We start from the raw sequence: 69,892 nt of genomic DNA on the forward strand, positions 1-69,892 counted from the left end.
GGATATAATTATGTAACTTTAAAATATTAAATTCATTATAAAACATAAATCTAAAATTTCAAAAGAGTATAAGATGAAACAAATATGAAAGCTTCATTGGCCGCATCATGAAAATAAAAAACATGGTAGAGTTGATTTCAGTTTAACTATATGCCATCAAGAAGAAAAGATTAGATGTTTATTTATAACTCATTTTTTTATGTATACCTTAAAGGATACGTGTTATCCTGTTTTGTAGTGCTAACAAATTTCATTGAGAGGGATAATTTCATGTCTATGTTTATAATTCAAAATCCATGAAACCATTTTATTTTAAGTTTAACAACTCAAATGGTTAAATTGTTATATTAGTCCTTCCAAAAAAAATTATAATTTAATTCAAGGTTTTTTTATATAAAATTTATGCTTTTGATCCTTCAAAAAATTTTATTTTTATTTCCTCTCTTAACACAAAATTCTTTGTGAAAGAATAATTTTGTAAAGTAAATCATGTAGAAGGATTTTTCTGTTAGGTGCTTGCTAAAGAAAAACTACAAAAATAGGATATGGTATTAAAACCAGGCTTGAAAGCCAAGCCCAGATCCAAGAGCCAAATTTCAATATATAAGGCCCAATGTTTTACTACTCACTTCTTTCCCGTTTAGTTTAACTGGAACGTCCAGCAACATTCAACGGCAACGCTAATCCTCGCGCAGCATCATGTAGCCAAACTATCAGCCCGGAAAAGAGTGTACTTCCGGACCTCCGGTCCTATTGCCTCAAACTTCTAAGAAAAACATGGATCCCATATTGAATAAATAAAATTCTTGCTCTATTTTTTTTACTATTAATTATCACGAATTTAAATAAAGTTTAGAATTTTAGAGTTTAAAGTTTAAGATTTTGTTTGAATTTAATATTTGATTTATTTTTAAATTTGACTACAATGTTTAATTTGATATTTTGTGTTTTCAATTTATTATTTGAGTTTTTTATAGTATTTAATTATTTGAATTTGATTTAAAAATTATTTTAGTAGAATCTAGTATGTTAACCTGATGGTTAAGATATTTACTATGACTTAACAACGGCACAATTAAGACTTTGTTATGCTTTTGTAATTCATCCAAAATTTTTTTTTGATAAGTGAGTATTTTTTCATCGAAATACTTAGAATATTTTACTAAATTGCATGTGCTAAATACTAATTTAACCATTTTGGCTGACGTACTTTTTGATTTTTGAGGATGATTTAATGGTTTTTTAAAGTAGTTTAAAAATAAATAGATAAGGCAAATGTAGCAAATAAGAAATTCTGAAAACCGTTAGGTGAGCCGGTTCTTTTCCTTCATTCCGAACCCAACACGACAACCCATTTTGGAGCATTACATTCGATTTTCTCCAAAGATTTTATTTAATTTTATTAAGAAAATATTACAGTCAAATGAATGATTTCACTAACCCGAAGAACAATACTTTGGAAGCAAGCGACACTATAGCTGAAATGGCAAAGTAAATGAATCGAAGTAAAAGCCTAGCTGCGACCTCCAAATCAATTACAGCAATGGCGAGGAAGCGAAGCAGCAAAACTACGTTGATCTTCTTCCTTTTGCTTTCCCTTTTAGCTTTCCTTTCTTTCCTTCCCGTCTTCGCTTCTCTCCCTTCTCTTCCCTCTTACTCTCACTCTCACGATCTTCACTTTCATCTTCCTCGTCATCAGCGTCTGCATCGCCGCCAAAAGGTAAAGTATCTTCTGAAAACAAATGCTTTAGCTATACTTCAAAGTAGCTTTCAAATTTATATTTATTTTTTTATATGTGTTCTCCTTTTCTGTTCCGAATTGAAGGGAATTAGACGTATAAATAGTTGAGTTCTGTTGCCTTTCCAAAGGAAGAATTAATGATGATATGACGTTATGGAATTTTAGTTACTGACGTTGTTGTTTATTTATTTTTTTAATCATATGAGAACAATATGAAAATTAAGGAAGCAAAAAATTGAAAATTTTCATGGTAGCTGTTTTTTTTTTCTTCTTGTTAGGATTTAAATGTTGAATGATATTCTTTTTTGTGTTTGATCGCAAGTCAGATTAGTGTTAGAAAATTTGAAATTGCGGAGGATAAGTTTTGGAAAGATGGGAAGCCTTTTCAGATAATTGGTGGTGACTTGCATTATTTCCGGGTTCTTCCTGAGGTATTTATTCTTTCTGTTAGCACTTAGCATCTTCCAGAACTATTCGTTCTTGCTATTGTTATTTTAACGGGATAAGCGGAATTGAGAAGATTGTAGAAAGGTTCTTAAGGTTTTCAGCATTGAGAGGGTATAAAAAAAATAGTAAGTTCTGATATTGTTAGAAGTGGGGAGTTGGTTGTTCCTTTTATTCATAACTATCCTACTATCTTATGGATGCAGTACTGGGAAGATAGGCTTTTGAGGGCAAAAGCATTGGGGTTGAATACCGTTCAAACATATATTCCTTGGAATTTGCATGAACCAGAGGCTGGCAAACTTGTTTTTGAAGGCATTGCAGATTTGGTATCATTTCTCAAACTTTGCCAGAAACTAGGTCTCCTTGTTATGCTTCGAGCTGGGCCTTATATATGTGCAGGTTAGCCTTTCTGTCATGTGTGTATAGTTTTTAGTCATGTACTTTATAGGTTACAAATGGGTCCAGACTATTTCCTAGTAGGTTGCTTCTTATATTCCTAGAAATGAGGGATTGATGTGCTCTCAAAGTTTTAATCTTATAACAATAAGCATTTGTTTTCTTGTATTCTTATCTGAGACAGTTTCCCTCTTGTTGCATGTGTTACTAAAGGGGCATAAGAGAGAGAAGGGGGGGGGGGGGGGAGAAGATTGTATATTGTGCTTAATGCTCACTAACATAATTGTTGGATCTTGGACCGTATCTCATCGCATATATTCTTGTGACAATAGATGTCTTAGTTGTTCTTGTGGCAATGAATAGATAACTCAGGGTTGGTAATGACATGATTTCCTTTTGGGGACATATGTCTCTTGCAGAGTGGGATCTTGGAGGCTTCCCAGCTTGGTTACTTTCCATACATCCAGATGTTAGATTAAGGTCATCAGATCCTGCTTACCTTCAAAAGGTATGATCTCATATAGTACTTATTTTTAAGTATATAAGATAGGTGTTGGACTGAATGTTCTAATTTTCATGCTTAGCACAAATTCTATGTTGGAGTTGTATTGTATAGTTTCTGTTTGCTTAACATGTTCTTGGATGATGCACTAATTGGCATTTTGTATTTGCTGGATTATGTTTTGAATATGATATTACAGGTTGAAGGATGGTGGGGAGTCCTTCTTCCAAAAGTAGCTCCTCTTCTTTATGGAAATGGAGGCCCTATCATAATGGTTCAGGTACGGGCATGGAATATTTTTATTAGCTGGCGGGGTTCCTTTGATAAAACTAATGTGCCACTTGGTTTTATCTCCTAGGATTTTATGCAATGATAGGAAAGATGTGCCTATTCATCAAAACAAATTTCTCCATCTGATAATTGTTCCAGCTGCTTCATGTTGCTGAATTTAACTGTCTAGAGTTAAGGCCAATTGGGTGGTTGATGTGATTTCAAAGTTTACAAACTATGGCACTTGTGGAGAAGAGCCTCTTTTGATGAAAAAAGAAAAACCCGAGATAACTAGGAACTCGGAAGATGCTAGAATAAAATACAGACGAAGAGACAAAAGACTAGCCAATATTTAACTACATTTTATTTGAAGGTTTTTTTTTTTCCTTTTTGGCTAAGAGTGAAAAATAATTAAACAAAGAAATTAATGAGCCTGGTACGAGTCTAGATAGCTAACTCCGGGTTATGAGCCCTCCTGTTATGTGAGTTTGTAGCTCACCATTTGAAAGATTATATCGTGTGCCTGAAAAAATTGCTTTTTTCACATGTTTCTTGGCCTTCAATTCTTTATATGACACAGGGAAAAAGAAAGCGATATTCTCTTTATATACATATTTCATTCCTTCCAATAAAATATGTTTATTAATACTGTTGAATGTCATTTTCTGAAAGTTTCAGCATTTTATGCTAGTAATCTTCAACTATAATGTGATTTTATACTTTGGTTTCAGATTGAAAATGAATTTGGGTCATGTGGAAATGATAAAGCTTATCTTAGTCACTTGGTGAAGTTAGCTAGAGGACATCTTGGAGAAGACATTATATTGTAAGAGGATATTTTCCTTAATTCCCTTTTATTGGTTACACCCTAGATAATCTTCAGTTTATAATGTAAAATCTAATTCTTCAGGAAATATTCAAACCTCCTTGAGTTGATTTTAGTTGAGAAAACATGAACTTCTATCAAGTAGTACTGCATTTCTAAGATTTTGCCCAATGGAAGCCAAATAAATCAGGTGTATGGGTAGGAAAACTAAAGTTTACTGCAAATACAATCTTACAATAAGGCCAACTGAATGTGCAGAAGAACATACCAATTAGTTCATATTTACCATGCATTCCAAATTACTGATTGGGCTATACAGCCTATACTGGTATCTTTTACTGAAGTATGTTATCGAACATATAATCATTGAAGGTTGAAGTAATAGCTTCTGAAATTTAGGCAAGAAATTTTGTGGTTTTATAGTTGGTACCATGTTTTTTACATTGTGAACATTCATTTTTTTTGACACTGCTATGTAACCACGTTGACATTATATACTGTTAATGGAGCTTGTCAAACCATTCTGATTTAAAATGTTTGTCATCTATAGTACCAAGGACTTGAAAGACAGATCTGCATTGGACTTTGATACTGTTCCTCTTGGAATTCTCTTTGAACTCTCTTTGAGAGCTGATAACTATATTAAAAGAATGTTTATTGCGTACTAGATGTAAAAGGACTCAACTTGTTTGGATGAGTTATGATGGTTTCAGGTACACTACTGATGGAGGCTCTCGAGAAACTCTTGAAAAAGGGACCATTCAGGGAGATGGTGTCTTTGCAGGTACTGCTCAAGATCAACATGTCCTTATTTGATAAGTTAGGAAAATAACAGATCATCTCATGACATTAGAAACACATAATAATCTTCCTATTCATCAACGCTTTCTGGGTAAGTTATCAGCCATTGGTAATATTAATTCCACTCTCCTCCCCCCAACAAAGAAAAGAAAACTATTGTTTTATTTCCTCGTATTCATCTATGCTTTTGTATAGACACCAACAATTTTATCTGCTTTTATGCACGAACTTTCCTAGAAGATGAATTCAATTGACCATTAAATTCGATGGTAGATTTCTGAGTTTAGGTGCTGTACTGAGGCCAGAGAACTGCATAATTTAAACGGAGCTTTTCATTGAAATAAAGATAGACATACATGTATATGCAGGCACACAGAATTGCCTAAGTTAATAGTAATCGTTTCTGATGTGTAGCTGTTGACTTCACTACTGGTGATAACCCTTGGCCCATATTCAAGTTACAAAAGCAGTTCAATTCCCCTGGGAAATCACCACCGCTTTCTTCGTGAGTGTCTATTTTTATAATTGATCTTTGAGAATTATCTTTATGATTAAAAAAGTACGAAAGTGGAATTCCTTTTTCTTCATATAACTAAATTCATTTATGCGAATTATGGTTGGACCATAAATAATTTTTTAACAATTATTAAGTACCATAAATGATTTTGTTATAACGTAAAAAATAAAAAACGAAGATATACTATAAGCAACTTCGAAAACTTTAGTACAATTAATAAAATATGATTTCTTCTAACCGTTAATTCATGATCCAATTGTTGGATTTTAAAACTTGAAGACTTCAATCTTAAATGACCAGAATCAAATGACATGAATCGAAATAAATTGAGTGTCACGCCCCAAATGACCTAAATTTGGAATGATCTTAAACCCAGATGACTTGAATCCATGATGATCCGAATTTCTTTTGACCTCTAATGCCATGATCCAAAGACAAATTGACTTATCCATTTGACACCTCTATGATCATAATAGTGCTTTTGTTTCAGGGAATTTTACACAGGTTGGCTTACACACTGGAGTGAGAAGATGGCAAGGACAGATGCAGATTTTACTGCGGCTGCCTTGGAAAAAATTATGTTACAAAATGGTTCTGTTGTGCTTTATGTATGTTTTTCCATCCTACTTCTGTTGCTGTCTAGTTATGATCTGCATGGTCATGCTATAATTTAGGCCTTTGAGTTCCAGATGGCACATGGTGGAACGAACTTTGGATTTTATAATGGAGCAAATACTGGTGCAGATGAGTCAGATTACAAGCCTGATCTAACATCCTATGATTACGTGAGGAGGATTTTTCCTTGTAGTTGGGTTTTTTAATTTATATTATTCAAGCTTCAAATTGATTCTGCTTTACCCCAGGACGCACCAATTACAGAGTCTGGTGATGTAGACAATGCAAAATTCAAAGGTATAATCCTACTTTGGCTGGCTGAATATACCTGGATTAGAAGGATAGTGTGTTGAAACTTTGCATGGTTTGAAGAACTTACAGACAACTTTGCTTACCAAGAATAATACATATTGTCTTAAATGAATAAGTGGATGCATTTATCCAGAAATAGACAGTAGTTACAGTGATATGGTAAATAGGTAGATAGGAGATAGAAGGATTTAAGTAGATGGATTTGACCAATGGCAGAAGCTGATTACCTGTTTGACTTCAATTTACTTAGATGGGTATGGTCCTTCATTTGGTGTTGAAAGGGAAACAGCTTTCTCTATAGCTGCTGCTTATATTCACGGGAATTCACCTCTGTAAATGAATATTGTGGCTTGCAATATAATTACAGTTTTAAGCAATCTATACTTTCTGAAATTGATGCACATGTTGATGGACATTATAACCTGATTGCTACAATCTTTGGAAATTGGAAAAAGACGGGAACAGTATCATTTGAATGGCTACTGTTTATCGCAGAGAATATGAGTAAATTTGCACTGAGGAGAATGCTTCAGTGTATTTCATCTCTCAATTTATTGAAAAGGCATGCTACAAGCCTTGTCATCACTTTATTTTATTTATTTATTTTGTGATAAGCTGTTTATTTATTGCTTTTTGTGAAATTTGAAGTCAGCAATCTTATTGTTACACTGATTTTGTCTTTTGTATGGTGATAATTTTACCGAAGATACTAGTGTACAAATTAATAGTTGGGATAAACAGCATCAAACTATATTCTCTTGTAAGTGGTGTCTATATGCATACTCCATTCACTAATCTATTCCAATTTCAGCCATTAGGAGAGTGATGGGGAAATTTAGTTCAGTATCTCTACCTTCAGTTCCTCCCAATAATAAAAAGACTGGATATGGATCCATCCAGTTAAAAAGAACAGCATTTTTATTTGATTTACTTGATGAGATTGATCCTCTTCACATTGTTGAGGCAGAATCTCCAACTGCAATGGAGTATTTAAACCAGGTGTGTAAAAATTTTGAGGCTTTGCTGCTCATTAGCTTCTATGTTTAGCAATTTAAAAAACCTAAGATTGCTGAATATTTTCTCTTGTTGTCTTTCCTATCATGCAGATGTTTGGATTTGTATTATATGTATCTGAATATGTAGCCAAAACTGGTGGAAGTAAGCTAGTTATACCAAAGGTATGCAGTCTTCCTCATTTTGTAGTTAAGATAACTAATTTAAATTTCCCTCCATACTTCATTATTGACAATTAATTCAAAGAATTTTGATCTCTGTTGAAAAATAATTCATTTGATATCTGTTGACAAATAATTCTTAAAAATTTTAATCTTCTCTAAAATATGATGTTTGCAGGTGCATGACAGAGCTCAAGTGTTCATATCGTGCTCTCCTGAAGTTAATGGTGGGCAAGTATCATATGTTGGTACACTTGAAAGATGGTCAAATCAAGCAATTAACCTTCCTAATGTTAAATGTGTTTCTAGCACCAGCTTATTTATTTTGGTAACTGACTGCCCTCATGCTTTCAGCATATCACCCTTAAAGTTTTATGCAATTTGCCAGTTAGTTATTTGTGACCGTTAAATGATAGCTTAGTGAAAGTATTCTGGCTTGCGGTATTGTTAAGCTTACTAGTACTGTAGTTTATCAAGTTACACACTTAACAAATGCGCCCTATGAACTAAGCTTCTTTAAGGCCGAGCAGCAATGCCTTCTCAGTTTCATGCTTTACTTTTTGTTTCACCTTTTGTTTTTATTCAGAAATAAAAATTATATGATTACTCTTTAAGTTGAAACTAGATATCATTCATCTATTTCACATCTTTGTTTCTACGACACATTTGCAGGTTGAAAACATGGGTCGTGTAAATTATGGGCCATACATCTTTGATAGGAAGGTAAACTGCCTGTAAAGCTGAAAATTGTTCTTTTATTTCTGAAATGATGCGAAGCCAATGGTCATATTTTATTTTTATTGGCATCACTCAAAACCTAAACCATTCCCTTTCATTAAAATTGTGCACTTGTGCTAGTAAATTTGAAAGGTATATTGATCTAATTGCCATTTTTGGTGATATCATCAATCCATTGCTTATTAGAACGGAGATATTTAAAATGGTTATCTGGTTCCTTAATGCTCCTTAGTCAGGGAAACTTCATTTCAATAAGCTTGTTCATCAATGAAAACTGTTCTATAACCACCAGTTTACCATGCAACATCAGTACCTATAGTCTGCTGTCGAGCTTTTCTAGTCTAACAGATAATCATCCTTCTTGACTCTAATTTTGTAGGGTATTTTGTCTTCTGTTTATGTGGACGGGAGTGTACTGAAAAGATGGAAAATGATCTCAATTCCTTTTCATAACCTGAATGAGGTGCCAAAATTTAATCCCGTCATTCAGGTTGCATCCAAATTCCATAAAGTATCAGCCGGCAAAAAACTAGAACACAAGTCAGGTATGTCTCAGGAACACAAGAAGCATGCTGTATCAAATGGTCGTACACTACTTCCTACCGTGCAGTTTTTTGTTCATCTTACACTTCTTTTATATACCTCACTGCCAAGTAAATCCAATGGACATATACTATGATGCGATAAAATTATCTTTTAAGAACTTGCTTTGCCTCACGCAGTTGGTGTTGGAGGACCATCATTCTACACTGGCCATTTCTCTATTGATACGAAGACTGAAGTTACTGATACATACATTTCACTTAGAGGCTGGGGAAAAGGGATTGCTTTTGTTAATGAATTCAACATTGGAAGATATTGGCCGGTAAGTGCCTTCTCTATGTGAATGAATCATACACATCTGAAAATAAATTTAACTGATTTTCTTTGCAGACTTCAGGACCTCAATGCAACCTTTATATCCCTGCTCCAATCCTTCGGCAGGGGGAAAATGTTTTGGTATGAAATGCCTGTGCAATCTATTAAATGATTGTATTTATCCCATCTCAATGAAAATTTCTTCCTTGACTGGTTTGGTTCGTCACTTTGTAGGTGATATTCGAGTTAGAATCACCGAACCCTGAGCTCATGGTAGATTCGGTTGATCAGCCAGATTTCACTTGTGGTCCAGGACAAGCAAGTGTGCATCAAAATGAAGATGGCAAAGCTAGTGCGTCACTGTTAACACCCAATCCACTAGGGCTGCGTACTTTTTGAGAGTGTTCCCAATTTCCAGAGAGAAATGTGCCTTTGAGTGTATGCAGAGGAGCCAAAAAGAAGTGTGTAGAAGAAAATAACATTACTATCACTTGAAACAAAAGCTGTATCTTATGCGATTGGATCTAATATTGTATAACAAAAGACGTTCACATCTGAATTTGAATGGCAATATGCCATCTTCTTTAAGTTTAATTCAGATCAAAAGTGTAGGTTTTTCTTATTTCAAGTCATTTAAAAAAAAAAAAACTCTGTGATGACCAAAATAGAATTCCAAACATAGCCATCTTCTCTAGACAAGCTCCCATGAGCAACTGACTACGCCACCTACATTAAAAATGCCTACAAGGTGCTGAAAGAAAGAACGAAAGAAAAGGAAGATCATTTTGAAGGTTGCTTAGATCCATCTTTTTGCTCCTGCTTCGATCCCGTCATTGCAGCAGAAGCCGCTACAGTCATAGCAGCTGCGGCTGCACCCAGTTTAGCACCACCAGCAGCCTTCATTGCACCTGCTACTTTTGCAAAAACAGCTACCCCTCCTACAAGAAAAGCCCTCAAAGCTACTGTTGGTTTCACGGCCATTTTGTTTAAGTATCTGCAATCCAATATCACAAAAATTCATATCTGTATTCTCATTTAAAGAACTATATCAGAACCATGTTCCTTAAACTGCAATACAACTGTAGCTCATACTCATCAAAGAAATTTTGGTTCAGTTGCCTGAATTCAGAACAGAGTTGAATCAAAGTGACTGTCATTTATTTATTCTTTCTTTCTTTTCTTAACCAGTAAGCTTCAACCACAGATTCAAATTCCCTCTCCAAACATCGACTGAAGCTAAAATTCAACATGAGTTAAAAATCCATGGACTGGTACATGGGACTACAGATTTTAAACTTGAATAGCAAGTCTTATTGAGACCAAATACCCATACGACTGAAATATTCGACTAGATTGTTGAGCTGAACAATTTATAGATACTGGCATTCATTTTAGTACAACTCGAGCTTGACTAACATCTAAAGCACCCTTGACTCTAGATGATCTCAATAATGTCATCTTCGTTGAAAGATTGAACTCAAGAAGACCTTTGTGACTATATTTACCGATTCGTAACATTGGGAAGCCCCTGTCTCTTATACCATGAGAGACCAAACATGTTATTCTTGTTGTTATGTGTTGGAAATACTAGTATTTTGTTGAGTATAAAACACAGAAAACCTATTTATCTATGGATAACCTTAAAAAATAAATAAGAGCCTCTTCAACACGCAAGCATACAGAATATTGAACAATCATCCATCCTCATAACTGAAGCACACATTTCACAATGCTAAATTGCCTCATAAAACAATATCTAGGATACGGTTCAAAACAATCCGACAAAAGAAGCAAATAAATGAAAAACACAAAAGCTAAATCTTGTCCTTTTAAGCAGTGTAATATCAATTCTACGATCTCAGATTAATTTTCAGATGCGTAAAATTCATCTTCCTTTTCCTTGGAAAATTTCTAAAACAACTGAAAGCTGTTACTTCTATCTTTGACCAACAATCCTGAAAAATAATTTAAAATTTAATCCCAAAAAACAGTTCTGATGTAGAACCCATTTTTTTCAAAATCAAATCAATTGTAATGCCTTCCCTATCCCAACCCAGCTAAAAAAGTTTACCTTTTTTCCCCTTCTGTTTCCTCTTCATTAGCAAACTTCAGGTTAAACAGCAATAGAAATAATAATTAAAAAAGAAAGGAGAAACAACCCCAGATCATATAGCAGGCAATACAAGAGATAGGAGAAACCGAACCTCGAAGAGAAAATCTTAACGATTGAGTCCTTTTGCCAATAGTTGAGAGAGAGTGTAATAAGAGAAATGAAAAGAGATAAAAATGGCAAGTAAAATACTAACGAGGTCTGTTCTTACTTTTTTTTTTATAATTTTTTTTTAAGTTTCATGTTTTGGACACGTTTCCCATTTTTCCTACCACACGTGGCACAAATTTATTGGAAAACATGTTAAAGGGCGTAGGTTAGCAACGACCCTGATCTTCACTGTCTAACTGTGCGGCGCTGGAAAGGAAAGAAGACGATGGATCCGTACTTAGGAGGAAGCTGGACAATGATCCCCAGCATCCCAACCCACAGTAACGTATCTACTCCCACCAATCAAGACCATCTATACCTTTCCCCTCCTCCACCCTCACAACAACAACAGTTTCATCCACAACAATTCCAACAACAACAGCAGCAGCAGCGTATGTTACAGCAGCAGCAACAACAACAACAGCAGCAGCAGCAAGTGCAGCAGAATCAGCAACAACAATCACTAGCTTCTCACTTCCATCTCTTACATGTAATCCTTTAAACCACAATCTTAACAAAGTTTGTCTTACACTATAAAAAAATTGATGTTTTACCTTCTTCTTTTTATGTGTTTGTTTGTGTGGGGTTACAGTTGGTGGAGAATTTGGCTGATACTATTGATAATGGAAGTCGGGATCAACATTCTGATGCTTTGGTTTGTTGTGTTTTCTTTTTCTTTTTTCAATTTTAAGATTGGATTTAGGGTTCCTTTTGAAGATTATTGAACTTTTATTTTGCTGGGTTTTTGTTAAGGTTAATGAACTGAACAATCACTTTGAGAAGTGCCAGCAGCTTTTGAACTCGATTGCTGCATCAATTAATTCTAAATCCATGGTAAATTATCTACTCTTCTTGCTTTGGTTTTTTAAGTTTTAATTTCCCGTTTATGTGTTATGAGATGTTGATAAAGTTGCATTCCTGTGGTTCATGAATTTTAACAAACATGAAAGTACTCAAAAAAAAAAGATGCAAGCTTCTGCAAAATAAATATGTAAATTTTAATATTTTTCCATCATTTTTGGAAGATGTATATACATACTCAATGATGATAAATTCTAAAAATGTGCTGACATATTAGTATCAGTGTTTCTTTTTTCTGTTTTATTGGAAGTTGTTTGTATAACTTGCAAATTTTTCAATGCCGGATGTAGACTGTTGAAGGTCAAAAGAAAAAGCTGGAGGAAAGTGAACAATTGCTAAACCAAAGGAGGTAAATTATCAGTCATAACTTGTGTTTTCCACAATTTAAGTTTTCTACCTATTGAATATCTGCGTTTGATATTCTTCAATTCTAGGGATCTGATAGCCAAGTATAGAAGCACTGTGGAAGACCTTTTGAAGACCGAGCCATAGTCGTTTCTCATGCTACTAAGCACAGGTAAAGAATGCATACAGAAGAATATGAGTGACAAATATTGTCCATAAATAGTTGCAGTTTGCGGTTGTTTACTTTAACATGTCAGTTTAATGTCTAATTTGATGATACTTGTTCATAGAGAATCTTGTTTCAAAGAAGGAATTTTGCATTGCGTTTTTGTACTTTGTGTCAAATAAGTAAAAATGTGTATAGATTGGGAGACTAGTATGGTTTTATGAAACCATGTGTATATGGCCCGAATTTGTAGTCAATCCTATTTCCTATAGGAGAAGTTGAAATTGAATCCAACTTGTTTCATTGGTTTTGTATCTGTAATAGTGCAGAAAGCTTAGCTCCATGTTGTTCAAGAATAGTAGTGTGGACTAGTTAGTAATATTTCTTGATGGGGACAGGGAAGGGATATAATTCAATGGTAGAATGCCACCTTGTCATAGAGTTTCAGTAAGGGCATAACGAGATTATGCAAGGGAACAACTATGTAAATGATAGTATTTATCTTGCATGAGCATAAGAAAAGCAAAACGAATTGAATGTCTGTCAAGTTTTTGGGCAGCAAAACTGGACTTTGGTGAGCAGTATTTTTCTGAGAGAGCCTACCTATTAGATAACTTTGCTACTTAGAGCGAATCTGTTCTTTTGGAGGTTTACGTTGCATTGATGAAACTTACTTTGCCTCTAGGAAAATCTATTTGTGGTGGTTCCACCTGTTATGGGTCAAACTTTGTGATGTTATCATCTCATTCATCTGCAGAACATGTCAACCTTGGTACGAATCAAAAAGACAGGACTTCAAATTCTTGTACTATTGTCATTGGAGAACTCTTTAGTTTCCCAGAAAATTGTTCACTGCCATTCTAGAGCCATTGAGTTAGATTTGTATGTTTTTACACTTAATGTATGATAGTATTGCTTTTTTCTGCTGTTTTTATATCTAGTTGATACCAGTTTCAAAGTGCATATTTGTTCCCATGAAACCATAAATATTTTGTTTTGCTCTTTGATTATGTAAGATTGATGGTTGTTTTTCTTCAGCAAATTTGAACTACAGCTTTTGACTATCTTTTTGGCTTTGTTGTATTCAGGTCAAGAGTTCCCATGTTTAACTCTGAGAGATGGGAAGGAAACCCTGAGAACTTGTAATCATAGGATGAAGTAGAACAGTTTCATCTCCTTGTTCAGCAAGTAGAAAGTTGTTTCTTTTTCTAGCTTTTTCTTATATCAAACTTTAGTTTATATTCAAATGCAATCTTGGGTTTCATAATTGTTTAGTGCCATCTAATATCATGGAGCTTTGAGTTTTATTACTGCTGGGCCCTGGGGGCTGCATGTTTCTGAGGTGTATAGTTAAAAGAAAAAGATTGATAATCCTTGTCTACCTTCCGTTACTGGATTATTTACTAGATCATGTGTGCGTAATTTATGACAATTGTTGAATATGCTATGGGTTCACCTTTTGATTCACAAATATCCTTGATGAAATGCAATACTCCCTAGCCCATCGCTGTTTGTCTTTCCAGCTTCAAAGGATGCCATAGTTAAAACAGACTCATTTTTGCAGGGTACCTGACCTGTCCCGTAAGATTTTGTTCTCTAACCTTAAAGCTACCAAACCAAATTTTCAGAGTTCAATTTTCATCTGCAACTCCAGGACTGCCTTCTGAAAAACTAAATTTCTGTTCTTTGTTAATTAGCTTCAAAAGAATAAGGTAGTCGTTCAAAACTCCCTGTAAACATTCACTCCGAGTAACAAGGGAAAGAAAGCAATACCGATGACCTTGCATTCCAGGGGTAAGTTTCCTGGAAAACTAATAATAAACCCGCATAATTTTGAGGATGGCCAGACCAATTAATGGAATGAAATTTTATATGGTAATATACTACAGATACGATTCCAAAGAAAAAAAATAACAGTTGCAATAAACGAGTCCTCAACTAATTTTCTTTGTACTACAAAAATCCCAGATCACTAATTGTGCAATGACATCAATAAGCATGATCCTATTTATCTTTTCTTTTATAATTGGTTACCATCATCATGTATTCCTCTTAAATGAGTTCATCAGGGTTGAACCTTGGCTCTCAATTTAAGTTCTCTGCTATTTTAAGCAGGATGACAAAAAGTGTTTTAAGTACTCCAACTGGTATAGTCCACCTAGTAGTCATTATCAATGTCTGGCATACGACTTGGTGGTTTCTTCTCATCTGGATTTTCCAGGACAGATACCTCGGTTGTCGTTAATAGCAATGAGACACTGCAATAGGAAAAGCATATTTATTCAGTTAAACTCGTAAAACTATCACGTGTTACATGCTTATGACTAGATTCTTCACCTGGCGGCATCGACTAAGGCTGTTCTAATGACTTTGAGAGGGTCTATGATTCCAGCTTTCACCATATCAATATATGCACCTGTTTTTGCACATCAAACGAGAATGATCAGGGCAGAGGGTATGCAGACCATCCTTGTAAAAGCAAAGAACTGTGGCAGGGCATTTTGAGAAAAACAATGATGGCACAAGTGCGTGTCCATGACAGATAGAGAGAGTGCATGCAGCATAACTTGGTGAATTCAAGAGAGATCGTTTTTAAAGGAGTGAAATATATGGCTTGAAATGAGCATTTTCATAAGATTGAAAGGAACAAACCTTTTGAAGCATCAAAACCCAAATTATCATCATCTTGTTCCAGTAGTTTCCCAAGAACCAGAGAGCCATCATAACCAGCATTAGAAGCTATAGTTGAAGTAGGTACCTAAAATAGAGTCACATATTACTGTGAGGTACTATAGGTTATAATGAGATCAAAAGAGGTGTGCTGAGAGTTGCCATAACAAAACCTTAAGAGCGTCCTGAATTATCTGAACGCCTCTTTTTTTATCTTCATTTTCGGTTTGAAGATTCTGCAAAGCCTTTGTACTATATAAGAGAGCAACACCACCACCTGACCCAAAAAAAACCATTATATTATGACCTAAATAAACAGTGACATTTGAAACCAAAAAAGGGAAAATTATTTACCTGGCACAATACCCTCTTCCACAGCTGCTCTTGTGGCATTCAAAGCATCTGTGACCCTATCTTTCCTTTCTCCAACTTCTGCCTCACTAGCTCCACCAACCTGAGAGAAAAACACCCATAAGTACTCACCTTATGCAGCATAAGATGCACATTGCATTTGGAACTTAGAAAAAGGGATCATAAACCTTGAAAACAGCCACACCCCCAGATAGTTTTGATAATCTTTCTTGTGCTTTCTCCCTGTCAAACATGGCACTGCTCGTATCCATGGCTGTCCTCAGCTGCAGAAGTTTTCAAGAATCATGAGTAAAAAGAAAGCAGAATAGCCTTTATTACAAAGTTAACAACATTAAGGCGCTGCTTGGTAGGGTGGAAAGAAAATTGGAAAAATGGAAATTTAAAGTGGTAGAAAATTAAAAGATAGAAAATATAATTTTTCTTTCCATAGGTGTGCTTGGTAGGAATGATGAAAAAATTTAAAGAAAAAATGATTTTCTTTCCATCCATTGTTTGGTAGAGTTGAAAAAGAATCAAAGAAAAGAATATGAATCTTCTGAAAAATGCATAATTTTGAACTAGTATACATCCCTCTCTCATTTTCTATCCCCTTATCATTCCAACTAGGAAGTATTGGTTTTTCCGCATGGGAATGGAAAATGATCATCTCTCCTATTTTCTTTCCTCTCACTTTTCTTCCCTATCGAGCACACTTAAAATCTAGTTTCTTTCCACTTTTTCCACTCAACCAAGCACACCCTAAAAGTAGATAACAGGAGAACAAATGGATAACAAAAAATTTCATACATTCGTATCAACCCCTCCCCCCCAAATTCCAAAAATTAATCTATAAAGGGCAACGAGGACATGTATATGGCATTTAAAATGGATCGAGGCTATTAGAGAAAAATTATCAAGAAACAACCAAATAGGGGATTAAAACACCTGCTCACATCTTTCTTCGATCAGCTTCTTATCCCCTCCCCCATGTAGAATTATTGTGTCATCAAGTGAGACAGTGACCTGTCATAAATCAAGTCAATTACACAAGAAAGATGAAAATCAAGCATCTGCACAGTTTCATGCATACCCTTTTTGCAGTACCAAGCATTTCAACTTTGACTTTGTCAAGAGTTAAGCCACGTTCTTCACTGATAACCTGTAGTTTTGACGATTAATAATGATTCCATTTATAAAGAATGAACTCTGAGCAACAAGAATATTATTACCTCTCCGCCGGTAAGAATGGCAAGGTCATCTAAATTTGCCCGTCTATTATCCCCAAAACCAGGAGCTTTGATGGCACAAACCTAAGTACATAAGATTCCACTATTAGAAAGGTTCCAGAGGTGTCATCTACACTAAGAGCATCTCGTACTCTTTGATGCATGCAAAAGTAAATTTAAAGCAAAGCCAGATAGCTAATCACCTTCAAACCAGCATGATGCTTGTTGAGAATAAGTAACTGAAGCGCATCACTCTCCAAATCCTCAGCAACAAGAAGAAGTGGTCTGTTTTTCTGTTCAAATTGAAGAAGAGAATGAGCAAGCTCACAACATGCTTCACTTACAATCATAAATGTAAAAGAGTCCCCAGATGAATTACATTTATAGCCAACTCCAATATCCTCACAAGTGAGTTAATATCTGAAATTTTCTTGTCATGAATGAGAATCAAGGGATTCTCAAGTTCCTGCCAACATAAATTGAACCTTCTTTACATCAAAAGCCATCCAACATCCTTATGAAATTATTACATTCAATAGAAACAGGAAAAGAAAACTGAAAAAACTAAGGACATAAGGCAGGTCAAATTATCGTGTACGCAAAGCCATGAACTGTACACTAAAACTTTGCGATGGAACTAATATGATCTTCAAATTCCATTAAGGAAAATAAGAGAATGACAAGATTTCACTGTGAGACCCCTCCAAATTCAAAACATTTAAATAAGAGAAGAAAATTGAATTTTGTGCATAGGAGTTACATTGGAAACCCCATTTTTGTTCAACGAACAAGTACCCTACCATATTGAGTAAAAATTATTGTAAAAAAGATGCAAATCTGAACTTACACATTTCTGGGTCTTTTGATCGGTAACAAAATAGGGAGAGATATAACCTCTGCCTAGCTTCATTCCTTCCACCACTTCTAACTCATTGTCTAAAGTATTCCCATCCTAAAATTTGAGGTAAAAATAAGATACACCAAATTACATATTGTTTAAGAAATAATCATTATTACTCAAAATCTTACAATAATTGAAAAAATGTACAAAAATCAAATTTGGGCTTACAGTGACAGTAATGACCCCTTCCTTCCCAACTTTCTCCATTGCTCTTGCTATCAATTCTCCAATTTCACGTTCTCCATTTGCTGAAATAGTGGCAACCTATTCAAAACATACCAAAAACAAGTTAACATGAGGTAAATTAAGGAGAATTCGAGGTAAAGAACCGGAGAGCCCACATCAACAAACCTGTGTAATTTCTTCTGGTGTGCTTATCATTACTGCCCTGCTTTTCAAGTCAGATATGACAGTATCAACTGCCATATTAATTCCTTTTCTCAAGTCCATCACATTTATGCCAGCAGCCAATGACTTGCAGCCTTCCAAAAGAATTGCCTGAGTTAGGACAGTTGCACAAGTTGTACCTGTGAAGAGATGCATAATAGTTAATAGGTCTTCAGCATTAAGACTATCAAATATGATGGGAGAAATTTATTTTAAAAATGCCATATCTGTAATCGAGAACTAAAGCTTTCTTCATGTATCATGCAACAAATACAACTGAATTGATCCATGCTTTGAACCTGAGGGTTATAGAAAATACTCGCTTATTCCATACAGATATGCGCTGCATATCTAGGACTCTGAATTCTAAATGAAGTCAAAGACCAAAAAACAATAATTTCCAAGAACCCAAATCACTTATGCCACACTTTCCAGGAAGGTTTTCTAACAGCAAGTTCTTATCCAAAGGCTCCCCCATCCGGATTAGCTTGGAATGAAGGCTTGGTTGAGCTTTCTTAAGATTTTTTTTTTCTTTTTTACGTTCTAACCAGAATGCTTTGATCATAAATCATTGGTATACTGATTAATCAATGTTCAGTTACAATGCATAAATAAAATACGGTTGAAAATAATAAGAAATTACCATCTCCAGCAACTTTATTGGTGGCATTTGCAACCTGCTTTACAAGATCTGCACCAACATTTTTAGCCTTATCCTTGAATTGAATGCTCTTGGCAACAGTAACACCATCCTTCGTGACTTTAGGATAGCCCCGACTACTCTCAATAATTACATTGCGACCCTAAATCAATAGATCAGAATGAATACTGTGACAAAGCATAATAGCATGCATAAATCTGAGCTCTTAGTCCTTTATATATATTACCTTTGGTCCCATTGTGACTTTCACAGCATCTGCAACTTCAGACACACCCAACATCATAACCGCCCGTGCCCCAACCCCGAAACTGATATCCTTTGCTACATAATTCCTATTGCAAATTATCCTATTACAAACCTGTCAAATTCAAATAATTAAGCAACCAAAGAAAATAAAGTTTAAGATTCATTCATATTCATCAAAACCAATCCCAACGAACAAATAATTTTACCATAGAAAACCTTTCCAACTATTTCGTGATCCACCTCTAAATTTTCATTGTTTCCAAAGAATCTAAAAGCATTATTTACATAAATCTAATGCAGCTGTTGGTTCCTAGAAATTTTTTGACTTTTTCATTTCATTTCTTCTATTTCCCACGTCCCTCACCGTACAAACAGAAATCAAAATGAAAGAGAAATCAAGTAATACATTATGATTTCTTACCAGTTTTCTCGAAGTCGAGGAACTGTAAAACAAAATAACAATAATTTATATCAGATATAAACCAAAAAAAAAAAAAAGTTAACCGACAGGAATTGACATGAAGGAAGCAAATGTGATCTATTAGAAGCATTACCTAATAGATGAAGCTAATTTTGAAGCTATTCGATACATGAGTGAAATGGGCTTTACTTTACACAGCGAGCAATCGAAAAGAAGGATCAAAAGAGAGACTTAAAAGAGAGCTTCCAATGGAGTTCTTGAGGCTTCCAATTTCAGGTTTAAAAAAGAGTAGGGTTTTAGCTCCGGGGTTTTACAGTGGAGGGCTTTCCCGTCACTCTATCCGAAAGATAAGAAAAGGTTAAAACCTGCTTTTAAGTCCCTATACTTTTTGCATATTTAGAACTTAGTTTTTTACTTTTATTTCAATAAATTTAATCGTTTTACTTTTCAATGTAAAAATATAAATTTAATTATTGATATAGTTAAATTTTAAAATAGGTATTTTAACAGTATTAAAAATGAAACTTAAATTTTGAAATATAAAAAAATAGGAAAAATAAAAAATTATTTTTCTAAAAAATAAAAAGATTAAATTACAAATATAAAAAATAAATGGACTTAGAACATATTTGAACCCAAAAATGGAATGAGAAGATTGAATCTGGATTGGTCCAGATTTTGACTGTCCAATGCACTGAACTGATTAAATGGACAATCTCCAACCAAAATTTTGGGTTTGTTCGGTCTTGGGCCTGTCGCTTGTTTAGAAATCTTTTTGGAGAAAAAGTAAAAATTGCAAAAAAAATACTAATAATATTTTAAAACTAAGAGTCCTTTTTATGTTTTTTTTTAAATATAATCATTAACAACTAAAAAAAAGTAATTACCTTATTTACTGGTAGTGGGGTAAAAAAACTCGAGAAAAATATTAAATGCCCTTTTTAATTATTTTATTATTATTTTAGGATTAATATTTATAGAAGCAATTTACTTTTTTATTTAACAAGTAACTTTAAAAACTTGTCATTTATTTCTTTTTTTTTTAAATATTTTTACTATATTACTATATAGACTTATCAATCTTCTGACTTTATTTCTACAATATACTAACAAAAAATAAACTCACTTTATTTTTACATAATATTTTTTTTTTGGAAAACAAAATTTTCCTTCATTCATGGTTTTCCAGTTTACTATTTAAATTTTAAAGTATTATAAATTGTTGTTTTGTGTCAACTTTCTCAAATAAAAACGTATGAATATAAAATTATAATTTATAATTATTTAATTTCATTTATAATATCAATTTAGGGAAAATATTTAGTACACTGTTAATTAAATTTTTAAATTTTATCAATAGGATTATAGAGTTAACAAGTGTTCTATAGAAATATATAAAATATCAAAAATAAATATTTTTAAAACAGAAACATATGATAATTTTTTTAAATTACTTGTGAAATAAAAACTATACACTACAAATATATCAAATATTTACTCATAAATTAATCTAAAAATGCTTTGAATTCATTCTATATTAATTAAAAGTATTAAAAGAGCAATATTACTTTCTTTCTTTTTTAATAACTCAGTTGAAGACTTTTCCCTCGACCTTAATGTTTAAATTTTATGAAATTGATAAATTAATCATGGAATACAGGCGAAATATGGTGAAGCTAGATTGTAAAATTTTCAATGAACATATCCCCTCCCTTTGATATTTTTTTTCAAACTTTTTTCTAGTACATTTTGCTATGAGTTTGATTGCAGGACAGTAATTTATAATTATTAAGGTATTTTAATTATTTTATATATTTATTAGTGTTATACTTTATTCTAAAAGCTAAGGGATGTCTTAAAATTATAATTGATCGTAATTTATATTAAAACCACTAAAATATATACTCCAATTGTTTCGTGTGACATGCTGTAGTACATATATACTTTGCTTTTTCGAAAAGAAAGTTTGACCTTTTTTTTTTTTGGGTGTTTTTCCATGAAATGGTAGTGAAGCTTTGAGAATTGAGACCATACTTTAAAATACCCACAACAATAATTAAAATTTCCCACCGACACTCATATTTTGCGAATTTCAAGCAAGCACTTAATCATTTCTTATTTCTCTGTTTTAAAATAAAATAAAATAAAATAAAAGCATTTCTCATTTCTCTTTAAATTCATTTATTTAAAAGGGTAGATCAAGAAAAAATAATATTCGGCAACCACTAAGTACTATATTTAATATGTGAAATTTCATCTCATTTATAGTTTCAGTTTCACACAAGGATTGAAAGTGACATATGTCTTAAGAGTATAGTAAAAAAATATAAAAAGGATTTTTGTCACATTTTTAATAAAAACTCCACAATCTTTAAATCAAATAATTGCTCTTTAATATATATAGAAATCATATTATTTATTGTACATGTAAATCTTAAATTTTGTAAACAGCTATATATTCTTTTTCTATTTTTACTTAGGAAGATGATTTTTAAATATATATCGAAAAATCATGTAAATCTTAAATTTTATAAGAGATATTTTAGGAAGATTCTTTTATGGAAGAGTATTAAATTACTATTTAATTTACCGGAGTTTTTTTCTTTTTTGCATTATATGATTGATCTTGGATTTAAAGTAACGACGAAGTTAGAAATTCTTTTAGAATGATTGAAATTAAATTGTATATTTTTATGATAGTAAAAATGTAATTTTATTATTTTAATAGTCTAGATCTTTATCATTTTTAAATTACTAAATCAAATTCTTATCATTTTTGGGGTAAAAACTCAAACGGTTTCACTCATTTCAATCGAATGCTCATCCCTAATTCGAGTTATCCAAAAATCTAAATAAAAAGGACAAAATTACGTTATTTTGATAAATGTTTATCTTTTTTAAAGTTAAAAGTCAAAACTATTAAGTTAAAAGGCAAAACTACATTATTTTGATAAATGATTATCCATTAGTCTTACTTTCCTTCCGAATCGCCCCACTCTCTTTTTTTTCTTTACTCAAAATTAATCTAAAAGCTTGTACTTCGTCTACTAGTAAAATAATCTGCCCATGTAAACGGAACATTAAGTATAAATTTTTTGACTCGATTCGACTCAATCGAATACTCATCCCTACTCATTTTAATTATATTTGAGTGTTTAACGATTTGTAAATTAATGTAGTTCGACTGTAATTGCTTTGACAATGAATGTGGCACCTCATAACTCAGACTCAACAATAGGTTGGATAATGGGTATTACACCTCTTAAGTACTCCCATACCATCTCCTCCGTCGGGTATGGATTCTATTTGTTGGAGTCCCTCTAAATCTAGAGTCTTTTCTTTAGGTAGAGCCTACTCCTTCATTCTCTCCCGTAGTGACCCTGATGTTGTCACCCCTTTTGGTGTTGGTACGAGTTTCTGGATGACATGGAAAGTTCACCTCCCGCCAAAGTTAAAATTTTTTTTCATGGAAATTTGGGTGGAAAGCTCTCCCCACTAGGTCCCTCATGTTTCGTCGAGGTATGAACTGTGTTTATCTTTACCCCTTCTGTTTTAATAATAATAAAATCTATAGACCACCTCGTACGAGATTATTACATCACCTGAAATTTATTGACTGATGTCTTCCACCTTTGTCGTCTCAATCCCTCGCATCTGTTAATTGGGAGGAATGGCTTTCGACTAATATCACGTCCAAAAATTGGATTTAACACCCACAAATTCCCTGGTATATTATATTTTCCTTTACCTTATGGGAAATTTGGTTATGCCATAATGCTCTAGTGTTCTCGAAGAATAGGCCTCTAAGAGGTTTCTTGTAGCATATTCTAACTAGTTTTGGGGAATTTCCTGCTCTTTCGGTCACTATGAGAAAATTTAGTATTCCATACACCATCCCAATTGCGTGGAAATCTCCTCCGCAAGGTTGAGTTAAGCTGAATACTAACAGTTCTTCTATAGGTAACTCGGGAAAGGCAGGTGTTGGTGCTATTATCTGTGATCATCATGGTGGGTGGTTGATCAGTTCTTTTCATCACATTCTTAGAGCAACGAGTGTAGAGGTTGAATTGTGAGCTCTAAGAGACAGACTAGCTTATATGAGGAGTAGTTTATAACTGAGTCCTTCTCAAAAAGTATTCTCTTGATGACTTATTTTGTGTGTGTTGATCCTCCTATATATTTATTTCATTTACTTATGGACGATACCCACGGGCATATTATGTATCAAATATTATTTTAATTGATAAATAATATTTATTCTTTTTCCAACTAAAAAAATTAAATATTAAAATGAAAAAAATAAATATACTTGAGGGCCCTTTGAGGAAAAATCATTTAAAACGTTTATCTAATGGTCTATACGGTAAAGTAAAATATAAATCTTGGGTAGTCAAGTAGAAGTAATAAAATCAGCTATGGAAATCAAAATTCATTGGTCCAATTATATGCTAACTGTAACCCAATCGCCGTGATAAATCAAAAGGATAAAACAACTAAATAAATTTCCATGGCTACTACTAATTTAAAAAATTTAGCTTACACAACTTTTTCTCTTTACAATAAGCTTATATTTACATTTCCCTCTTGAAAATTAACTATTGGGAAGAACATTGTAAAGAATTATTACTGAATGCTCTAATACATTGTAATCGATGACATGCCAACAAGTATGAACAATTTTATTTTATAAAAAAATATTGTTTGCAACATGGGAAAGAGAAATTGTACACTAATCAACAAGAACTAACAACAAGATGAAAAATCCAAAATATATATTGAAAAAGAAAAAAAAAAACGTATACATTACATTTTTCTATATCCTATACAATCAAATCACCCAATTTGCAAACATATTACCTCCCTAGAAAAATAACGACACAACTTTAAAATATAAAAAGAAAAAAACAATAACAAAAGGTAATAAAATAAAATAAACAACGAACCTTTTTCTTCTCCATTGTTTCTCTTTCTCAAAATATTCTCGTCGATCAGAAAGTCCATTTCCAGATCTTAAGTCTCAAATCAACCTTACATTTTGCATTAGAAGTTGAAGCTGTGGTTGCTGATTTTGCCTTCGGGGCAGTAGCTTTAATCCCTTCACAAACAACCCTTATCCCAACCTTTGGTGTCTTCAATGCTCCCATTTTTGCTTCCACTTTAGTATCGAGCTTTATCTTTAATGGCAGCCCCTTCTTGCTCTTCAAAGCTTTCTTCAATTTGGCAGCTGACGCGTCATCGAGTTCTTGGTTGCTACTAGTTATGGCAGCTTTCAAGAGGGTCGTGTTTTTAGTTCCGTGCACGAAGGAACCGAAGGAACCTTCTCCAATAGCGATGTCGTCGTCTGTGACAAGCGATACGGTGATTGGGTTGTAACTGTAGACGACTTTCTTGTTTGGGTTTTTGGCTGTGACGTTTAGGTTGATGTTGGTGATCAGCTTGGAAGCTGAGGTTACGTTAAGTGCCGAGATTTTGAGGGAGGAAACAGTGAAAGTAGGACGGTGAGGGCGGTAAAGAACGTACAATATAGCAGAAGCTACGGCGGCTATGAGGATGAGAACGAGGATAGCTATGGTGGTCCAAAGGCAGCAAGAACAGCAAGAGCGGCGGTAGCGGTGGCGTTCGGGTTGTGGACGGTAGACAGGGCGGGTGGCTCCGTATTGTTGTGCTTTAGTGGCCGGAAAAGAAGGGTTGGATGTGGCGGCGGTGCCATTTGTCGCTTGTTTGGGGTATACCCTATCTGCCATGGTGATGTTGGGGGAGAGAGCTCAGCAAACAGAAGAAAAGGCGTTAATTTGCTTTTGGATTTCGAACTTGAAAGAGAAAATACTGACTGCCCTGTCTTTATACATTTAAACGTGCATGTCAGCGCGTATTTTGGGGAGAGTGGGATAGGGAAGAAAAGGGAATTGTTTTGGACTCAAGCCAACGAGGGAAATAATCTCGTGTTCTCTTTGTTTTGGTCGGGCGACTTTGTGATAAGGGTAATATTGACTAAGGAGAAGGAAGGTGGGAGTGACAGCAATGCCGTAACTAGAGCCAACGAAAGGTTATCTCGACGCTCTTGTTTGGGGGCGTGGAATTGACATGTAGTGGTAGTTAAGGTTTTCTTTTTTTCTTTTTTTCAATTTAACAAAATTTGATTTCAGTCTTAAATAAATTTCTATTTATACTCTTATTTAACTTCTTAATTTGAGTTCACAATATTTTTTTTTCATATTTAAAATAAATTATTATTTAAGAATATTTTGATTTTTTTAAATACATATAATTACATCGTCAATTGCATTAGTAAAACCTTAATTTTATCACTAAACCAAATATTTGCCTTAATTCTTTTGTACATTTTAATTTTCTTATGCATACTTCAGTACATTTATTGATTTTATATATAAATAATATTGTTGACTGTAGGGGCGAAGCCAGAAAATTTTTTTAGGGGCGGATGAAATTTTAATTTTTTATAGTTTATATCTTTATAATTTGTAAATGATTAAATCAAATTTTTATAATTTTAGGGGGGCCAAAGTGTAATTTTACCTTTATTAATTTAAAATTTTTAAAAAAATTTAAGAGGCTAAAATGTTTACATTTTAAGGGGTTGGTGCCCATGCCAGCCCCCCTGAATACGTTCCTGATTGACTGAATTGGTGTCATAAATTAACTTGATACTAACTTAAAATTGATAATAACACCATGATAAATAAATTATATTCATTTTAATATAATTATTAATATGTTTAACTTTTATTTTACTTACAATTTTATTTAATTTTTTATTTTAATATTGTACACATTTCATATGTCCTTATTAAGTAGTTTCAAATCATACATTTCATACTTTACTATTTTTAAACTCCAATATGTATTTTTAATGTTGTTTTCTCAACCAAATATGAGTTTATTAAAAATAAAACTTATGAGATTACAATGATAAACACCTATTAAAACATATTACTCATCGCCAAACACCTTAAACTAAATCTCAGCTAAACACTGTAAATAATAACAAACCTTAAAGCACAACCTCTCTACAATAAACCAATTTTCATCCCAAAACTATGCCCCGATTGAATGGAAAAACCCAACATACCAAAAATATCTCATAGGATTGCGTAGATTAAAATAAGTCAAACCTGCAATCTCTTGTCATCACTTTTGCAAACTTTCTCTCCATCAATGTCGCCACACAATTGAGCTTAACCCCAAACTCTAATTGTTTTTGCTTGCTTTTTACTTAATTTCCCAGGCATATAATTATCCAATTCATCAAAAAATTTCCATTTCAAATGTTTGTGTTTCGTGTGATTAAACTTCTAATATCATTTAAAGTCATCATATTGTGAATAATATTTTAGTAGTTGAATAAAAAGTGGTATTCGAATTTTTAAATATTCAAGATCAAGTTTTATACTGTGTAATTGTTAGAATTTGAGACTTCAGTTTTATTATGCAGTGTTATAATGTAATTTGATTTTATTTATAGTTACTCGGATAAATATTTTTTGTATTTATTATATTATATTTATAGTAAACTCTAAAAAAAATTAAACGTTGGGTTGATTTTTAATCATCAGTTGAAATAGGAATTCAAAATGATAGGAATAGAAAAGTGGTGATGGTCAGTATCAAAATTATACTCGTATAATAATTCAGATGAAGCCGAGTTTATGGGATTAGAACTCGAAAATATAAAATGTAGTAAAGTTTTGTTTGTCCCCACAAGAAATTTATAATGTAGATGGACTGTTACATCCATATATCCCATGTGAGTTCATTAATTCATCTACATCAAATATGTGTTGTATTTAGTGAATTGTGTATCATAATTAGATTGTAAATGAACAGGAACTTCCTTGAATATTTAATAAAATTATCCCTAATTGAAGTTTTCATTTCATTTGAATTTGAGGGTTTTAAAGGAATGGAAGGGATAATGTAGTTCGTCCTTTGACACTGTTTTTGGTAAATTGGGAAGAAATTTTTGGAAAAAAAAATGTAATTCACATGATTGAGTGGCATCAAATTTCAAATGTTACATATTTGTTTAGATGTGGCATAAGTTGATGTATTATTAGGAAAATTAGAATTTAGTTATTCTATTTTTATTTTTAGTAATTTAATTTTTTTATTTTTTAAATTTTAAAATTTAAGTCTAATTGTTAATATTTTTTTCTGTTAAATGAGTTGGCGTGGTATTTTGAGATAAAAAAAATATTTATTTAGTAGTAATGTAACTAAAAAATAAATAATTTTAACATAGTTGGACTTGAAATTTTGAAATCTGAAAAGTAGAAGGACTAAATTCCTAAAAATAAAAACACGTGGACTAAATTCTAAATTTATGAAAAATATAAAAACTTATGACATATTTTAACATTTTTCTTTTACATTTCGGATCGAAATACTTATTCCGACTTAATAGTTATGTATTTTATAATAAATTTAAATAACATTTTTATTAATTAAAATTGAAACCCACCAAACCAAAATATTTCTCTGTCACATGCAAAATGGTGGCAAAGAGCAGAAGAGAGTGATTGAGCAATGTCAAAATTTGACAAAGTACCTAATATGACACCTAATAAGGAAAAAAATTAATGTAGTGTTTGTTTAGAAGGAAACTAAACAGGCATTTGCCAACTGAATTAAACCCGTATTAGTGAAAGTCAATGCTTAATTATATAACAAATTAATTTTCTCAACAATTAATCACAGACGTTCCCATGTTACCTAAACCTAATTTTAGACTTTCCTCTCCAAAACAGGTCGACCATAAGGCTTAGTTAAGAATGGGAAATTAACCATGGTTGTAAATTATCATAGGCTATAATATGTGTATATATAATATTGAAGGCACTGATTGCCAAACTTTATACCAAAATAGAGCTTTGTCTCATTGGCCTTCCATTTTGCTCAATGATGGACATCGAAGAAAACTAGGAAACCCAGCAAATTGATTCCTCACCTACTGAGTGATGACCCAAAAATTAAATTAAAATAATTGCTTGTTGCCTTTTTTTTTGTATTATTATTATTATTGTTAACACAGCACATAATGTGATTGTGCTAATTTTTTAAATAATTTTTTTATTTTATAATACGGAAACTTGATTACAGCATCTTAATTGCCATCAATGTTCTTCAATACTTCGACACTCCCCGCCCCCAACCTAATTGTAAAAACGTATCGTGGTCCAATAGTTAAACTATTAAGTAATTCAAGCACTTAAATTATAAAAATTAAATTAAATATTTAAATTAATTTAAATTCAAATTAAGTAACTTTTAATTGATTTTTAAATTTAGAAGCAATGGGATTTGTTTTGAGTTTTAAATGGGTTTATATATTAGACTTTATTTTTTGAAAATTTTAAACGGTTTTTTTGAGCTATTTGGTGTTCAATGGAATAAACCGAGACCAAATTGAATTGACATGGTTCAATGACAATTTGACGGTTAGTGTTAAATATTGAAGAAGAAAACTGTTTGGGTTTTAGTTTGTAAACTCGTGACGTTCAAAACTGTTTTATGAAAAGGAAAAAAAAAAACTAAACTGTAATTGTAAAAAAGGATAGAAATGAGATCTTTCAATTGGTACTGGCGATGTGAACGAATATGGCCTTATAGCAGCGATTTTAACAATCCAGTAACTTAAATGAAAAATTGTGAATGATTCAATGACATTTGGTAACTTTTTAAAATTTGAGTGACTAAGACATAAAATTATTAATAATTTAGTGACTTTAAATTTAATTTACTTTATTTTTTTTATTTAACCAATTATCCTGCTGGATTGTCATCTTTTCAAGAAACACAATATTATTCTATAATCCTTGCTACTTTTTCAATATGAAAAATGTTGAGATAAATTGAAAGTTTATTAACATTTTATTCTTATTACTTGATAAAATAGTTTGCACAAGTAATATATAGGTTATACTAATATTGCATGTAAATTTTTGAATATCATATTATATTGATCTAAAATATTGCTTATCATTTTTTTAATACAAAACAAATAGTTAAAAAATTTTAATTTACTTCAAATTTGACATGCATTATTTGTATAAATCAAACATAAAATATTTGGATTGCTGAAATATTATTTGTACAAAAAGTTATGAAAATATTAGTTTTAGACTAATATAAATGGACCCCTTCATATATATATATATATATATATGTGAACGAGAAAATTAAATATATAAATATTAGAAATTTTTGATACGAGTATGCATATGAAAATCATGAATTTAGAATATAGATGTGTATTTGAAAATAACATACAATAATGAAATATTTAGTTTGAAACTAATTAATTATAGTAACACATTAAATATATATTAAAATAAAAAATAAAAAAAAATTATAAATATAAACTAGAAAATCAAATATATAAATATATATTTTTGGAAGGAGTATATGATACCTTAGATACAAAACAATTATAAATATGATTTCAAAAAAATAAATAAAAAGTAATACAACTTTTTTGATAATTGAGAGAGAAAAATAGGATAGCTCTCATATCATACCGATATTAAAACCACTAAATAAAGTTTAAAAATAATATAATAAAGTAGGTATTTTGATTGGAGAAGGCTTATTATGTTATTATTCAGGTATTTTAGTCAGGAAACAAAGGTTAGAAAGGAAATAGAGTTGGATACAAGTTTTAACTCTAAATAATAATATAATGGGAGCCCATATATTGTAGGATGCGAAAGAGGCCTCGCCATTCAGAAAGAATAGTGGACCAATACTTGTCATACCTTTTTACGTAAGGTTGCTCAGTAGGCCCATCTCGTATATTTTGACCCATGCTTTTCAGATTCTGAGGATAGGATAAATAAATACCATTTTGCAAATCTTTATATGTCCAAAAGGACGAAAACATATGGTGCAAAATGAATATGGCTTCTTACTCTTTTGTTTGAAAATTTCACCACCATCTTGCTTCTATCTTTTCTTTATATAAAAATAACCATAAATATCTAACCATTAAAATATCATGTTTTATAAGTGATGTCTCTTTTCGAAAATACATTTATGGTAGCTTTGTTTGGATAACAAATAAAAAATTGGGTATTGGATAAATTCAAGTCCAATTTCATAAGCTTCAAATATTCATTTTAAAATTTGGAATTTTTAAAATCTAAGATTAATTTTTAAAAAATGAGAAATTTTTTTGGTCTCCCTTCTTTCACACTTCCTTCTAAATTTAAATAATAATTAAATTAATTTTACTTATAATATATTATCAACGAAACTCAAGGTTTTCAAAATTGGACTGGTAGGCGAATCAGTCAGACCACCAATTCGTGGTTCAATCGATCTATTCGGTTCAATTAAATAAATTATTAAAAATAGATAAAATCGATTCAACCGTTGGTTTCGCCGATTCACGACTCAATCAATTTGACCATTTATTTCAAACTGATACCCCAGTAGATTTTCGATCCGATTTTGAAAACAGTAATGAAACTTCATGCATTTAATTTAATATAATATAAATATTCAAAAAATTCATTTATACCTTCAATTTTAAATCCTTGATTTCTAATTTATACCTAACTACCTAAGTAAGTCCATTTATGCCTAGTGCAATCAATTTAACAAGCTGATCCAATTTAGCTTTGAATATATAGATAAAGCTTCATGTTTTTTTTATTTAACATGATATAAATATTCAACATTTTCATTTATACCATAATCTTCAAAATTTTAATTTATAAACCTTTGACTTTAATTTACACCTAAATAAGTCCACTAATTTAAGTACAAATCAATTCGACCGTTTCAATTGCTTTGATTGATATGATCGGTTCAATTGGTCCATTCAATTCTATTAAATAAATCATTAAAAAATCATAAAATATAAAAAAAAAATAGTTGAAACACCCAATCAATGCTTAAATAATTAAATATTTAAAAATCAATGCTTAAAATTAATTGACATCCAAATCTAAATTTGAATTATCCAAACAATGAATTTAAATTAATTCAAAAATTAAAATTTTAAATAATTTAAATATCAAACCAAAATTTTAAATAAGTTTGAAAGTTAAAATTTTGAATTTTAATCTTGACGTTACCTTAATTTATTCCAACTTTATTTCTTATTTTTTTTCTAAAAGAATAAAAACAAATAAAAATTAATAATCAATTATGAGTAATCCAAAATCTATAAAGATCTAAATGAAGTAAATGTTTAAACATTATGACTCATTTAATATATCAATTAGCAATGGATGCTGATTAAGTTGAGGAATCGAAGACTAAAATACGTACGGTGATCATATTAAAGTCAAGATATATAATTGGAGTGAGAAAAAGGTGGTTTATGTATTATGCCTTACATTGGGGTGTTTAGTCCTCTAATTATATCTAATCAAAGACTAATTAGAGAGCATCATACCTAAGCAAAGACTTTTATGAACTGGTCCACATAAATTAAAACATGTTTCAAACCGATTTAAAAATGATAACTAGTTTTATATAAATATATATTTTTGACTTTAGCTTTTAATAGTATTATTAATTACATAGCTAAGACAATATAAAAAAAAGTTGGCAACTTTACTATTTTATCTACATTCATAAATTAATTTCATAAAATGGGTAGTTTATTTTTTTTATATCTAAAGAAGCTTATGAGTTTTTTGGGCACATACTTTTTTATTAATTTAATTCTCCGTTATAATTATTTATATATATAGTTTGATATTTTCTATGTCTATATTTGGAATTTGCCTCTAAAATTTTGATGAAAATTTATATTTATCTTGTAAATGTATTTTATTTATTTGTAAAGGTAACGCTTTGAAACTATTTTTAAAAAGAGAGAGCTGCTGGCTTATCTTAATAAAAACTTAACCAAATTCACCGACACATTTAAGTTTTTAGTTTGTGTCTTGGGTGTGCCACTTTTGTCTGATTTTTTTTTATTTACAAGTAAAAGAAACTGTAAAAAACAATGGTGGTGGTGGTGGTGTTGTCCAACGTTGCCTTCCAAAATAACTACCTAACTCTGCCTAAATTGTCTGTTGTGGGGACAAGTATCCATAACTTCGATATTTCCTCAATCTATTGAAAATTGTCAATATCATTGGTTAATATTTTCTCTGAAAGAAAAAAAAACCCCATTAAATGGTCGAAATAATTGGAATTTAGTTCAAACCCTAATCACAGAAATGTCAAAAATCATAATTCTATAGTGGACTGCGTGTCTATTAAAATAAAAAACAAATAATATTCCGGAATATAATGATGATACTTGGGATCTGGATTATTAATTTTCTAAAGCAGTCAAGCAATCCATGTGAAACAGTTGAGCCAAATATACCCCCAACAACAATTCTCCCTCTATCACTGAAAAGTGTCTTAGACCAAGCTCCTTTTAAGTTTACTGTTCTGCTTTGATCAGCTCCAGTAAAACTTTGATTTTTTTGGATAATTATAGTTACCTTTAGTCACTTCTACTGGAAAAAGCTGTTTTCTTCCATTAAAATTATGTCAATCTTCTTATTAGTCTTTAATAAAGGGATAACCTTATTTTTTTTGGTTACCAAATCCCTGGCTCTTTTATTTTTATTTTTTTGAGGGCGTACCATTAGTGGGTCTTCTTTTGTACTCTCAATAAAGTAGTATATTTTTTGTTCCTTCAAGTTATAAATATATACCCATGTTTTGCTTCAGGGGGTTGTTTCAGTTTTCACTGCTTTGTTTCTGTTATCTTTTTCTTGCTTTAATGCTTGGCTAAGAGGCCTGAGAGAGAGGTGGAACTTTTTTGAGATTGAATTCCAGCTTTTTTGGAAGTGAAAAAAAAATGGGGTTTCAGTTTCAATTTATTCTCCTGCTGGTGACCATATGTATAACTTTGAGTGCCGTGTCAGTTGATGGATCATCAGGTACTAATGATGTCTATATCTGTTTTCTTCTAAGCTGATCTTTTATTTTATAGCAGGCTGTTTTTGATCCATGCGTTTGTTTGCCTTTTTTCATTGAGATTTTTCATGAAATTTGTACTCAAAATCCATTTTAAAGATCTGGGTTGTTTAAGCTAGTTTCAGTGATCAAGAACTAGGATAATGATTGATGGTGTACTTTGAGCTTGTTGTGAAATTGGCACAGTTGAGAATTTAAGTATCTGATGGAATCTGCATTTCACGATCACTGAGAAAAGCCTCAATGAGTGAATTTGAAATCAGCGTGTTCACATTTCATGATTCCTAGATAATTTTGTTTTTCAGAAGCTTATTTCCTGGGGATCTGTTGTTCTGAGGGTTTTATCATTGATAAATTGTCCGAATATTCCATGGCTCGTGGAGACTAATGATGATGGGCGACTTTGTCGTCCAAAAGCTAATAGATTGCTTTGATCTACAATCTACTACATGGTGCTCTTACATCAAATCCATCATTTCCTTTGGAAAAAAACATATGTTTAAGAAAGCCAAACGATTTGTCACAAAAAAACTTGAAAGCAATGTGGAGCGGCGTGTTTAGCTTATTTTTTGTCTCAAGTTACAGTATTTAATCTCACCGTCAGAATTGTTTATACACTAATCGCAGGTAAACCAAACCCATATTAATGGAGTTTGGTATAGGTTCTCATTATAGCATGGTATATCCGTTGAATATATGAATTTAGCAGTCATGATATAACAAATGTTGTCACCATGAGGTTCATTGACATTACTAACTTCAAGCATTTGCTTATTGATATTGCTGCTTAATCTGCCTATGTTTTTGTTCCATTGGTATTTTTGATGCAGTAAGAGCTTCATGGACACCACCAATAGTAATGCCAGCAGAAGCAGCAACCATTCATCCTATCGGGCTTGGTCCACCACCATCGAGGCAACCAGGTGAATGTCACAAAATGGGATTTTTGATAGACCAAGACTGCATATATCCCAATGCTTGATTTCTTTTTGGATCTTAAACACCATGGTGCTATCTATGATCCTAGAAAACATATGAAAATTTCCAGTTAATTCTGTTTCCATAACATCACTGTTCTTGCTGATCACGTCTAATATATTGATGATCCTTAATGATTAATGTTCATTCGATCTTTTTTATAACGATGTTACAGATCCAGCACCCTCTCTGACACCAACTACTCCTAGCTTTGGCAGGACAAGAAATGGAAAGTTGGCTGCTGTCCCTTCTAGCAAAGTGTTCCATCATTCATCATCTCCCCTGGATCGCTCTCCAACTAAAGGTGAGTGATAATCTAGAATACCCTCCGTCTTTGGAAAAGGTAATGAAACCATCAGTAAAGGTTGTTCTCTTTGATATGTAGCCATCCATCCGCAACATGCCTTGAAGCCTTCAAGTATTTCGGTTGCACCTACTGCACCATCTTTTGGACCCCCTGCAAAGAATTGGATGCATGGTCCCTTATCTTTGTCCCCGTTTCATAAGCATCATCATGCAAGGAAACATTTCAGAAACTCTGCTCCTCGACCCTCCTATTCAATTCATCAACCTGTTTACAGGCAGCAAGGTTTAGTTCTCTCCCTTGGTAGCCCCTAATAGTTATTTTTGAGGATTAAAACTAATTGATATATATATGTATTCACAATTAAAATACTTCTATACAGTTACTGCCGTTTCTCCTTCTCAATATTCCACTCCCAGCTGGGTTTCCCCTGCACCATCGCCTACTGCCACGTCAAACCACTTTCATAGTATGGATCAGTTTACTTTCATTTGCTTAACAATGCTTTCCTTTACTAGCTTTAAACTGTTTATTAATAACTATCATATCATCTTCATGATTGTAGATATGCCCATTCTTCAACCTGCAATTTCTCCGATTGCTTCTTCCCTGAAGAAGATGAAGGCTCCGCCACCATCCATCGTTATGGCACTGCCACCTCCACCTCCTAATAAAGGTACCAAGTACCTCCTGTTTGATCTATATTTTCTGATCAAGAGAAGAAAACAAAGGTTAAATTTGATATCATTTGCAGATTGTACATCAGTGGCATGCAGTGAGCCCTTAACATATACACCTCCTGGATCACCTTGTGGTTGTGTGTGGCCAATTCAAGTTAAGCTTCAGCTTGGTGTTTCAATATACACCTTTTTCCCTTTGGTTTCAGAACTGGCTCAGGAAATTGCTGCTAGTATAAGACTAAATCACAGTCAAGTTAGGATTATGGGAGCAAATGCAGCTAGTCAGGAGCTTGAGAAAAGTACAGTCCTCATCAACTTGGTACCATGGGAAGTAAAATTTGGCCATACAACAGCATTAATAATCTATAATAAGTTTTGGAATAGACAGGTCTTCATAAAGGCCTCCCTTTTTGGTCCCTATGAAGTCGGTTATGTTCGCTATCCAGGTAATATATCTGTTTCTCCATTCTTTTAGGTTGTTTTCTGGATAATTTCACTATCAGATGGCATGATTTGAAGACTTTTGGATGATTTCAACATGTAAAGGTCTTCCACCCTCCCCGCCTGTAGCTAGTTCCAGTGTTTCTGCTATTGATGATGGGCCATTCACTGGCCGTAACAATCATGGACAAGCGATAAAACCTTTAGGAGTTGATGTTTCTAAGAGGAAGAGAGAAGGGCCTACACGAAGCATGATAGCTGTGATTATTCTGTCATCCTTTTCAGCCTTTGTTGTATGCTTGGGGATCATTTGGCTTATTCTTTGGAAATGGGGTGCTTGTGTCAAAGAACCGGAACATAAACCGCAAACTACAAAGTTTTCTCCACCACCACCATCAGGTACTTCCAGTATGACTGAATTCATAGAAGGTAGTTCTCATAGAACATGATTCGGCTTTCAAATATAAAGCTTGTTGCCAGATTTTGTTATGAAACCAGGCTTTCTTCCTTGTTCAACTTGAATTTCCAGTTTGCCGTTCTTCTATAATCTGTCATTATTAGTCCAAAGCATTATTGCTCAGACTCCATTTTGTGACAAATCATGAAATTCGAATACAACAGGGTCTACTAGAGCTGTGATGCAAGGAAGCAAGTCCAGTGCTGCATCAATGTCTATTAGTTCCGGTGGGATGACATATACAGGATTGGCAAAGAACTTCACCTTAAATGATATAGAAAGAGCGACAAATAGCTTTGATGCTTCACGGGTGATTGGCGAAGGGGGTTTCGGCATTGTCTATAGAGGTAGTTTAGATGATGGAGCTGCGGTGGCTGTTAAAGTTCTGAAGAGGGAGGACCAACATGGGGGACAAGAATTCTTGGCAGAAGTGGAGATGCTTAGCCGCCTGCACCACAGAAATCTGGTTAAACTGATTGGTATTTGCACTGAGGACAATACACGTTGTCTCGTCTATGAACTTGTTCCAAATGGCAGTCTTGAATCCCATTTGCATGGTGAATATCTTCAGCATAACTAAAATCCCCTTTCCACATTTTCCATTTGCAAGTGATTAGACTGCTTACAACTGCTTAGAGATTGTTTTAATTCTCTATCTTTGTTCTCCCAGGAGCTGAGAAGGAAACTGATCCACTCGACTGGGGTGCTCGAATGAGGATTGCGCTTGGTGCAGCTCGAGGCTTAGCTTATTTACATGAAGATTCCAGCCCCCGGGTTATACACCGAGACTTTAAGTCCAGCAACATCTTGCTGGAACATGATTTTACACCAAAAGTTTCGGATTTCGGATTGGCTAGAACCGCAATAGATGAAGGGAACAAATACATCTCAACACATGTGATGGGAACCTTTGGGTATGAACTTCTGTACCGTCTTTCCTGAAACAATCTTTTTCAATTTTCAGGACCATTTATGATTCGATACTCGCATGCCTCATGGGAATCAGCTGTCTAGTTTGCTTAAAATGTAGTTATATTAGTACTTTTTCATTCCTTCTTTTTCCACATCTAGAAGATTTGTTACTTATAAACTACTCATTTTTCAGTTACTTGGCTCCGGAGTATGCAATGACCGGTCACCTTCTTGTCAAAAGTGATGTTTATAGTTATGGGGTGGTTCTACTTGAGCTCTTAACAGGGAGGAAACCTGTGGACTTGTTACAGCCCCCGGGTCAAGAAAATCTCGTTGCATGGGCTCGTCCACTCCTTACAGACAAGGAAGGTCTGGAAATGGTCATCGATCCAGCCATAAAATCTGATATCTCACTTGATAGCATAGCAAAGGTAGCGGCAATTGCATCAATGTGCGTGCAGCCGGAAGTATCTCATAGGCCATTCATGGGTGAAGTTGTTCAAGCATTAAAACTAGTATGTAATGAATTTGATGAGAAAATGGAGGTAGAATCAAAAGCTGGCATCCAGGAGGACTTTCCTAAAACTGTAGATAGTAAACTTAGTAGACTTTCAAGTGAGCTTGTGGAAGCTTCAGATACCTCTCACCCAATACCTGGCTATGATTATAGCCATGAGAGCAATATACCATTGTCTTCATCGGATCTTTTAAGTATCCCACCGGGACCTGAGCTGCAGGAGCCTGGGTCATTTAGGAGGCACTCGTGTTCGGCCCCACTAGGAACATTAAGGAGAGGACATTTCTTGCAGAGAATAAGAAGTTTATCAAGAGGCAGCCGAAGTGAACACGGATTTTCTGTCAAATTCTGGCGAGGGTCTCGTTAAAATTTTGCTAAAACCATTTTCATTGAAGTTGCAATATTTTCCATGGGAAATTAGAGTTTGTTTTCTTGAGTAGGAACAGGGAAATTTGCTGAATGCAGACTGATGCTTTATTCTCTTACATGCATGCACCAGATGAAAAGTTGTGAATTTTGTTATTTTTTTTCTTGATATAATATGTCAGTTATGGTTTCCATCAATTCTAGGAATACCAATGATGTCTATCGAGTGTGTGTGCGTGTAAATGGAAAATACCAATGTCACAACACAAAATCTTAAAATAGCATTGAGTCATTGACAACCCTGTAACCTCATTTTCTTATGGTTTTATGAAAATCTCATGCGACAGCCAGAGCTTATATGCAAAGAGCTTGAGTTCTTCAAGCACAGCCCTCACATGCTGGCCAACAACAATCTTCTGCGACTAAAGTTGTCCTTTAATATCCTCAACGGTTAGTAGCTTATAATATTGTTGGTAGCTTATAATATTTTATTAGATTAAAGTCTAATAATTTATAATTATTGATTAAATAATTGTATTGTAAAGATGTAACATTTCTACCTAAATTTATCTTATAAGGATATATAACTTTATATAAAGTTGTCTTATAAAACAACGCAATCATGTGAAAGGGTGTCTAATTAAAAGATATATTTCTGTGAAAGGTATATCATGAAAAGATACATCTATTAGATGTCTATATAAATGATCCTTCTAATAGTCATTTTGACTATTTTGCTTAGAATGTTGAGGACTTTGTTGTATCTTGGAGGTATTTTAAAGCCTAAAAGTGTTCTACACGTCTCAAAGCCGATATTTTTAATAATATTATTATGCATCATTTTATCTAAGTTCTTGGAATTATCAATCCATAAGTTGTATTCCAAATAACATTGAAAAGAAAAATCATGCAACAAAATGAAATAATTAGTTAGCTTACTTGTTTTGTAATCAAAGATGAGACAACACTTATAATTTATATCCATAGAATAATTTTTGTTTCAACCTTGATCTTAAAGCATGGATCAAGGTAATAAACTACTATTCTTCTTTTGTGCATCATATAAAATTCTCATATGAAAGGCACATTTTAAAATCTTGAAGATTGTTCTTTTTTTATAATTTTAGTATTACTGACAAAAAAAATTTATCAATAAATAACTGCCACAAAATCATATAGTAATAAATTGACAACAAGAAAACTATCAATAAAAAGGCTGTTAACAATGCTTAAATAACTGAATAGTGATGTTACAATATATTATTTTGGTAGATTTAATGTTGAATAGAGACCATTTGAAGTCTAGATCCAAAATAAAAAAAAGTGATGTTTTGGTAAAGACACCTTAACAACTATTAATGTATTATATATATATGCTTTGTTTAATGTTGGAATTATTATTATTTTATTCTAAGTAATACTATTTTTTTTTTGCATGGTTATATATATGTGATATAGTGATATATTATTAAAGTTATATTTTCATATTGAGTTGATGAAAAGTTTTAGAAGTAAAATTTTGAAATATCAAATGATTGCCTATATTAGTAATATTCACTAAAGGTGGATAGTTGGAATTATATTAGTGAGAATATTGCCCCGCCAAAAAAAAGATAAACATGTAAAATAGACATTTGTTAAATTTCCCGTGGCAAACTAATCTCTTACATAAACTTTGTGCACTACTACAAACAAACACTGCTCTTCAAATGCCACCACTTAGTCTCATGTCATTATTATAAATGAGCAGCTTTTCCTAGTCTTCTTCTCAAAATCTTGACTCCCATGTACCTGTAAAAATCAGAACACTCAGGTTAATTTAGCTCCAAAATCAATGATTGTTTACCAGCTTTAGTCTCAACGGTTACTGCTGGTTAGCATGACTAATGAAATGTGTAGACAAAGCTAACCTGCCCATCATCAAGACAGTGCCCTGAGGATTTGTTCCAGGGGATTCATTAAATGTGGAGCCATCGACAATTCGGAGTCTGTTGGTGCCAAGAACTTTGAGTTCAGGATTCACCACTTTGCCGACGTGGCACCCTCCATGGTAATGCCAAATTGTGATCACAGTGTCTTTGCAGAACTGCTCTAGGGACTTGGTGTCATTAGTATGCTTTGGTATAAGATTAATGTTAGCCTTGACACTCATGTTAAGAAGCTTCTCTACAGTTGGTTTGTCACACCTTGTGAAGTTTGTGAAATGTTTTGATTGTATAACCTTGGCAGCCATGCGGATCCCGTCAACGCATCGCTGCAGATCATGTGGGTTGTGGAAGTAGTTGAAGGTAACCGAAGGGTTGTCATCGATGTTGGTGTTGACCAAGTTGAGGTGCCCCGTGGAAATAGGCCTGGCAATCTTTTCCAAAATGAAACCTCCCTTGAATGCTTCATGTGGTAGGTCTCGCTTTCTTTTGATGAAAGCTTGGATCGCTTCGGGTGTCCTTTGCTTCGGAGGAATAGTAGAGAGCTGACCGATCTGGTTCAGTATAACAAAAGACAAACCATCAGGAATAAACCAATTCCTAATTCATTAAATTTGTGAATCAACATTGCAAGAAAGTTTACATTTATTTATCTCTTCTTAATTAATCAATGGTACTTGAGATCACCTCAGCAGACAATATTCCATGATGGCAACGAATGCTATCCTGGGACTGTCCAAATCCACTGCTGGATTCAATGTAAACCCCCATCTTGGTAATGCCTACAGTTTGAATAAGGGACTGTTCCACTGGTCGATTAGTGGGGACAAAAACCGAGTTCATCGGGTTATCAGCCATGCCTTTGCCAACAAACTCATTGCGCAGAACCATAGAAATGTTCAACTTGTCGAGTTCAGCCTTTGGTCCAATACCACTGAGCATTAGCATTTGAGGAGTTCCAATTGCACCACATGACAAAATCACTTCACTCCTCCGATTGTTTGTGAGAAATGCCTGATGCTGGTTCCCATTTTCATCCTTGAAAATCACTCCCATTGCCCTTGGTCTCCTCCCTGTACCAGACATCAATATTTTTCCATCTCATTAACAAATTAAATGATAGTAAGAAAAGGGTGTGTGTATATAGATATACCTGTTTGATCGAATAAGACTTTTTGGACGGTGGCATATACCAAGACAGTAAGCATTTTGGGGTTTGCAGAAGCAAGCAGTTCAGCTGCAGTATGGCGACGGCCAAAGCGGTCGAAAAGGGTACCTCCAACTTTAGTTCCATGGATATGATCGTAGGTGAATCCATTATAAGGTGACACCCCAGCATCCAAAAGGCTGTCCTTGAAGGCACCCTGCCATTGTGCTAGTTTAGGCTGCTGAATAATTTGCTTCTCCACCCATGGATATGACTCATTCACTAGCCTTTCATCCCAACCCACTCTCCGGATGAAACTGTAATATTCACCCAACGAACTTCAAACATCAATGCTTATCTCCGCAAATGACAAAATAGTAGGGTATGCATAAATTTTGAAGTATTTCAGCTAACCGTTTATTACGCATTTGTGGTTTATTTGGACTGTTGAATGCCCAAGTTAAAAAAGTCAAATGAGTTCCATGGTCAAATTTTTTTTAAAAAAAATAATTAAGGTCCTAATAAAAGATTGCATTCAACCGAGTTCTTAAAATATAAAAAAAATTAAAATTCTTAACTGATCATTAAGTGATGGTGTGACAATTGATATAAAAAATAATGAAATGACAATTAATATATTATTTAACATAAAAAAACTGATATACGACTTAATTGATTTTAATTATTTTATGAGCTCTGTCGATTGACTCCCTGCTTTAATTTTTTAAGTTTTGATATAAAATCTATTATAACTATCATAAAATTAAAACTATCAGAACTTATAAAAATGGTAAAATTTTAATTTTTAAAAGTTCTATTAAAATTTTTAATAATTTTTATAATTTTATATAATCTCTAATTATTTTCAAAAACTTTAATTTTTTTTAAATTTTCATAATATTCATAGAAAATATAGAAAATTATTAAAAAAATTAATACACCTTTTTATTTTCCCGTCATATATCATCATTATCAACTTCTTTCCCATCATTTTCGTTCAATCAAAGTCATTATTTATCACTTACATTAAGCCATCAAACAATTAAAATATTGTCACCCAACCACTTATTTAGCATCACATACAAGTTTGATCACCATCAAATTTTATGCTTTTTCATATTTTTATTCCTGAAATCAAAGATTCCAAACCGTCAAAATAATAAAATATACATCTCTTTTATAATCTTCATAACTTTTTAACGAAGTTTTAATATAATTTTTTAATCTTTATAATATTTTTCATATTATTTTTAATAACACTTTATAATTTTATACAATTTTTATTTTATTATATTTTTATAATTTTAAAATTTTTAAAATTTTTTTCTGTATTGTATAATATCTTAGTAATTTTCAAGTTTAAATGTTAAAAATTCTTATAAAATAATTAAAAACTAAATTAAGATGTTATAAAATAATTTAAAAATCAATTAAACAGTGACGTCAACATCTTTTCATGTTAGCCCCATATCATAATTCTTTCAAACTATCACATCATCTATTTATCACTTAAAAACTTATTAAGGGTTTTGAAAAGGAATTATATTTTAAAAACTTTTAATTTTTATTTTAAAAAGATAACTTCTATTCTTTTTATTAAAACCTTAATCGAACGCTAATTTGTTTTTATAATTATTTTGTGAGTTTTTTTTTTCTTAAAAAGAGTTTTTAGGGTGAAAATGAAAACGATTTTTAATTTTTTGAAATGACATCTCCTTACCACCAAAGCTTCGAAAAAAAGTAGATAAAATTATAATAAAAAGGAATTTGCTGATACCTGACATATTTACTTTCGTGCATGGTTGATGGTACGCTACCAAACTCCTAAGACCAAATGTGTTGGGAAAATAACGAGACTCTTCTGGTGTTATTTTTAGTATGATGGTTTAGGTTTTTTTTTTTTTTTGTTCCGTAAGTATCTAATTCTATTGTTATTATTATTTTTATATTATCCACAAATAAATATACGGTTCATCTAAATAAGGTTATGCGTATAACATGCTTATGTTTAGTTTATATATATTTAAAATATTGTATTTGTATACATATTTTTAAAATAATAATAATTCTCTAAAACTTCAAATGAAAACATTTAATTGCCTAAAAAAGGTTGATACGATCATAATTTTTTTTAAAGCGAAAACTATTTATTTTGAAGGAAGAACATGGGAGCTGGGATAACGGAACTATAATTGTTGTCCATTAATTCTTTGTTGAATTTGTGAGGACATGGTAATTTAGACTTTCTTGAAACTTATTATAGACTGTGAACTACTTTTGACAAATTTTAATATTGCAGGACCCAATTGTACATGTTATATATAATATTATTTCTTCTTCTTTTTTAATATATGTAAAAAGAAAAAAGAACTGAAGAGTATAGAAGTCGACAACATACCCTGAGTTAGCTCTGGTGTAAAAGCCAGCATTGATGCAAGTGCCACCACCTAGAACCCTAGCCCTTGCATTGATGACACCATCGGTTGAAACGAAAGGTTGGGAAGCAGAGGTGGGGGACGTGTCTGCCAAGGCGATGTGGAAGTTGCTGAGGAAGGAGACATTGACGTTTGAGAAGGGAACCCCTCCTCTCTCCAACACCAACACACTGAAGTTTTGAGACAGTGTGGCTGCTAAGGGACACCCTGCTGTGCCACCTCCCACTATTATGTAATCATATGATGCTTCGTCTGTGTTTGATGATGAGAACGATGATGATGATGCCCAAAATGAACTCGCCCGTTTGATGAATGGGTATTTGAAATCATAATAATCACTGCCACCTGCAGCACAGTTGCCAGTTTTTCCAATATATTCTCAAGTTAATTCAATCAACTATCTATGATCCAGAAATAAGGTAAAGAAAAAGGAGATGCAATGGTACATCATTAATCAATTAATCAAAAACCCAAATTTATTCAAGCGAAAACAGATCCAAATAAGATGATTTTCAGATTCTAAAAGAGAGAAGATTTTCAGATTTTAAAAGAGAGAAATACTATTGATCCTACAAGAATAAAGATAAATTCTATATAATATACCCAACACACAAGATCAGAAGAAACAAGTACATATATATACAAGAGCTGAGAGAAGCAGAAAAAGGAAAAAAGACCTTGAAGAAAAGGGAGAGTATAGAGCCAAAGAATCAAACAGATAGAAAGCTTCTTCAATGCCCCAACAAAAGCAGCCATTGAAAGGCTAAACAGCAGCAGATAATCAAAACTCAAAGCAAGAATCCTTTGCTTCCTGAAAAACAAACAGATTACTCTTTGCGGCTCTCACTGGTTGGCCTTGTTTTGTGTGTTTTATATGACACTTAAATCTCTCTCTATATATACAGCTTAGCTTCGAGCAGATCAATGATGAATATATATAAAAATTAACTCCAACATACGGTAGCTAAGCAAACTAAACAGCGCATATTATAATCAAATAAAAAAAAAGAAAACAATATATCACTGCAACGAGGGCTGGTGTAAGTCATTAATGTTGAAATGAATGCCGGGGTTTGGAGTGTAGGACTCTCCTTTTAATTTATTGGCCGTTGGGTTCAAACTCTACGTTCATTTCCATCATCCAAAACCATTACCTTTTTTTATGTATCCAGCTCATATTCTCTATCCTTTTTCTACATTCATTGATGTAATATTTATGATTTTATGGAACATTCAAGATTAATGCTTAAACCTTTGAATATTCTAATTAATTTCATGCATACATTTCTTTATAACATCAAAATCTTAAACTTTTAATTCAAGAAATAAATATGAGAGCTCAATAGTAATTACGAGATAAAATAAAAAACTCTTAGCACCTCATAAATTTATTTTTCATTTTCGGGTCAGAAATTATTGTAAGGTAGGTTGGGTTTTGTTAATTTGTTGGGTAGCTATTAGACTAGATAAGTTATTTAGTTAAATTATTATATTAAATGCCACAATTGATGGTAGTGTACTCCTTGTTATTATTATATTAGGTGTATTGAAATTATGAAATCTAGTATGGAGTGTTACTATAAATAGTAACGTGACTCATTTTAAATAAAATATCCCCTCATTCTTTTCATTTTTAAAGGTTAATTAATAGTGATAAGATTATATTAGGTTTAATAAGGATTTTTTATTATTAAATATTGACTTTGCAATTAAAAAGTGAAAACATTTCTAAAACCTAATTTCTCTTTTATCTGTGTTTTGTAGTTTGGGTGGGTGCCATTTATGATTTAACCAAGATTACACTGCCAGGTTGTCAAATTCAACTTCTTTAAATATTTTCTTTCACATGTCTCCATCCGAACATTGATAAACGATTCATTAATGAAATTTATGGGAAATAAAAACTTTTTTTTTTTATATTTCTCTAAAAAATATTATATATATTCAGAGAATTTTATACATAGTCTGTAAGGGAAGGTGAAGCAAAAAAGGACAGTGGAAAAATAATTGTAAATTTGTCGGTTTATTAATTTGTAAATGGTTTTTGTTGTAACAACTTTAATGAATGTGATAACAAAAACAAGCAAATTTTGTAGGTTAGGGCTAATTCAAAAATTTTGATTTAATCTCGTTTAAAGTATTCATTATTTTAAGTGTGATTTAGGTTTGAGTTGCGTTAATCGTGTTTTGATTTCTATATAACAACATACATTACATATATTTGCATAATTTAATTTATATAAATATTTTTTTATAAAGGAAGAATGTAAGAGTGCAAAAGGATCATACCAAAATATAAAGAGAATTTATTATTATATAACGAGTTTAATTAACAAATATGTTTATTTGGTACATGAACAGAGCTAAACGGAGAGGAAATTAAAAATCTTCGAAGTTTAACCCTAAAACATTTATATTTTCTTTGAAAATTATTACACTGTAAAACCCACACTCAATTTGTTGAGCTATTCATATATGGATTATTTATACAACTTTTATATTTGAATTCTATTCATTAAATTAATAATGAATTTTTTTTTATTTATATATAGAAAAAATATATATTAGCATTTTGCATTTCCTTCCATCATTATATAAGAGGGGATGACACTGTTTAGATCCATATTACTTAATACCCAATAAAAACTCGTCATTATCCCAAAAGCGTTGATACATGTTTTTGGAGACACCACTCTTGCGTTAAAAATCCAACATTTTTTTTTCCTTGCTGCATATATTCTTTAGTCATGCCATATCATATGTCTGAAATCTTAATTTCTATTCCAAGACAGATGGCTTTTGTTGCAGCGAAGGGAGAATAAATTATAAACTACAAGTAGCTAAAGAAATAACTATTATATTTAGAAAATAACTTATTTTAAAGGCATGAAGTTATGATTAATATACACTCATTCATAGAGAAATTATTTTATAAACTTTTACCACTACATAATTCATGGTCCCTTTTCAAAATTTTAATAATATTTTAACAATTTTTTTCATGTTATTGACATATAATTTTGATAAATTTTTTTACCATGAACCCTAAATCTAAAATCCCGAATATTGAATAAAAAACTTAAAACCCTAAACCATAACCTAGAACCCTTGCACTCTAAACTCGAATCATGAACCTCAAACTTATAATATGTAACCTTGAACTCTTGAACTTTAAACCCAAACATGTAACCTCGAATTCTGAACCAAAAACTCAAACAGAACCTTGAACCTTAAATCTCAAATCCAAACCCTAAACTTGAGGTTTGGGGTTCAAGATAAAATAATTACCAAAATTGTGTCAAAGACATGAAAAAAATTACACAAAAATTACTAATTTTTTAAAAAATTAATTACACAAAAATAAAAAATATTAACTTATGAAAAAATATTGTAAAAGAATAAAAGATGTTTATTTATAATTTAAAAAATTAATTATTTTAAGTAATTTAGTTAAAGTTAAATTAAATTGGAGAAGATATTAGATATAGATGAGTATATAATAATACTTTGATATCTTTAAAATTTAATGACGTGGTACTATTTTATTGGTACCTAAAAACTATACTTTTTAAGATGATCCTAAAATAATTTATTTCCATATATTAAATAGAAAAAAGCTCTTGATTTAGAATTTGAGATAAGTTTAATCAATTTACGAAATTATTTTTTTTGAAGAAAATTTTAAACATGGAATTAAAATCTTAATATATAAACTACTATCTACCGTAAAAATATCTATATATTATTTCATTGGGGAGAGAAGGTGGTTGAATAATGCATCCAACAAAGCAAGAAGCATGCAGAACCAAAACTTACATTGAAGTAGTTATTGACAGCTAAAATCAATTACTCTGAGCTATTTCATCCACGGCCACGACCTTTGAGCTCAGTTCTCAGCCTCTTTCTCTGGTTGCAAATTGTGTGTCCTAATACGATGCACATGAAAATACCTACCCATCCAGCTGTAAATCAACAAGAACAAGCACAAAAGAAGGATTGTTGTAGTCAGCTAGTAGTAAATATTCTTAAAATTTGCGATTTGATGATTTTTCATTTTATTTTTTATTTCTTCAACTGCCTTATTGGAAAATGGGTCAAGTTACAAACGAATGAGCATTAAGATCATGAGTTAGCAATTTAATTAAGAGGGTGGGCAGGAAGGAAAGGCCCGAGACTTCAAAAGAAACAGGTGAAACAATATTTAAGATTTCTGCGGCTGATGGAGATTGGAGCGTAGTGCCGTAAATTTTCGACGTACGTACGTAATAATAAAATCAAAAATCAAAATTAGCATTGGTAAAATGCCAAGGAAGGACACAAGAATATGTATTCATCTCATGCAAACCAAATTCACTAACCCATAATAATTCTGTTGTTGATGAACAGACATGATATAACATCACAAGCCCATGCACCCTTCACTTTTTGTGATAAATCTCCAAATTGGGTAAAAACAAGTATTAATAAGGCCTTACAACTTATCCGACATACAATAAATATAATTGATGATTAAAAAACCTATGCTGAAGAATAAAGTATAAAACAAAAAAGAAAAAACTATTTAATGGGGGGCTCAATCGCAAGAAAGCCAAGGCCCCCCTTTGTGTAACGGCACTTGCTCAAAAAACAGAATGTCTTCTCAAGATGTGTTGACTGTCACTTTCTTGGAAGAGATGTAGACTTCATGGACCATAAAATAACATACGTGACAAACACCCTACCATGAAAGCCAAGTACAAGACAGGCGTCTTCCAAGCACAAAGAATGAATTTCTGATAAGTTAAAATCAGTCTTCTTTAGGGGGACTAGAGTAATCGATATCGTTTCCTGAGGCAGTTACTCCAGATGAAGCAGTCGACGATGTACTGCTGCTGCTGCTTCCGTTTTGGAAGCTCTTGAATGCTGCTGCACCCACGTTTGTCTGAGGATTGTTAGTTGCGGGACTTTGCCCCTGCTCCGCTAACTTTGTGAGAAGGTTCATGACGGTGGGGAGAAACTTGGTAGATATGGAAAGAAGCCCAGGAAGCTGCAAGCATAGAAAGGCGTAAATTAGACCTTCAATCAAAGGGAAAATGGTAAAACATATTAATGACAGTGACAATTGGACTAATTTGAAGGACAAAAGGCAGTTTTATAGCCCTTCAGGATATATCAAAAATGCCTGACGTTACTAACAGCCACTGAACACACTTCAATAATAATTTTATTCATATAATGAGCTGCAAAATGGAGACCAATGGAATATTTAACAAATAGAAAAAGCACAAAGATCTTACTAATGGCTGTATTTGATGAAAAGCAAATCTGTTTGGTAAATAGGCTTTTGAATTTTAAGTTTGCATGCCCAGAATGTTTTTAAATGCTTTTAAATACATTATACATTGTTTCAATGTATTGTACTGTAAAGGTCATTGCTAACTAAATATATTAAAGCCTGATAACCAATAAACAGGGGATAAAAAATTTTTAGTTCAAAACTTACAACGCCATGTTGGAATTCACCGGAAATGTTGAGTTGCACCCATAGAGCCTTCACAGTAAGGTAACCCACAAAGAGGACACCCAGATATAAAGGATTTCTGCAATGAGGATATTTGTAAGTAAGCACAGGCAACAAACAAAGGATTATATCATTGAATACTGACCAAACTTAATTCAAAGCTACAAGTGCAACACGCACCTTAGGAGAGTCATAAATTCATTAAATCCCAAGACGACCAAGGCAACAATTGCCCATGGAGGTGGCATCCAGTTGTTGTTACGCCTACTGGCTTCCTGGAAGCAGAAGGCATCGGTTAACTCAGGGAAAAAAAACAATGCATTGGCAACAACATGTCTACCTAAACCACAATATTAATTCTGAATTCTGGTCAACAACACTTTTGACAATAATACCATATATGCTACAAAAGAAGCAGTACATGTGCAAATTAGAGGAACAGAACAGGACAGAATTTTAGGGCGCAAGCAGCAATAAATAATGCAACTAATTAAAGCCAGTTAATGTGAATTGCAATTTGCAATTGCAGAAGCCTTATTTTTCTAGCACTTTAGGCAACATCGGAATTTGATTTGAAGACCGACAATTCAAATCAATATTTGATGGGAAAAGGATAAAACGAAATCTTTGGAATAATTAGAAATTGAAAATTCATGCCTGAGCAGAAATGGCCTGAGTGACACTGTACTCTGTCTCAGCCCTGAATTGCCGCCACAAAGATTTGCACTGAACAGGCGTGATCAATGTCTTGGCAGGTGGAACCTACACCAAAATCAGTCATAAGAATATATCATGGATGATAAATGGAGGAAAAGACAGTGTTCGACTGATGAACTAATAGCATGAGAGAGAGGAAATGCCACACAAATTTGACATTTATGGTAACCTTCATTATCAAACAAACAACAAACTACTTTTGACTTTCAATATTAAATCCATGTGGACATAAAAATGCCAAATGCAATGTTCAAACAGTTTGTATAGTTAAGTCTCTCATAAAGAATCTCAGCAACAAGACTTCACCTGTTCCCATGTGCTTGAGGCCAGGGGATCAAATGTTGTAATGCTTTTGTCAGTCACAGCAGCATTACTTTTAGTATCCACCAAGGCAGAAGTTAGTGTATTCTCGATATTATCAACATCATCATCCAACCGGATGGCAGCCATAACGGATAGCAACTTTAAGGACTGAAAAATAAATCACAAACAAGTTTAAAAGAGAATAGAACTGTAGAATGATTTCTAAAAATCCAACAAATGGGATTACAAAAACATACTGCAGAGCGAGCTGTTTTAGTGATGGCTCGAATATCTTCCTTCCCAGTCCAAACCCGTGGCATTGAATCAGAATCATGACTAAACAATGTCGAAAACCTGTATGCAAATTTAGAGTCAACGTCAATTATGTATAATGCCTAGCAAATCAGTGACCTTAACCCAATCATTGAAATATGTCATTACCTATCCTTCATACGAATCAATACCCTGCCAGCTTCTTCTCTTGCTTTTGCTTCAACCACACCTCTAGCATAATCCTGTAGATTTGTTAGCATCTTCTCCTTATCTTTTGCATCCATTTCAAAGCCAGAAAGGGCACTGGAGAGTCCAGAAACAGCTGATACTGTTTCACGCTGGAGAAGTTTCTTGATTGAGGGCCAGGTCTCATTATTAGCTCCATCTAAAAGTGCTTCAACAGGTCCTGCTAATGCCTCATTCAGCTTTGCCTGCAAATGCACCATAATTATCAGTAAGACCCCAAGTGATTAATAAACTAATCATAAACATTTGCTCTGGATGTCACAATGACAAATTCTTCAAAGGTATGAAAGTTCTCGCCGATATACAGCACGGAAAACAATAAAAAAAAAGACAAGCATAATCACATCAATGCCAACATTGATATGAGGTAATTCGTTGTTTACTGTACATCGTATATTAGAATAAAAAGAAAGCACTAAATATCCCAAATTCATGATCTTCAAAAGAATTGAACTAGAAAAATCCAGAACTTTTTTAATCAGACCTAGATTCCATATTTTAAAGTTTAATAACCTAACTGTTTAATATGACATCTTTGTTAATTAGGCTTCAATTATTTTTAAAGTAATCACATTGCATGTAATAAGGTGAAATTTTCAGCAACTAGCAACACAGTAAAGCTTGTTTGGGTTACACTATACCCAACTAAAAACTAGCAAAACCAGCATCACAACATTGCAGTGTCATGTCCCGCGAGTGAGCAATGTGCTTCGATGAGTCTGGAATGAGTTGAGCACGAGAAAATCGAGCCACGAGATTCCCGGAGTGCCCCGAAAGACTCTAGAAATCCGAAGGGACTGAATCCGCGTAGAATATTCCAGAAGTTATAGAACTATCCACCCATGTATATTGTTTGGGGGCTTGCCTATGTAAGTAGACACTCCCCTCCCTCATTTGTAGATTCACGTTAGCTCGAGTTGAGCACAAGAAAATCGAACCACGAGATTAGGAATGGACAACTCGAGGTTCGATCTCGAAAACCGAACCAGATCGGAATAGGGCTATATACATTCTCATTATGATAAGGGGTCATTCGAGCGTATAGATACTATGTTTATATATGGATGCCTACGTTGTTATATTCCATTTAGGATTAGGAATGGACGTAATCGGGCCTTCTCTTTACATATCTCTCGTTATTTGGGATCCTATGACAATAACTTGCAATAAATAAATGGCTAGAAGAGACAGAAAGATAAGTTGTTATACCTCATATGATGAAGTCAGCTCTAAAAGTTTAGCAGCACGGACTGAAGCAACATGTGTATCAATATCACGGCGTAGCTTATCCCTGACTTTAGAGCAATCCCAATTTGCCAGCTCAACATTAGCATCTACAAAAACAATTAAAAAAATCCACATGTATCCAGTCCAACATTAGCATCTGCAAAAACAATTAAAAATATCCACATCTATCCAGTCCACCTTGTTGAGCAAAAAGCAAGGCCATTGACAAACAACTATAGCATCAAACTCACTAAATGCAAATCAATATAACGTTGCTTAATTCAAAATTTCAATTCACAGTAATGGTTTAAAAACTCAATTTTGCCTACATGAATCACTTATTACCAACAAACTGTTTTTAAAATACATTTCCCATTTCATAGCTCTTGATTACTATTCCATAACTTTTATTCCCACGCCAGCTTATAGCTAAGAGAATGGTTAATTGGTTAATGAAATTCAACCATACCTGTGCATCTTTCATCAAACAAAGCCATATAAGATTCAGTGCAGTTGTGAGCAGCCAAAGAAAACCCCTCCCCTCCATTCAAAGCTTCCTCAAATGCTTCCTTAAATTTTTCAAGAGTTCCAGACCTTAAATGTCCTAACATGGATAGGTAGGCCGGTTGGACAAGCTACATCAGAAGACGAAAAGCAAATGAGTTGAGAAAATTAAAATAACAAGAAAAAACTGGATATGGATACAGTATAGAGCTATTACTTGTAACAGTTTTTCTTCAAGTTGCTTTCGCTTTGCAGATCGGACACCTTCATCAAAATATGTGGCTTCTGCATCATACCTAAAATTAGAACAAAGAACTTGCTGTAACTGATATGATAGTAAATAGAAAATAAATACAGGAAAAACAATAACCTTAAATTTGATCATTAAATTGACTCTTATTTGGCCATGCCTCAAGAAAATTTCCATCCATCCATTCATTTAAGCAAAATATACAATTACCACCATCTTGGAAACATGGACGGGCAGTACGGATACAACATGAGTAGGACACAGTGACAAAATAATTTCTAAAATAGAAGGTATGGCTAGACACCACAATAAAAAAGATATATTTTTATTCAAATAATGTATAATAAAAAAATGAAATTTGAACTTCTTAATCAAAGACTTGAATGTAATTAGCTTTTTAATATCTTAAACTTGGTTTTGAGTATAGAAACTTTGAGCATCAAAAAAACCCTTAATATTCAAATAGCTCAAATTCAAAAGGTTAAAAATCCCGTGTCAAAGGTGTCTGTGTTGAACATGTATCAAGTACCAATATGCGAGGGCATATTGCATGTATATGCTTCATAGATCACCTTCATGACGCACAAGCCAACAGGTTGCCAATTAGTAATCACAACATTCCTATTGGTCTGGTAGAATCATAATTCTGCACTGTCACTTTGACCGGATGAATCACTTATATAATTTCTTCAATGCTCAAATGGTCATTGCCTAAATGAACTCAGCTACGTAGGTAGGAACTCATTTGTAACTTAAATACTACAAAACTTATATCTAATCTCATTAAAGTAGTCCTACTCTGATAGAGAAGTGCAGAGAATGGAATTCAGCTTCTTCCCAAAGCCAGCAACTGGACCAGACTGCACAGCTTCTTCTAAAAGACACCAGTTCTGTCAAATGAGGTAATAGGATGGTTTGAGTGTCAAGAAAAATAGCCAGCTGCACAGAAAAATTGTGCATGTGCGTGTGTGCATCACATGTTTATGAATATAAAGAATAATCCATTTACCTCGTTTGCAGTGAAACCAGTGAACTTCTCATTGGCAATTTCTTCACAGCGTACCGTAGCCACCATGACCTACAGGCAACAAAAAATCAACAAGATTTACAAAATTCATTCAAGTTATAGCTAAAATTAAGTCTGAAAGATTACCTTATGGGCTGGAAGGTCAAGGTCTTTATTCTCCTTAATGACTTTCCAGATCTGTTGTGCACTAAAAGAGAACCCTGAAGCAGGTACAACTCCCCTCCGATCTCCAGCAAGGCCCCCCGGTGCAATAGAGTGGTTGAACCGTTGTCTCAAATTAGCAACCTTCAATGATAATAGAATCAGACAAACTGCCCATTTGTATGCCAAGTAATCAAATATTTCAGCACCAATATCCAATATTCAGGCAAAACTATACAGTAGTAAAGGTATTTTATTTTGGCCATCTCCAGAAAAGATAAATTACACGGTATAACCAGAACAAGTGAGGAAAAAAGAATTGCAAAAACATCAATGAGAAAAAAGGGAGTCATCAAACAATCAATAGGGTGATGTCACAAATCTAAATGTAGATAGTCAACTTCTCTCTTTCGATTAAAAGAAACTTCTAAATACTGTGAAAGCGTGTTTACATGCTATGCATACAAAATATCCTTATGCAACATGGTACCTGCTCTTTAAATTGCTCCTCCTTTTCTTCATAACTAGAAAGTGCAACAACCTCAACCTGGTCATTATCAGCAATAACATTAAATTGTCAGAAGAAATGTTCATTAGAAAAAGGTATAAAGAGATGTTAAACATTTAAATTTATGTTGCATTAACTCATAACCGAAAATCATACATTGAAAAATTCACTTAATGGAGTTTCCTTATGCGCTTGTGGCTTTGGAGCAGAGTCCCATATCTGCAGTTAATGATAAACAGGTCAGAAGAAAACATTACATAAGTTAATCAAAAGAAGCACAATATATCTGTACCTTCTGAATATCTTCTCTCAGAACAGGTTCTAAATTTTCCAATGGTGTCTGTGAACAAGAAATAGCTAAGTAGTCATAGACTCAATTGAAAGTAGAAAATTCTATGTATAAAGCTGAGATGCTTGGAACTTTTTAATGAAAAAGGTGAACAAAAACTAGCTGTCCAAGCACAAAATGCTCACCCTTGTTTTATCACGGATAACAAACATCAAAGTTGTTTTGCGGGGACTAAACAATCGCATCATCACCTGCAGCCAAACTCAACCAAATAAAGAAAAAGACCACTTGAAATTCAGGGCATTGCTTAGAAAGGGCAGAGAAAGTGAAACCTGGAATACGGTCTTTAAAAGAGGCTTGTTTGCAGCTTGCTCACGACCAATATCATGACACCACCTAAATGAAAGTTGCTCAATAATATTATTTGCATGCAGTACTGACAGCAATTAACTTAAAATGAAAATTCAAAACTATATCAAGCACCATGTAGGTGCCAATGCTTACATGTTTATGAGTACTATATCTGAAACCGCCAGTGCAAAAAGTGCACTTTGTTTCTCAAATGCTGTGTCATCCTGGAATAATGCAAGAAAATAATTAATAAGATAACATGGAAAGAAACTCTAATCCTCTCTATTTTTCACAAAACAAGGAAGATAGATAGGAACAGACAAAAAACAAACAGATTATCAACTTCATATTCAACTTTTAATAATCACAAACCACTATTGATTTGTTCAGCTTGGTACATCACTCTAAGCTTTACGTGTTATTGGAGCACCAAGACCTCCGTCTAAAATCACCAAGTCTTCTTTTAACTAAAAAATCCAGTGCAAATCACCAACTTTTGTACCTTCATCATGATCGATTTGATTTCTCCAATCTCAAGTAAAGTCTACTAATCAATGTTGCTGAAAATAATTCTAGGGAACAAATATAACCTATGGTAGAAGCTTTGTTCAAACAAGTAAAAAGAGAATGGAACAGTCAGAATTAAAACCTTGACATTAGAAAAAGAAAAACTGATGACTGACCTTTAATTTCATTTTACTATCAGGTAAAACAAAAATTCATTCAATATTAGAACTACTGCCTACAACTAACAATTAATTAGCAACACCAAGCCAATCAAACTTGTTAGAATTTTTTAGATGTAGTTGATAAATTTCCAACAAAGCAGGCACTACCCACTTGATTAATAAATCAAAATGCATTGCCATAAATACTCTTTTTTATTGTCCTTTGCGTTGGGGGCAAGGAAGGAGAATTTTCCTGAATCCTATGTTTAGCAAAAACAGGCAAAAGATCTTTAAGCTGACAAGCAAAAGGAAGGCAAACAACAGAGCAAGCAAAAGTAGTTCTTGGTATATCAAACAATGTAGTTTCAATTTTTTGACAAAACATGTTAATTAGAGAATGCAAGCTGGCAACAGCACCTCCCCACGCTCTCTTCCATCAGTGCCCTCCAAATCCATTACTATAGTGCAAGGCTCTATACCAGCACATTTTGCCATCCAAATACCTTTGGTGGTTTGAGATCTGATAAGAAGCTCATTTCATTAATTGTTTGAACCAATTGAAACAAATGCAATTTGCTATTACATAAACAAAAGTTACCTTCCCTTAAATGCATCCATCTCCCTGAAATTGGTGTAAAACAAATTGTTTAACAGTGTGCTTTTACCTGTCAAGATCAAGGAAAGTGAAGAGAAACTTTTAATGGCATAAGCAGAACTTATTTAACAACCATAGAATGATAAAACAGCTAAACAAATGAAATCAATTATGGAATGCGTTACATTCAAAATAACAATAAACAAAATATGGATATAACACTAGCTACAAAAGTAATGTAACAATATCATGTGGTAACAAGTTCACATGAAAGTGAGATATGAAAGATATGCCAAAATGAAATCATTTATGGCATGAGTTACATTCAAAATAACAATAACAAAAGATGGATATAACACTAACTACAAAAGTAACTTAACAATATCATGTAGTAACAAGTTCACATGAAAGTGCAATATGAAAGACATGCCATTTTCTGAAAACTGACATGACCAGGCTTCAAGCTTATCATACTCTCATTTGTATCCCACATATTTCTAGTACAATATCATTAAACATAATGCAAAGTAAATAAAGAAAGCAGCTTACCATGAACTGGGAATAGACACCTAAGCAACAGGGAAAGGAAAGTACAAAGCAGAAAGTCACAAAGATAACAAGGCATACCACTGCTTTGCGGTCCCATGATGGAAACCACGGCATATGACAGACCGCATTCATGAAGTTTCACTTCCTTGATAAAACTTTCGATTCCAGTATCATTGAATGAACCATCTCCATCAATAAGTTGAACTGAACAACATTCATCGCTTGTCGCTGAGAAATCAAATGTTCATAGCATGTCAAGGTAAAGCGAGAAAGCATCCATAATGCACAGACCTAAACCGCCCTATTCATTTTTCCTTATTAATTTAAAATTAAATTCTCTATATCAATTAATCAAGGAAAGGACATTTTAAGTATACCTCAACTGAAACAAAATCTATTTATCTTTTGATAGAGAATTTTGACGTACTAAATAGCTTTAAAAGCTGGTAATTCAAATTCCTGTTCTTTGTTTTTTATTTCCTTAGCTTCCTCAACAACCAAACATGCCATAAACATGAAATTCATCCCCGGTCCCGATCCAAACATCACAACGAATTGCAGATTTACACTACTAAAAGAAACTTTAGAAATCTAAAAAACAGTATTCAAACCCAAATTTCCACCAAAAGAAAAAAAAACCCGCATCGCACCCTAAATAATAATAAGAAAATGAAGAAAAAAAACCAACAAAATTATTAAGGCGGCGCTGCTTGCTCAGCCGCTTTCTTTTGCCGTTACTTTACAGAATTTAAACAAATAAACCGCAAAACTAATTGAGTAATGAAAGGAAGAAACGGATCACTGAATAAGCTATAAATAGTGAGAAACAAAAATGCAAAAAGAGAAGAAAAAAAATAGATTAGGATGAAACGATTCGAGGGTTTACCCATTGAATCTTATTTGAAATTGAAAGCTCGGAAGATGATGAGATCGATTCCGATGAAAGACAGATAAGAGAAATAGAAAAACAAAGATAGGTTTGATCGATCTGAATGGGGGCACTTTGAAGCTCTTCTTCTCCCTCTTTAGTTTTTATAGCATCGTATTTTCTTTTTAACTAGCACGCATATTTTAACTTTTGTCTTCGTCAACTTTAATGAATAAGTTTAGAAAGATGGTCTTCTCTTTCTATTTATTTTTCCCAATAAATCAAATATAAATTAGTACTGTTTGATTTTACTTTGAATGAAAAAGGTCTTTCATTTTTACTTAAAATCATTTTTGTCGGAGTTAAATTTCTAGCACCTTTATACTTCTGCTCCCCCTTCTATTTTTGGCTTTAAACATCTATTTAAGATTAATAGCTATAATTGTACTAAATATTGTAAGTCCTTACTTAGCAAAATATTTGATAATTGTCTTTTTTGAAATTTTGAGTTGAAGTTGAATGTCAGTGTTCCAAGTTATAATGTATAATTAGATTATGTCATGCCTCTATTTAATATATTTATAAAATTTTTATATAAAGTGGTTATAATTAAACAATCATCAATCTATTTTGGAAAAAAAAAATTCTTTCACATAAAACGTCTAGTAAAAGATAAAAACTCAGTTATGTTAATATTTATTACTCATGATTTCAAACTGATTTATGACACTAATTTTTTCAAATACTTAATTAATTAATAGTATAAATAATTTTATGAATTATATAATGACACATGATAAATATAGATTGATAACTAATGCATGATTTATGCAGAGTTAAAACCAATTACCAACTGTGCCCACACATTTATGGTGAAAAAAAAAAGGTAAAGAAAAGGCAGGGCAACAAATTACGATTTTAACTCGCATGCATGAGTCCCCAAATAATTTCCGTACACCTACAGTCAAAGGCGAATACTCGTATGGCATCACCGGATTGGCTATCCAAGACTCGGTTAAGCAGTTAACAGATCAGAGATTTTCTGTTTGTGCGAAATTGCAGTTGGTAGTGGATTATGGTAGTGGACCCGTTTATTCCACGATCACCGACTTTAGCGGGACCCGTTGGCCGCCCATCTCCTTTTTCAAAAGTTTGGACTGCGTGATCGACTGATCGCAGCTTGTTTTAACGGCAGGTGCTCTACATGCTCTAATAACCAGCGTGGATTTTGGTATGACTGAGTCATTGACCGGGTGCGTGGAACCCACACGTGAATTCACAGATTTAAAACCAACATTCCCCTATAATTCAACTCAACACTGCGGTTCGGAGTTAAAAAAATAAAAATGTGTGATAAGTATATGTTTTTTTCGGAAACTTAGAATTTAATTTTTAATATTTAATATTTTTATTTTTCAAATTTTAAAATTGATTTAAATTTAAATTTTATTAAATTTATCGGTGTGATATTTTTAAATTAAAATTATTTAATAATTATGTAATTAAAATAAAATTATAATTAACTTAAAATTAATAATAATAATAATAACATTAATAATTAAACCTAAATTTTAAAATTTTAAAATTACAAGATTAATTTTTTTTAAATAAATGTACATATTTTAACTAAAAATTTTCGTTAGCAAATATTGAAATATTTAGATGGACAGATATTTATTCTCAAGTTTTATATTATGCATGTGAAAATTTAGTTTAGAATATGTATTTTTTTAAAAATTTTCGTTATATTTTGTCTTTGTTGAATTTTATTTTATAGTTACTTAGAATTTATATCTGTAATTATATAATTAAACATAGTTGATTATAAATTCATTTTAAAATTTTAAATTTATTTATTAACTGACTTAAATTAAAAGACCATTATTAACATTTAAATTTACTAATTTTAAATATCACTTGATTTTATAAATTTATAATTTAAAATATTTTTACTAATTAAATGAGGATAAATTTAAAATTCAAATGAATATCTATATTTAAAATTTTTATCGGAAAAAGTGAAATGAATTCCCAAATTTTAATATAACAAATAACAATTAAAAAGCAAATCCACAGTATTTAAATAAACAGAATACAAATTAAATAAATATTAAAGGTTGTGCGTGGCTGGGCTTGGGCGGCCAGTCATGCGCCCAACCCTAACTTCCGGGATAAATATATTATATAATTTTAATTATTGGCCGCAATTTTTTTTTCTTCGGCCAAATTTGGCGGCATTTAGTTTAATGATTCTTTTATTATTATTATTTATGAGTTGAAACAAAGATTAAAAGCTCTAAAATATAAAGAGTTCAAAATTAGCTCAATTTTGTATGTTGTTTCATTTTCCTTTTACAAAATTAAAACATTCTAGATTTAATCAACTCTAATAAAATTAAACTGATGAGTAATTGATTTAAATAGAACATTTAATAGATTTGTAGTTTTTTTTTAATTTTCAATATCAACCAATCCAACTGATGTATAGTTAAATAATAACTATATTACATTTTTCATGTTAATTATATTATTTGGTTGCATAAGTCAAGAAAATACAAACTGGCATTTAAATTCCATCAAATTATTTATTTATTAAGAGTCTAAAATTGAATTCTAAAAAATATTTGAAAAATCATTGCATGTTTAGTATTTGGAATTACTTTATATTATTTTGATTTTGAATTGACACTTCACCCGAGTTTTTATATATATATATTGGTTTATATATTAAAAGATGAAAATCATGTTGTTTTTAATATTCGTATACAAAATTTAAGAGATGAAAGATCAAGTATTATATGCATATAAATTGGGTAAAAGTATGATAAAATTTGTTGTGCTTTATTTTGGAATATATTTTAATTTATTTATTGAATAAATGAGTAAATTAATCCATATATGTTAGATGTGTGAATAAAATAGTCATTTTATTAAAATTTGATATTTATATATAAGGTATAATAACAAAATTATCCCTTAATCTTTACACATTTATTCAATTTGACCCCTACATTTTGTGGGATGTGCATCGCATTTATCAGACGTTTTGCAAGCACTTATCGAAGATAAACGCGTGATGTCACGACGAGGAGATACATGACGTTAGTTGTTCACTCATGCCGGATCTTGCCAGATGAGGCAGGATGAGTCATCAATTAGAGACTCAAGTTACAGTAGTTTTATCGGCTTGTTAAGGGGTCTCATTCCCGTATTCTTTCACCAATGGATTTTGTCTCAAATTCTCATTTTCTTGCCAACCATGATACTATTGGTCGAAATATTGGGGTTTCATTTTTTGTTTCTTTTGTTGTTTTTGTTAGTTTCTTTCAAGAGAGGGGCATAACTAGGGGGCTGGCAGGGACCTCGGTCCCTCTTAAAATAAAAAAATTTCATTTAGGTCATTTAAAATTTTTTATAATAAAAATAAAATTACATTTTATACTCCTTAAAATAATAAAAATTTAATTTAATTATTTAAAAATTATAAAATATAAATAATTAAAATAATAAAATTACTATAATAAAAATTACAATAACGGTGCTACCACAGTCGCATGAGTTGTCATTCGAATTTGGTTTCATTGCACTAGCTTTTGTTTTGGGGTCGTGGCCCCAGTCCATTTGTTTAGGCATTGCTTTCAGTATGTAATTGTTGATAGTGCATTCGTTTTGACCCCTAAACACATTCATTACTCTTTTGCTCACATTTTCCACTTTAGCATCGAAAAGTATTTTTGATGACTTATTTCTTCTTTGGATACTTTACAAATAAGGGATAAATATCGTTTTCTAGATTATTTTACCTCTTTATAATAAATGCTGACATTTTTTAGAAAGGTTTAATTTACAAATTAATATCTAAATTATTTAAATTTTATTTTTTTAATTTTTTATCACAGTACTTGAACTATTTTTTTTTAAATTGTACATATGTTGTTGCGGAAAGGATCGATTCGAGAACTCCGATATGACTACAAGTAAATTGACCGGAACGAAAAAATAAAGTGAACACAAGGATTTACGTGGTTCGGCTTTAATGCCTACGTCCACGGGCAGAGGCGAAAAGAAATTTCACTATAACAAGATGAAGATTACAAGTGTTTTACACTCAAGACACAACCCGAGAACCTCACAACTCTCAACCCCTATAGAAAACCCGAAAGCTAAAATCCTAGCTTTCAAAGAACAAGCTTTGCTCTCTCTTGGTTTGGGATGATGAATATGGCTAATGAACCTCTCTATTTATAAGAGAGTTCAAGGACATAATTGTCCAAAACTTTGGCAAAGATTTGTGGTTGAAAATGGACACCAACAACCATCCACTAATCCACTACCACCAACAACCCACTACCAACAACAACAATCCACTACCAATTTTAAGCCATTTCTTAACAAATCTCCACCTTGGCTTGAAATTTACCAAGCTGAACATCATAGTGAATTCCTCGAACTGGATCACCTCTTCCAAACGCCTCTCTGGCGCTAATCAATCCCGAATACCTATCAAGTCCAAGCAATGCTTGAACTTATATGCAGGGATCACCTTAGTTAACATATCTGCAGGATTCTTCTCGGTAGCAACCTTGCTGATAACAATGTCACCTTGCGTAACATGTTCCCGAACAAAATGATATCTGACATCAATGTGTTTGGTCCGTTCATGAAACATCTGATTTTTAGTCAGATGTATGGCACTCTGGCTATCGCAAAATACAACAGTGAAATCCTGTTGTAAACCCAAACTGCTTACTAGACCTTTCATCCACAATGCTTCTTTCACTGCTTCTGCTAACGCCATATATTCCGCCTCAGTCGTAGATAAGGCTACGGTAGACTGTAACACAGCTTTCCAACTAATGGCTCCTCCAGAATAAGTGAAAACATAACCCGTCAGAGATCTTCTTTTGTCCAGATCTCCAGCATAATCAGAGTCCACATAGCCCGTGACACTGCTAGTGCAGTCACTCTGATCATATACCAAGCATAAATCTGCAGAACCTCTCAAGTACCTGAGAATCCATTTCACGGCCTGCCAGTGTTCCTTGCCAGGACAACTCATGTATCTGCTGACCACACTAACTGCATGTGAAATGTCTGGACGAGTGCAAACCATTGCATACATCACGCTTCCAACTGCACTCGAGTATGGAATGTGAGACATTTGCTGCTTTTCTTCATCAGATTGTGGTGACAACTCTGCAGAGAGTTTGAAATGTGGTGCCAACGGAGTACTCACAGTTTTCGCTTTATCCATGCCGAAGCGTTGAAGAACCTTTTCAATGTAGTTCTTCTGCGACACACGAAGCTTGCCCGCCTTGCGATCTCTGTGAATATCCATGCCCAAAATTTTCTTGGCAGCACCCAGATCCTTCATCTCGAACTCACCACTCAACTGCGACTTTAACTTGTTGATTTCCGACATGTTTTTGGAAGCAATTAACATGTCATCAACATACAGCAACAAATAAATGTGCGAACCATCTGAGAGCTTCCGATGATAGACACAAGCATCATAGTCACATCTTGTGTAACCATGCTGAATCATGAAGCTATCAAACCGCTTGTACCACTGCCTTGGGGATTGTTTCAATCCATATAAAGACTTCTTTAATAGACAGACATGGTCTTCTTTACCAGGAACTGTAAAACCCTCTGGTTGACGCATGTAGATTGTTTCCTCGAGCTCACCATGCAAGAACGCCGTTTTTACGTCAAGCTGCTCAAGTTCTAGATCAGACTTGGCCACCATGGCAAGTAATACACGAATGGAAGAATGCTTTACGACTGGGGAGAAAACTTCATTGTAGTCAATCCCCTCTTTCTGAGTGAAGCCTTTAGCAACCAATCGTGCCTTGAATCTAGTTGCTTCAACCCCTAGGATGCCTTCCTTTTTCTTGAAGACCCATTTGCAACCAACTATCTTCTGGTTACTTGGCGGCTTAACCAACTCCCAAGTATGGTTCTTGTGAAGAGATTCTATCTCCTCACTCATAGCAATTGCCCACTGTGCCGACTCATCACACGTGACAGCCTCATTATAACTGGAAGGTTCTATACCAATGGACTCCGCCACACTGAGCGCGAAAGACACCAGATTAGCGTAACGCGGATTTGGTTTGATTTGTCTCTTCGTTCTTCCAGTGGCAATGCTATATGGTTTTTCTTGAGGTGACTCATCTTCATCGGAATCTTGCACCTCAACTTGATCATCCTGGACTGAAGTACCTTCCGTAGGAATTGGAGCGTCCACCTGACACTCCACCTGCTTCTCAACACCGTGATCTCCCATTCTATCTGACTCCTCCTTTTCCCGGGAATTTGTGGTGGATCGAAGCATGGATGACTCATCAAAAGTCACATCTCTGCTGATGATGAACTTGGACGAAACCGGATCAGGACACCACAACCTGTATCCTTTCACCCCTTGGCCGTATCCAAGAAATATGCATTTCTTCGCCCTCGGTTTGAGTTTTCCCTCATTTACATGAGCATACGCAGGGCAGCCAAACACTCTTAAACCAGAGTAATCAGCAGGAGAACCAGACCATACTTCCTCAGGAGTCTTCAGCTCAATAGCTGTTGATGGAGATCTGTTAACCAAATAACAAGCAGTATTAACAGCTTCAGCCCAAAATTCTTCACCGAGCCCAGCATTTGATCGCATGCAACGAGCTCGCTCCAAGAGAGTTCTATTCATGCGTTCTGCAACTCCATTTTGTTGTGGTGTTCGACGAACAGTGCGGTGTCTCACTATTCCTTCATTTTTGCAGAACTCATTGAATTCACCTGAGCAAAACTCCAAGCCATTATCCGTCCGGAATCGCTTGATCTTCTTTCCTGTTTGATTTTCGATCAAAGCTTTAAATTGCTTGAAGTTGATGAGAACCTCATACTTGCTCTTCAGAAAATACACCCAAACCTTTCTCGAGTAATCATCGATAAAGGTAAGCAGATATCTGTAACCACCTTTAGAAATTGTCGGAGAAGGCCCCCAAAGGTCAGAATGGAAGTAATCCACTGTGCCTTTTGTCTTGTGAATCCCAGTGCTGAACTTTACCCGAGTCTGCTTACCGAAGACGCAGTGCTCACAGAAATTCAACTTTCCTGTACACTGCCCAGACAATAATCCTCGTTTGCTTAGCACCGATAAGCCTCTCTCGCTCATATGCCCGAGCCGCATATGCCATAACTTCGTGGTGTCAGAATCTAGATCATCTGATGATGACACTCCCGCAACACCTGTAACCGAGGAACCATCGAGGAAGTAAAGGCCCCGCTCCAAATTACCACGTATCACAGTCAAAGCACCCGAGAATACCTTGAGAACTCCACCTTCAGCAGAGTACCGAAAGCCTTTCTTGTCCAACGTACTCAAAGAGATCAAATTTTTCTTCATTTCTGGAATGTGCCGAACATCAGTTAGAGTTCTAACAATACCGTCAAACATCTTTATACGAACTGTGCCAATCCCCATGACTTGACATGCGTGGTCATTTCCCATTAGTACTGAACCAGAATGCTTCTCGTATGTTGAGAATGCATCTTTCGAAGTACTTATATGAAATGTAGCTCCCGTATCAAGAATCCATCTCCCACCAGCGTAAGAGTCGGATACTGCAAGAACGATCTCGGCATCACTTGAAGAATCTGCATCAGCTACATTCGCACGATCATTTTGTTGCTCCTGTGATTCTGATTTCTCCTTCCTTTTCGGACAATCTACCTTCATGTGCCCGTACTTCTTACAGTAGTAGCACTGTATTCTCTTCTTGGACTGCGATCTAGGATGGCTTTTACTTGAACTTCCACCGTTTGCCTTGGATCTTCCTCGAGCAACCAAGCCTTCGCCTTCATTGTTTTCGACCACCTTACCAGTGATTTTCTTCCTCAACTCACTGGAACTTAAGGCATTTTTCACCTCCTCTAGAGTCAGGTCATCACGACCGTACATCATTGTATCAACAAAATTCTCATACGAGGGAGGCAAAGAACACAAAACAATTATTGCTTGGTCCTCATCATCGATTTTGTTATCGATATTATTCAAATCCATGATAATGGAATTGAATTTATCCAGGTGCTGGGAAACAGGTGTACCTTCCTCCATCTTCAGGGCATAGAGTCTTTGCTTGAGGTAGAGCCGGTTCGTCAATGACTTCGTCATGTACTTGCTCTCTAACCGGAGCCACAAACCGGACGCGGTTTTCTCATCCGCTACTTCTCGTAGCACTTCATCTCCTAGACATAGCAGAATAGCACTATGTGCTCTTTCTAGCATGTCATCCTTTTGCTCTTCCGAAAGCGTGCTTGGTAATTTATCTTTACCAGACAATGCTTTTAGCAATCCTTGTTGAACCAGCACTGCCCGCATCTTGATGCGCCATAAAATGAAACTATTTTTCCCGGTAAATTTCTCGACATCATACTTAGTCGATGAAACACTTGTAGCCATAATTTGGAACCTTTGAATGAATGATAATATTTTCTTCCTGATGTGAAAGATCAGACAAAGCTGCAGTCACAGGGCAATTCAGAAAATATTATCACTCCTTCAACTACGCTCTGATACCAATTTGTTGCGGAAAGGATCGATTCGAGAACTCCGATATGACTACAAGTAAATTGACCGGAACGAAAAATAAAGTGAACACAAGGATTTACGTGGTTCGGCTTTAATGCCTACGTCCACGGGCAGAGGCGAAAAGAAATTTCACTATAACAAGATGAAGATTACAAGTGTTTTACACTCAAGACACAACCCGAGAACCTCACAACTCTCAACCCCTATAGAAAACCCGAAAGCTAAAATCCTAGCTTTCAAAGAACAAGCTTTGCTCTCTCTTGGTTTGGGATGATGAATATGGCTAATGAACCTCTCTATTTATAAGAGAGTTCAAGGACATAATTGTCCAAAACTTTGGCAAAGATTTGTGGTTGAAAATGGACACCAACAACCATCCACTAATCCACTACCACCAACAACCCACTACCAACAACAACAATCCACTACCAATTTTAAGCCATTTCTTAACATATGTTATTCAAACTTTTAAAGTATATTTATTTTTTAAATTGGTATCTAAATTTTTTTTTCATATGTTATACATAAATTATTATTCAAATGCTTATTAAAATATTATATGAGTTAAAAAATTAAATAATAGGTAAGATAAAAGAATTTAAATATCAAGATATAAAAATGGTATAATTTATCAATTTGAGTCCTTGAAAAAAAAAAACTGAAATGCTACTAGTCTTCCTCTCCGTGTCGAAATCTCTAGTATAGCAATTTACATGCACTCTATCTCCTTCATGCAGCAGATCCTCGTTTTTCCCATGTATTCTAATCTTTCTTCAGGGCTTTAATTCAACCATGTTCTAGTTATTAAGAACCAAAACAACAAAAATTAGTAAATAATGTCTACTGTTGAAAAAAAACATCATGTTACCTCCTGGCTTCGGTAAGAATCTCCAAGAAGTCCTCCTTAGCAGAAAACGAGGAAACAAGAAGAAGATGACTTTTTTGTAAGTGGTGGCTCTACTGAGCCATCTATTTCTACTTTGATGACAACGACAGCTTCAAGCCTGTCGTTTTGGTTATCGATGGGGAAGGGATCGACTCCTTCGGCTTTGTTTATCTCGTTCAAGCTTTGGTCCGTTTAGGCCTCTACACTGTCCAAGTGTCCATGTTTGCGCCCCTCGATCGTGGGTCTCTCTTTCTTCTCCTAAAGTTTCTCTAATTTCCTCATTTCTGCTTCTTTTTTGTTGTAAGTCTTGCATTTTCTCATCTAGGTCCTCACCAATTATTGATTTCTTAGTATTTCATTTTTCTTATTGAATTTTGTAATTTTTCTGTGATTTATTTCTGAATGGATTGCTTAAGGGATAAATCTGTTTCGGGTCATTCCATGACAGTGCGAGTCCAGCAGAAATAGATGGTGCTACTGCTTATGGAGTATGAGGTGTGATTGGATTTTGCTTGTTCCGCTCAAATTTTAAGTATCTCAGTGTGCTTGATTTGGGATATGAAACCATGTTATTGGAGTAAGCCGAGTGTAGTATGTCACAACCATCATTTATATGATTAAACATGGCTTTTAAATAGTACCTTCTGGACTGTTATTTGTTGCCCTTTTTGCAGATACGTCAATATATATCCATGCAAGCTTGTGTGAATTTGCTGTGATAATAATCCTTTTCATTTATGGTTCTCTGATTTCAGGGACTACCGTGGATTGTGTATCCTTAGCATTGTCTGGGGCAGTGTTCTCATGGTCGAAGCCTCTCCCGGTTAGGCTTTCATCCTGATTTCTATGAATTAAAATACAAATTTGTTTTTAACCACTTCCTGACTTCATGAAATTTCCAGGTGATTAGTGGAAGAAACCGGGGGCGAAGCTATGGTCATAACATGTAAGTTTTTGAACACACCTGCACGATAATACTAATTGAATTTTCTTTGATTGTAGCAGGTGGGAGTATTACCCTCTTGATTCACTCTTCTAATAGATGGTATAAGTTTGCTTTGAATATTTTAACGCCTTTTGCTCAGCTTCATTCATGTGTTATTATTGTTTTATCATGTTAATTTACCATCAATCCTCTTTGCTCTTCCTTGGATGATAAGTGTATTTATGATGTGTAATATACCAGGTTTTCCTCGGGTGTTGTGGCCTGGGCTAGAGAAGCATTAACGTTGGTGTACCATCTTTGGCTATATCACTGAACTGGTGTTGCGAATTCAGTTTCTACTAATTTCTTTTCACTTATGAACATTCTTCTGATTGTTTGATACTACGGAAGGAAGGGGGAAGAAAGCCAAGAAAGTGATTTTAAGGATGCAGTTTCACTTTGTTTGCTTTTAATAAACGCAGCCATCCTAGATATCGAAAAGGGTGTTTTCCCTAAAAGTTGCTTTTCCAAGTGTAGAAATTCCTACTTCTCCTTCAGCAAACAAGGTTCGGATTCCCTGTTCTATGGACATAAAGAGCATATGGCTGTGATAACAATGACGTGATATATACCAGCGTCTATCACATTTAAAATGAGATATATTTCCGGTTTTGGTCTTCAAATTATACTCATAACCTAATAACTAATATTTGGATACTGTTGCTTCCTTGACATGTGCTCTCTAAACCTTGTTTATATGCATCTTTATTTAGACATGTTAGCTGATAGTGACGAAGTTGTCTTAGTTTGTGATCTTTCCTGCTTTTCAACTATCTAAAGTTCTTTAAATTGTTAGGAGAGGCGAAGTTTGGGTTGCTATCATCATAAGAAACAATCTTTTATTAGAGCCAATGAGGAAATCTTTGTTATGCCTTAGAGGAATATATATATATCTGTTCATCTACTCGTTTTCATTTGTTTGTTTATAGGTTATAGCATTATTTTGTGGGGGAGTTCTTATATAGTCACACTATTTATATCAGGTTCAAATTATTGGCAATCATGGAATTGTTCATAGAAATTTCCCTTTTGGAAGCTTCATTGAACAAGGGAGAGTTTTAATTCACCAATGGGATGAAGTTTCCTCATGCAATTTGAATGTTCCATACAATCGTATATTTGGACGATCAAAGTTCCAAACCGCGTATTTACTCAAACATGCTGTTCTGTTTTTTTGGATATAGTAATGCTAAGCCATCTGGATTCTTTTAGCAAATCTGTTTAGCTTGATATTCAGCTACATTTCTTTCCTTTCATTATGTAAATTTATCTCGTTTCGTCCTTCATGCAATCTTGCTTATTCATATACGACAGGGCTTTAAACTGACCAAGCAAAGTATGTGGAGATCTGCTCCAGGTTGGCAAGGTGTTTCAGCTAATCACCATCCTTTGGCCGCATATTCCATGTCTAATCAATGAAGTCTTGGGATCCAACACGCACAGCTTAGCCAAGATGCATCCACTGCTGTAAGTTTTTATTTTCTTTTAATCAAAAGGAATTGCATCATTTACTCCTGTACATCAAAACCTGCTTATTCACGCCCACATTTCTTCATATTAATCCCTTTAAACAGAGTATCAGTCTTTTTCTTACTATTTAATCTTGGTAATGTGTGCATTTT

The 69,892-nt window shown here is 33.4% G+C and overlaps 7 protein-coding genes, 1 long non-coding RNA gene and 1 pseudogene across 10 annotated transcripts; 4 read left to right on the top strand and 5 right to left on the bottom strand.

Annotated features, from left to right (window-relative positions):
- Positions 1-1,273: 1,273 nt before the first annotated feature.
- LOC107958388 (beta-galactosidase 17) lies at positions 1,274-9,820 on the top strand. Its single transcript, XM_041113507.1, has 19 exons — positions 1,274-1,720; positions 2,068-2,172; positions 2,392-2,587; positions 3,004-3,092; positions 3,286-3,366; positions 4,088-4,182; positions 4,896-4,966; positions 5,398-5,488; positions 5,991-6,108; positions 6,190-6,285; positions 6,364-6,412; positions 7,239-7,426; positions 7,534-7,605; positions 7,781-7,930; positions 8,275-8,325; positions 8,720-8,885; positions 9,063-9,205; positions 9,274-9,339; positions 9,433-9,820. Exons 1-19 carry the CDS (start codon positions 1,496-1,498, stop codon positions 9,595-9,597), a joined length of 2,217 nt encoding a protein of 738 aa, XP_040969441.1. The 5' UTR covers positions 1,274-1,495; the 3' UTR covers positions 9,598-9,820.
- Positions 9,690-11,540, bottom strand: LOC107958392 (uncharacterized). The gene is made up of 2 exons (XR_001700612.2): positions 11,403-11,540; positions 9,690-10,192 (listed from the first exon to the last, which is right to left on the bottom strand). It is a non-coding gene; the product is annotated as an uncharacterized lncRNA (long non-coding RNA).
- A 70-nt stretch (positions 11,541-11,610) lies between these two features.
- LOC107958391 (mediator of RNA polymerase II transcription subunit 9) lies at positions 11,611-14,252 on the top strand. The gene is made up of 6 exons (XM_016894154.2): positions 11,611-11,948; positions 12,051-12,113; positions 12,212-12,292; positions 12,610-12,668; positions 12,754-12,836; positions 13,919-14,252. The coding sequence occupies exons 1-5, from the start codon at positions 11,685-11,687 to the stop codon at positions 12,809-12,811; spliced, it is 525 nt and encodes a 174-aa protein (XP_016749643.2). The 5' UTR covers positions 11,611-11,684; the 3' UTR covers positions 12,812-12,836; positions 13,919-14,252.
- A 501-nt stretch (positions 14,253-14,753) lies between these two features.
- LOC107958389 (chaperonin CPN60-like 2, mitochondrial) lies at positions 14,754-20,057 on the bottom strand. Its single transcript, XM_016894152.2, has 18 exons — positions 19,827-20,057; positions 19,694-19,715; positions 19,253-19,384; positions 19,009-19,168; positions 18,330-18,505; positions 18,147-18,242; positions 17,925-18,029; positions 17,457-17,543; positions 17,281-17,370; positions 17,081-17,161; positions 16,942-17,010; positions 16,797-16,874; positions 16,040-16,135; positions 15,855-15,954; positions 15,674-15,777; positions 15,483-15,588; positions 15,168-15,246; positions 14,754-15,088 (listed from the first exon to the last, which is right to left on the bottom strand). Exons 1-18 carry the CDS (start codon positions 19,862-19,864, stop codon positions 14,989-14,991), a joined length of 1,719 nt encoding a protein of 572 aa, XP_016749641.1. The 5' UTR covers positions 19,865-20,057; the 3' UTR covers positions 14,754-14,988.
- Positions 20,058-24,448: 4,391 nt separating this feature from the next.
- On the bottom strand, positions 24,449-25,615 carry LOC107958390 (NDR1/HIN1-like protein 13). The gene has a single exon (XM_016894153.2). The coding sequence runs from the start codon at positions 25,435-25,437 to the stop codon at positions 24,682-24,684; it is 756 nt and encodes a 251-aa protein (XP_016749642.2). The 5' UTR covers positions 25,438-25,615; the 3' UTR covers positions 24,449-24,681.
- Positions 25,616-32,991: 7,376 nt separating this feature from the next.
- LOC107958393 (receptor-like serine/threonine-protein kinase ALE2) lies at positions 32,992-38,493 on the top strand. The gene is made up of 11 exons (XM_016894155.2): positions 32,992-33,603; positions 34,471-34,563; positions 34,794-34,922; positions 35,004-35,207; positions 35,305-35,391; positions 35,488-35,598; positions 35,677-36,048; positions 36,149-36,442; positions 36,665-37,057; positions 37,171-37,414; positions 37,606-38,493. The coding sequence occupies exons 1-11, from the start codon at positions 33,522-33,524 to the stop codon at positions 38,294-38,296; spliced, it is 2,700 nt and encodes an 899-aa protein (XP_016749644.2). The 5' UTR covers positions 32,992-33,521; the 3' UTR covers positions 38,297-38,493.
- A 1,422-nt stretch (positions 38,494-39,915) lies between these two features.
- Positions 39,916-44,866, bottom strand: LOC107958394 (protein HOTHEAD). Its single transcript, XM_016894156.2, has 6 exons — positions 44,480-44,866; positions 43,766-44,147; positions 41,374-41,684; positions 40,908-41,293; positions 40,206-40,774; positions 39,916-40,086 (listed from the first exon to the last, which is right to left on the bottom strand). Exons 1-6 carry the CDS (start codon positions 44,556-44,558, stop codon positions 40,032-40,034), a joined length of 1,782 nt encoding a protein of 593 aa, XP_016749645.2. The 5' UTR covers positions 44,559-44,866; the 3' UTR covers positions 39,916-40,031.
- A 3,261-nt stretch (positions 44,867-48,127) lies between these two features.
- LOC121229367 (protein ROOT HAIR DEFECTIVE 3) lies at positions 48,128-58,054 on the bottom strand. Of its 3 annotated transcripts, XM_041113508.1 has the most exons (23): positions 57,837-58,054; positions 57,029-57,178; positions 56,405-56,471; positions 56,224-56,326; positions 55,292-55,362; positions 55,120-55,183; positions 54,973-55,038; positions 54,791-54,838; positions 54,655-54,717; positions 54,481-54,537; positions 53,976-54,134; positions 53,832-53,900; positions 53,621-53,712; positions 52,790-52,868; positions 52,538-52,703; positions 52,051-52,175; positions 50,764-51,026; positions 50,580-50,676; positions 50,326-50,490; positions 49,960-50,064; positions 49,483-49,577; positions 49,285-49,381; positions 48,128-48,828 (listed from the first exon to the last, which is right to left on the bottom strand). In XM_041113508.1, the coding sequence occupies exons 1-23, from the start codon at positions 57,838-57,840 to the stop codon at positions 48,589-48,591; spliced, it is 2,445 nt and encodes an 814-aa protein (XP_040969442.1). In that variant the 5' UTR covers positions 57,841-58,054; the 3' UTR covers positions 48,128-48,588. The 3 variants fall into 3 exon arrangements, with proteins under 3 accessions (XP_040969442.1, XP_040969443.1, XP_040969444.1); XM_041113509.1 differs by lacking the exons at positions 56,224-56,326; positions 57,029-57,178; positions 57,837-58,054 and having other exon boundaries at positions 56,405-56,452; XM_041113510.1 differs by lacking the exons at positions 56,224-56,326; positions 56,405-56,471; positions 57,029-57,178; positions 57,837-58,054 and adding an exon at positions 55,511-56,203.
- A 9,538-nt stretch (positions 58,055-67,592) lies between these two features.
- The window catches only part of LOC107958396 (5'-nucleotidase SurE-like), a 3,096-nt pseudogene continuing 796 nt past the window's right edge, over positions 67,593-69,892 (top strand).

The sequence above is a fragment of the Gossypium hirsutum genome, chromosome A05, assembly GCF_007990345.1.
Source record: "Gossypium hirsutum isolate 1008001.06 chromosome A05, Gossypium_hirsutum_v2.1, whole genome shotgun sequence".
Classification (NCBI taxonomy): Eukaryota; Viridiplantae; Streptophyta; class Magnoliopsida; order Malvales; family Malvaceae; genus Gossypium; species Gossypium hirsutum.

Bases quoted from the DNA above. Each gene is read 5' to 3' on its own strand.
- LOC107958388 (XM_041113507.1), top strand. From the start codon at position 1,496: ATGAATCGAAGTAAAAGCCTAGCTGCGACCTCCAAATCAATTACAGCA. The intron at 6,109-6,189 runs GTATGTTTTTCC...TTTGAGTTCCAG, and splicing joins ATGGTTCTGTTGTGCTTTAT to ATGGCACATGGTGGAACGAA. The intron at 7,606-7,780 runs GTATGCAGTCTT...TGATGTTTGCAG, and splicing joins GTAAGCTAGTTATACCAAAG to GTGCATGACAGAGCTCAAGT.
- LOC107958391 (XM_016894154.2), top strand. From the start codon at position 11,685: ATGGATCCGTACTTAGGAGGAAGCTGGACAATGATCCCCAGCATCCCA. The intron at 12,114-12,211 runs GTTTGTTGTGTT...GTTTTTGTTAAG, and splicing joins ATCAACATTCTGATGCTTTG to GTTAATGAACTGAACAATCA. The intron at 12,669-12,753 runs GTAAATTATCAG...CTTCAATTCTAG, and splicing joins CAATTGCTAAACCAAAGGAG to GGATCTGATAGCCAAGTATA.
- LOC107958389 (XM_016894152.2), bottom strand. From the start codon at position 19,864: ATGTATCGAATAGCTTCAAAATTAGCTTCATCTATTAG. The intron at 18,030-18,146 runs GTAAGCCCAAAT...CTCAAATTTTAG, and splicing joins AAGGGGTCATTACTGTCACT to GATGGGAATACTTTAGACAA. The intron at 17,011-17,080 runs GTAATAATATTC...TCAAAACTACAG, and splicing joins CCATTCTTACCGGCGGAGAG to GTTATCAGTGAAGAACGTGG.
- LOC107958390 (XM_016894153.2), bottom strand. From the start codon at position 25,437: ATGGCAGATAGGGTATACCCCAAACAAGCGACAAATGGCACCGCCGCC.
- LOC107958393 (XM_016894155.2), top strand. From the start codon at position 33,522: ATGGGGTTTCAGTTTCAATTTATTCTCCTGCTGGTGACCATATGTATA. The intron at 35,208-35,304 runs GTTTAGTTCTCT...ACTTCTATACAG, and splicing joins ACCTGTTTACAGGCAGCAAG to TTACTGCCGTTTCTCCTTCT. The intron at 36,443-36,664 runs GTACTTCCAGTA...CGAATACAACAG, and splicing joins TTCTCCACCACCACCATCAG to GGTCTACTAGAGCTGTGATG.
- LOC107958394 (XM_016894156.2), bottom strand. From the start codon at position 44,558: ATGGCTGCTTTTGTTGGGGCATTGAAGAAGCTTTCTATCTGTTTGATT. The intron at 44,148-44,479 runs GTCTTTTTTCCT...ACTGTGCTGCAG, and splicing joins TACTCTCCCTTTTCTTCAAG to GTGGCAGTGATTATTATGAT. The intron at 41,685-43,765 runs GTATGTTGTCGA...TGAATATTACAG, and splicing joins TACACCAGAGCTAACTCAGG to TTTCATCCGGAGAGTGGGTT.
- LOC121229367 (XM_041113508.1), bottom strand. The intron at 51,027-52,050 runs GTATAACAACTT...GTGCATTTGCAG, and splicing joins AGCTGACTTCATCATATGAG to GCAAAGCTGAATGAGGCATT. The intron at 50,491-50,579 runs GTATGTTTTTGT...TTTATTTTTCAG, and splicing joins CTAAAACAGCTCGCTCTGCA to TCCTTAAAGTTGCTATCCGT.